Genomic DNA, 72089 nt, shown 5'->3' with positions numbered 1-72089 from the left:
ATGAAGTGAGAACGATAAAAATGCTTTAATCTAGACTTTCTGTGAAGCCCTCTATAATGTGAGTTAAAGTCCTAGAGTAGAAGTAGAACACTTTCTACTGTTAGAGAAATAGAGTGGCTACCATTGATGCAATGAAAAATATGACAAAAGGCAGTAAGGACTAAATGCATTAGGGAATAACCAGTTGAGCCTAAATTCTTTCGAACAATGACCAGCCTCATTGTAAGGGCAACCACTAGAATGCACCTTGAAGCCTAAACACTTAACCTTTCTTTTGAAAACCAATAGTTTTTCCCTCATGTGAACAGAAGGGATAGGGCTAAGGTAACTCACCAATTTGGGGTAGAAAGAATAGGTTGGCTGATCTGATAAAAATGAGAGGAAAATGTGTAGCCAGGAAAAGAAGAGAAGAAGAATAAATGAGCTTTTAAGCGAAAAATGAAGGTTCTTTGCAAACTTGACCCACTAAAAAAGTGAAACCTTAGAAAAACAAAAGGGCAGGAATCATAAAACCTGATCCTGAAAAAGAGATAGATAAAGAATATATAAAGCTAGAATGGCTAAGAAAGAAAAAAAAAAAGAAAAAATATATGATCATCCTTTGGGAAACAGTCAAAATAAACATGGAGGTTGTCCTGGTTCTTTCTCTAAGTTCACATGCTCACAAAAAAATTTGAGTTTATTATCAGTTATGAATCCTAACCTTATCTCACATAACACCCTTTTTTGTGCCCCATTACAACCTGATCAAAGACTTTAAAGAACTGTCCCAAGTTGGTGATTCTCACAGCATCAATGGTATGGCAAAATGAATGACTGAATGGTCCTAACAATTTTGGTGAGGATTGAGTGACTGAGTGAATCCAACAGTTAGAAGGATAGAAGCTATCTTGACAAACAGACAAGCTGATTAGGTAGACAGCGGGGGGAAAGGAATCTGAGACTGTAGACGATTGGATTGACCTTAAGCTTGTGGGGACGATTGCCAAACAATATAAACCAGTTCTATCTTTTCTTTTACATGACAATGTGTTTAGTTTTCTTATGTGTTTTTCCTTTTTGGTTCTTTTACAATTTTGCTTTTTATATATAATGCTTTTCAATAAGAACCATGCTTGAAACTTGCCTCTTTTCTTTTTCTTTTCTTTCACACTTGAGGACAAGTATGGGTTAAGTGTGAGCAGTTTGATGAGGCTCGTTTCAAGCATGTTTTCTGTGATAAAACTGCACCCAAATCTATAAATCTAACATGCAAATATGAGCCAGGTGTGTAAAATTCCGTCATATTCAGAAGATTGAACTGATCAGTTGGGCGGACGAAAGAATCAAGAAATGAAGTCGAAAACCTGCAATGTTGAGTTGATCAAGTCAGAAGTAAACGGAGCAAGTAGGAGTTTTCCGCATAGAAGATTGAGCTAAGGACCCCACCAAAAGCCAAGGGCAGGAATGACAGTTCGAGAGGATGGTACCCTAGGGATCAGAGCCCTACGCCTCCCTATATATAGAAAGCCCAACGCGAGTAGGAGAGGGCGACGAAGTCCACTGTGTGCATCTTAGGAATTCAGCTCTCTTCTAGGGCTGAAATGGAAGCTCGTTTCACTTCATTTTCATGATTTCCTTCGCACACACACTTGGTTCATGTTCTAGTTTAGTTTAGTGGTGTTTTGGGAGTTGGTTTTTATTACTTAACTTGCTTTGGTTCTGTAATTCCGCTTCGAGAAGGAGCGATGAAACAATTTCCAGTTTCTTTTGTCTACTTTCAGTTTACGCTTTGTTGCAAACTCTTGACTTTCGGATTCACTAATCTTAGTGTTATGATCTCAATTCTCGTTGCAATGTTCTGTTATTATGCATGAATCCTCTGATCTATGTTTGATTTCCTATTTACGATGCATATCTTAGCTCAAATGTTTGTTGCGGTTTTATTTCGGTTGATCTGAGTTTTCGATTTATGTTTTATCTAGTTGCAAAGAATATTATGGATAAAGTGTTTTGGGATGTTTAGATCTGGTAGATGAGTTGGTATTTCTGCATCATCATGGTTTAGTTTCCTATTTACGTGAGTGGAGTTTAGTTCTTAGGGTCAGATTTAAATTTACAAGTTGTTATGATAAGATTTGTTGTTCGTAAATCTTCAGATCTGATTATACTCTGTGTTTTATGTTGATTCCGTGAAGAAGATGAAGTTGTTAGGAAAATTTTACTTTATAGTAGGTTTTGCAGGAGACTGACAGTCGTCCATTTTATTCTGCTTGTCCATTTCAGGAAATCACATGATGAGTTGATCAAGTAGATTTTATTCCGTTTAACAAGTGGATCAGTTTAGTTAGTTTAGTTAGTTTAGTCTCTCAAGTCAAGCATCCCAACTTAACCCACGTAGTGAAGCGTGGCAGCAGCCATCTCATTCGTGTATGGAACTAATGTAAAATACATCATCTCTGTGGGATCAATCTTTACTTCCATATACTAGTTAATGGTATTGAAGGTTAAGGTTTTGAAAGCGCTTTTGAGCTCTCACTCAAGTCGGATCTAAGTCAGGTTGACCAATCTGAATCTCCACTGGATCCACTCACCGGCATTTTGCAGGTAGAAGACATACATCTGTCCAGCTGGATCAGTTTGACGATTTAACTTGAGTAATCCAACGATAGCAGAAGAAAAGAACAAGAGAAGAGCAAGCAGAAGTCAAACAACTTTTACGCACCCTAGTTTTAGGGTTCAAAATGTGACACTTTGAAGACATGGTTATTGGTTAAGGACTTAGGGCATTAGCAATAAGAGCCCATCTCTGGAACCGATCTCAGAGCCTATCTCCATTTTTTCCTGCCACGTCAACAGGCCCATCCCAGAGCATATCTCCCTGCAATGAGAGCACATCCCAGTGCATATCTCCCTGCAATGAGAGCCCATCCCAGAGCATATCTCAAAGCCTATCCCATTTCCACATCATCATTTTTATTTTTATATATTTCATTTTTTAAGACAAGATAATAAAAAAGGAGCAAATTTCATTAAAAAAACATACTACATTAAAAAAAAGATAGATAAAAATTATATATAGAAGTAAATAAAATTAAAAAAATTAATTTGTGAATGTGTGAAATGATGAGAATGAATGTGTGAAATGGAGGAAAGATGTATATATAGAAGTAATAAAATTAAAAAAAATTGAAAAATTGGCTCCGTCATCGGCCTGAGCCTCCGCAATGGAGGCCCATCGTAGGGCAGATGCGGAGCCCATGCGGCATCGGCTGGGGCGATTTATCGGTCAAGGGGTGGAGGCGTTGGGGAGGGGGAATCGGCCCTCCCCCCACAATGGTGACCTAGGAGAGCCGATGAGGGGGCCGATAGATAGGCCCTTACTATCGGCCCCCATTGCCAATGCCCTTAAGGTCTTAGTCCCTAGGTTTAGCGTTCAAAATGTGACACTTTGAAGATATGGTTATTGGTTAAGACCTAAGGTCTTAGTCCTTTAAAAATATTATCATGATCCCTTTTCCATGACTTTAGATGTTAATTTTATACTTTCACGAAGATAAACGGCAATTGTGTAGTGGAAGGTCTAATAGTGTATAATAAAATTTTCTGAAGTTAGAGGTGCAACGTGCAAAATGTGTATTCTAGTTTACTCCCTCTTAAAATTGTAAGCATGGCATTGACATAAATAAATGGACATGGGCCAGACAGAGCCCAAATATTCATGTAATTAAAGTTCCTGTTTTAATTACTAGTACTAAATAATTTGCATATAAATTTGTCAACCACAAGACTTGTAAGGATGAAAGACTCAAATTTGACCGTCTCATTTCTCGAATAAAAACAAATAAACTATATTTCCACAGCCTCCTATAGTCATATTTAATAAAAAAAAATGTTCTTGAACGTTTTGCCTTAGCCATACAAGTATACAACTCACAATTTTTCCAATTTAACACATGTTCTTGAACGTTTTGCCTTAGCCATACAAGTATACAACTCACAATTTTTCCAATTTAACACTCATGCCTGATCCTCATATTGTTCTATATACACTCAATTATATACTAACATTTATAAGAATCTAATTTATATTCCCTCCGTCTCATAATATGAGGGTCATATTTGACATAGACACGAATTTTAAGAAATATAAAGAATAGTGATTTGGAAAAGTAAGTAGAATATGAAATCCATTTTTATATTGGTTTTATAATAGAATGTGAGTGAAGTGAGTTAGTGGATGTAAGACCTACTAACCATTTATGATAAAAAAATGAAATATGACTTATTGTGGAACAGATCAAAATGACAAAATGTGACTCTTATTGTGGTATGGAGGTAGTAACAAAAAAACTTCATATTAAACCAAATATACTACTCTCACGTCCCTTATAATTTGTCACCATTTGACCCGGCATAGGTTTTAAGAAATGTAATAGAAAGTGGGTTGAAAAAGTTAATGGTATTTGGGTCTCACTTTTATATATTAGTTTTATAATAAAATGTGAGTGAGATTAAGTTGGCGGAACGTGGGGTTCATTACTAAAAATGGTAAAAATGAAAGGTGTTAAATTTTTAGAGACGGACGAAAATGGAAATAAGTGATAAATTTTCAGGAACATGGACAGTCGAGTAACATTTATCTAACAACATTTATCTAACAAGTCAACAAAAATGGTGAAAAACATGCAAACACCACCTACAAACAAATGCAACAAATTTCCCTAAGACTTTTGAATAAAGCAAAGTTCATCAGAGCTGGTGCCAGTGAAGAATTTGTGGTGGAATCTTTCACATGGTACACAAGTTTGGTTACTAGACAAATTATGAAAAGTATCGTTTATTTTTAAACATAATAATGAGCAAATAACATAACAAGAAAATGTAAAGATGGGATAAATGTTGAGGATTGTAGGCTTTTCATTGTGGATAAACACTCATAGTATTGCATGTAACTTCCCTTTAAAGTATGAGTATATCTTAATGTATCATGATTAATATTTGCACAGTGTGTATTAATAACTAATGATTCACTAGTTGTGTGGCTCATTGTTTTAACTAATTCTCATTAACTGAACAAATAATTGTATAAAAGTGTAATAAAAAGGAAATAGAAAGAAGTCTTGTTTGAAAGCCCCGCCGAAATTGAAAAATCTGAACAAATATAAAATCGGAGTTGGGTATCCAGAAAGATAGAAATAAATTAGTCTTGTGCAATAGTAGTATATAAGTTGTTTATTTCAGAAAAAAGGAAAATAAAAGATAAAAGATAAAAGGTAAAATTGAGTGGTCACTCACACTGGCAGTCTGGCACAAAACAGTCAAAACAAAAAGGGCAATGTGTGCACTTGGCCAATTCAAGATTTCACCGCTTTCTCATATTTATAACTCCATCCGTCCCTAAAAATTTATCACATATTTCCTTTTTCGTCCGTCCCTAAAAATTTATCACCTTTCACTTTTACCATTTTTTGTAGTGGACCCTACATTCCACTAACTCATTCACACTTACATTTTATTATAAAACTAATATATAAAAGTAGGACCCACATGCCACCAACTTTTTCAACCCACTACACACACTTCACACACACTACATGCACTTCACACACTACACACAATACACACACTTCACACACTACACAATTTCACACGTTTCACACACTACACAAATATCAAACACCACACACAGTACACACATTTCATACACTACACAAATTTCACACATTTCATACACTACACAAATTTCACACATTTCTCGCACTACACACATTTCACACACTACCCACATTTACCGCACTACACACACTACGCACAATTCACACACCACACACATTTCACACACTACACACATTTCCCGCACTTCACAAATTTCACACATTTCTCTCATTACACACATTTCACACACTACACACAGACTACACAAATTTCACACTTCACACTTTACACACATTTTACACATTTCAAGCATCCGAATTTTGGAAAAATAATTTCAGTTTTAGATTTTTTTTTCGATAAGAATAAAAAAACTGAAATTTTCCATAAGTTAAAACTGGACCAAATTTAAAATTTTAGTTTGTGAATAGTGTGTGTAGTGTGTGTATTTTGTGTATAGTGTATGTATTGTGTTAATTTTGTGAATATCGTGTGTGTATTTTGTGTATATTGTGTGTTTGCAGTGTGTGTATATCGTGTGCATTGAATATATTGTATATAATCCAAATTTAAAATTTTACATTGTGAATAGTGTGTGTATTTTAGGTATAGTGTGTGTAGTGTGTGTATTTTGTGTATAGTGTATGTAGTGTGTTAATTTTGTGAATAGCGTGTGTGTATTTTGTGTATATTGTGTGTTTGCAGTGTGTGTACATCGTGTGCATTGAATATATTGTGTATAATGTGCGTAAGTGTGTGTATATTGTGTGCATTGAATATATTTTGTGTATAATGTGCGTAAGTGTGTGTATATTGTGTGCATTGAATATATTTTGTGTATAATGTGTGTAGTGTGTATATTGTATGCAGTGTTTGTATTCTGTGTATAGTGTGAGTGTGTGCAGTGTGAAGTGTGTGTATGTGTGTATAGTATGTGTATTTTGTGTGAAGTGTGTGTGTGTTTAATTTGTGTACATTGCACAAATTATTCAAAATTAATTTTATATCAATTACTTCACTTTGCCAAACATAGAATTTGTAATTGAATTGAATCAATTCCTTTCAATTCAATTTCATAGAATTTCAAGTCCAATTCAATTCTAATTTTGTATACCAAATGTATTCCTTCACGACTTAATCCTCGAATAATTCAATATGCTATATTTGAATAAATAATCCTTGTATGAGAAATGGACTAAAAATGAGCGACTGTGAGAGCCTTTTGTGTTTTCTATCTCTCCTCAATTTCTCCCTCTTCGTTTTTATACACTACAACACTTCTCAACCATCACAATCCTCTCTCCCTCTATTCTCAACTATTGTCTCCCTCTCTATCTCCACCACTTTTTTTTCTTTGTTCTCAAATTCTATCGCCTCCTCAAATGATGTGCTACAACACTGCCAAATTCTTATTTCTTTTTTCATAATCCAGTTAGGCGAAAAGGGGTTGAAACTAGTTTTCCTTCTGCAATTCTTTTTTCAATTTGAGCTCTCTCAGTTACCTTCGACATTCTATAATTGGGATTTTCATTTTTATATTCCATATAATATATCTCGTAATTTCTCCCCAAATACTCCAAAACTTTCTCCCCAAACTTCATCCCTGCGGATTTTATCACTTTCACATCAAATTGTCTTGATTGATTTCAAGTGTGGCGGCGGCTCAACGAAAATTGAAATCTCCAACGGGCTGTCGATTAAACCTTATGAAACGTGAATGTTTGGCACATAAGTTTTGAACTACGGCAATATCAATGGCAGTAGGCTAGAGTGGGAATAAGAAATTTGATGTGGTTTACATCTCTGACGATTGCAATTTTAAGAATTCTGAAAATTAAGGAAAAGTAAGAGAGTATGAGAAATTGTTGTGGATTTTACATCTCGCTGCAATTTTGAGATTTCTGAAATATTAGGAGAAGAAACAAATCAAATACTGATGTGTTGGGTAATTTCAAGCTGGAGAAGAAAAATAATGAAGAGGGAACTGCTTATAAGCATGAAATCCAAGATGAGATGAGATGTGCCGTGAAATTGTTGTAGCAAAAAAAGTGGAGATAGAGGGAGACGATAGCTGAGATAGAGAGAGAGAGGATTGTGATGGTTGAAAAGTGCACTAGTATAGAAAAACGAAGAGGCAGAGATTGAGAAGAAGAGAGAGAGGAAATACAATAGGCGCTAAGAGTGTCCACTAAAAGGTGGACACGCCCAATAGCCCCGCCCCAGTTTTTTGTCCATAGTCCCAGTTTTTTATTCATAGTCCCAAAATTCTATTTCCGCCACTATAGTGGACAACTCCAATAGCCCTAAAATTTTATAATCAATTTTCATTTTTAATCAAGTGTAATTTAAATAGTCGTGAGGATCTCCACGACTGAGATGGAGGAAGGGGTGGACTCGATGCCCACGGTGGGGGAGATTGATTCCAACTCCAAGACTGTGACGGAACCGCATATCTGCCAAATCCCGACGGCTGAGAAGCATATCCGCCAAAACCCGACAGCTGAGATGGATTGCTGTCATATCCCGATTCTTCAGTGTCGGGTGATTCGTCGTCTCCTCGGTGCATTTTGTAGAGAGTGTTTTTGTAGAAAGTGGGTGTGTGGATGTTGTGAAAATGGGAGTGGGGGAGGAGGGAGAGTGGTATTTATAGATATGAAAAAACGAAAAAAAAAAAATTCAAACCATGCGGCTATAGCCGCGGCGGATTTCCGCCACTATAATAGCCGCGGCTATAGTCGCGCCTATACCATGCACGCCGCGTCCTCGCCCCACTCGCGGCGAAGCCTCGTCCGCCGCCCTCCACCCCTTCCGCCGCGTCCACCCTCGCGGCGGACACCCCATCCACTAAGCGCCGCGCCTTCCGCCCCGCCATCGCCCCGCTCGCAACGACCGCCGCGTCCACCTTATAGTGGACGCTCTAAGGTTGACATCCCAATAGCCTCTCCCAAGTTTTTGTTCATATTCCCACTTTTTTTGTTCATAGCCCCAAATTTTTATTCCCACCACTATAGTGGATACTTTCAATAGCTCCCAAATTTTGTAATCAATTTTCATTATAAAATGTAAATAATTAGAAAACGAGGTAATTGGGGTCGAATATTCGTTGTATTGCAAAAGAGTAAAAATATACAACGAATATTTAAAATAAAATACAACTAAAAACTCCGCCACCGTCTACTCGGTGTCGGAGTCGGCTTTCTCATCTTCTTCTCCTCCTCCTCCTCCCTCGCTGCTGCCGGTTGCGGTTTACCCAAGAGCGTCATCAGCCAACCATAGCCGACGCTCATACCGAGTGATGAGCTTCTTGTAGATGTTCCTGACGTACGGGTCATCGGTGGCTACGTATTTGCAGCATGCGTCTTGCAGTTGTTGCATCAGCTGCACATCTATGTTATCCCTCAAGACCTCGTGGGGACCTTGCACCATGTGATGTGGGATTGGGGCGGGCTGGGGGATGCGAGATCCAGGCGCGGCCGACGGCTGACGGGAGGCACTTCTAGCCCCTCTGGCTCTTCGACTTGCTCGTCGGGCTGCTCGAACGAGTGCGAGCCGCTTCCGCTGCTGTAGTCCCCGGCAAGGTTGTGCCTTGTACGCTTCGGACCAGGAGCTGTATTGACCTCTTGCGGCAGATGGCCTTGAATTTCGGACATTCTGCGAGGATTTGATACTCCTCCCACATTGTGAACTTCGGCCAGCCATCTGTGTGGTATTGGCCCATCGACAGGGCCATCACGTCTGTCCCGCTTCGGCCACTCTCAGCGTGGAGAAGGTTGTTCTGGTATATGCACGCGAACCGCTTGGTAGCCAGCAGAATCCTACCCCATTTTTTGCGGATCTGTTCTGGGTCGCGCTTATCGGCGGCAACGGGTTTGAACTCGTCGCATGCCATCATGACGCGCCTCCAAAAGCTCCCCTCAGTCTGATCGGTGCCCACTATGGGGTCCGATGTGATGGCTTCCCACGCCCTCGCCACGGCAATTGACTCCGCTTTGGTGTAGAGCTTGCCCCGTTTGGAGCCAGAGCCACCGCTACCGCCGACGCCACTGCCCTCGCCACCGCCACTGCCGACGCCGCTGCCCGAGCCACGGCTGCCGCCCATACAGCTGACGCCGCCGCCACCTCTGTCGCCGCCAATGCCTCGGGTCAGAACAGGCGTTGCCACCCGTGCTGCCGGCGTATCCGGGACGCCGAAACTGAGCAGACCCATCATAGTATCCAATGCGTATTGATCTGCTTCAGTGAAAAGCGATTGGCTGGATTGGAAAGGGGACTCCGGACGCGGCTGGTTAAGCGCGCCGAGGTTGGGTCTGTAATCTCTAAATGCGGAGCGACTTCGATTCCGCTGAAAAGGTGGGGGCGTTGGAGAAGACCTCCACGACTGAGATGGAGGAAGGGTTGGACTCGATGCCCACGGTGGGGGAGATTGACTCCAAATCCACGGCTGGGACGGAGCCCCGCCATATCTCGACGGCTGAGAAGGATAGCAGCCATATCCCGATGGGTGTGAAGGATTGCCGCCGTAGCCCGATTCCTGCGAGTCGGGTGATTCATCATTTCCACCGTCCTTTCGCCCGGCGCGCCTATAGGCGCGGCGAAAGGACTCCCGGCGCGTCCTCACCCTCCTTTCGCCTGATGCTCGTCCGCCGCCTCCCGCCGCACTGTTCCTCGTCCGCCCCGGGGCGGACATCTCCCCCACTATAAACCGCCCCGGGACCGCCTTGTCGGGGCTATAGGCGCGGCGGTCCCTCATTTTTAATCCCTCATCAGCATATCATTTCTCATCCTTCTCTCTCTTAAAATTATGACTTTAAAAAGACACGAAGGGTTTATGTACCATTTTTTAACTTCACTTGTAAAATGAAAATAAAATTATGAAATATAAAAAATATCAATTGACATACACACACTACATTAAAATATCATATATTGCATAAAACAATAAACACATGTTGTCGTACATGAAAATACCATATACACTTACATACAACAAATATAATTTCTGATACCCACATCGTATGTGTAAGTATCGAATTTAGTACATTCATTGTCTTGATTACTAAATTATTTTAATATCATTATCGATTATACTTCCTTCCTCCCATAATAAATGACATACTTTAGAATGAGCTTTTTTCAAAAGAGGAAATGTAACATCTGTTATGATAAGGCGAGCCAAAAGGATTATTATATAACATCCAACAAAACAGATAAGTATAATAAAAAACTCACATTAACTATTGACACAACCTTCACTTTGCAAAAGTGCTACTTAGTTCATTTCTAGAATTGAGTGTCAAAATTGCCTATATAAGGGTGTCCACAGTGGCAATAGCCCAGCAATAGCCCAGCCACAAACTCCTCATGCCACGTCATCAATACTAAAAATCCTCCTGCCACATCAGAAATAGCCCAGCCATATTATAAATAGCCCAGCCACATCAATAGCCACATCACTAAATAACACAATATACGGAATTTAATTTACGAGACATATACGGGAAACATTAATAATACTATTTCACTTTAAAAAAAATACAAAAAATTTAAAAGTACAATAAATTAAAAAAAGTACTAAAATTTTAAAAAAGTACATTAATAATAAAAATTACATTAAAAAAAGTACATTACTTAAAAAAAATCACTCGGTGGCTCCCTCGATTCCGTCGTCGCCGTCGCCGTCGCCACCGTCACCGCCGGATCCGTCGCCACCGCCTCCGCCGCCTCCGTCGCCACTGTCACCGCCACCTCCGCTGCCACCGCCGCTGCCGCCTCCACGCAGATCGTCATTCATGCTCTCGAGCAATGTGAAGAGAAATCTCTTCTCCTGGGGGTCCGTCGCCGCTCGCCATTCGGCTAACGTCTTCACCATCATCTGGCACGTTTGTTGACGCGCGAAGTACTTGAGATCCTCTGTAGACTGGTGGTCAAAGGGGGATGCCGACTGGACCTCCTGGGAACCCCCGGCGGCCCCCCTCGCCGCCCGTTGCGCCCGCTTTTGCCCAACGGGGCGAGGTCGGCGGCCGAACGAACGAGGGGTGGGGAGCACCTGGTCCGTCTCGGGGAGGTCGTGGGAACCACCGCTGCTGTCGCTGAAATCCCCGGTATAGTTCAATCGTTGCCGTTTCGGCCAGCCAGCATCGACACCTACTCGGAACTTCTCAGAGTCGTTCAGCACAAGATAGCAGTTCTAGTAGGTGAAGTCCTTATACAACCCGGGCTGGGGAAAGGCTTTCTCCGCTATCCTCCTGCAGTCGTCCTCCGTTTGGCCACTACTCTGCATGCGGAGGGCGTTGGCGTACAAACCCGAAAATCGGGAGACGGCAGCCCTGATTCGGTTCCACGCCTTCCGGCAATCCTCCCCGTTGTGTGGCCTCCCCTCCGGGCAAAATCGCTGGTAGGCTGCTGCTACCTTGCCCCACATGTTGACGATCCTCTGGTTATTAGAAACAAGAGGATCGTCGCAAACACTCACCCACGCCCTTGACAGGGCAACGTTCTCCTCGTCCGTCCACCTTCTCCGTGCCGTGGGGTCATCCCCACCCGGCTGCGACGACTCCCCGACCTTCTTTCCCTTGCCCTTCTTCTTTGGGGCGCCACTACCCTGCACTGCTCCCCCCGTTTGAACGGGAGTTTCCGGAACTCCGAGACTATCAAACCCCAAATCCGCCAACGAAAATTCATCAAAACCGCTCGGCGTGAACTGCGCATCCGTTGGGGTCGATGTGTGCGACGAAGCAGTGCTGAAATCAAAACTGGGGCGATAGACGTTCCCCCGCGTCTCCTGCATCGCAGGTACTCCCCCTGGCGTCCCCTGCATCGCCGGTACTCCCCCTGGCGTCCCCTGCGTCGCCGGTACTCCCCCGGGCATCATCTGCATATTGGGTGCCCACCCCGGCATCATCTGCATATTGGGTGCCCACCCCGGCATCATCTGCATATTGGGTCCCCAACCCGGCACCGCCGGGAACCCCCCCGACGGACTCCCTCCGGTCGGCATCCCGGGTAGCATCTGCTGCCACGGGTACATGTTGTAGTACCCGGGCATCTGATTCCATCCGCCTCCAACATTAATTGGGGGAGTTTGAGAACCACTCGTCCCTGAACTCGGCTCGTTGTTTAGATCCATTTCTCGGTGTTTTTCTTGTATAGAAATTTAGATAGAGAGAGTACTCGTTAATACAAGTGGTGCGAATGAAAATGAAGTGCAAATCGCGTATATATAGTGTCGGGACAATTTAAAAAAAAATAAAAAAAACCGCTGGGCGATGCGCTGGGCGATCCCGACGCTGCAATGGCGCCGAGCGGATCGCCCAGCGCATCGCCCAGCGCCCGGCGACCGCCTAGCGCTAGGCGATTTTTAATTCCGAAAAACCGCTCGGCGGTTTTCGGAGGCTGCAATGGTTCGCCTAGCGACCGCCTAGCGCCGGCGCTCGGCTAGGCGGTGTGCTAGGCGCCATTGTGGATAGCCTAAGGGGCAAAATTATGAACAGGTACCAAAAATAATCCTATAAAAAAGGCAAGGACTATTTTTAAGCGACACTAAAATATCATGTACCTGAAGTTCACTCTTCCTTTAAACTCGAATGGAAATACATAACATTCCCAAATTTCCCGATAACAAATCTATATAAAAAATAATACTCCTACTAATACTTATTATCTCATTTATCTCGCTCAAATGGTTTTGTCCCAGTCTTGTCTGCTACCATTTCTTTTCATGCTCACACCAAATTCCCCACCAAATTTAAATTGCCATTTTACTACTGAGACAACATTTCTCTTCACTTTTAAAGCTCAAACATGCTGCATCCAACACCCCATTTGGGCTATAAGGCAGTGATGACGGTGACGACGACGACAATGATGAATGCGAGGACACGCTCGTCGTGGTAGAAGCAGCAGCCCCGCTTATTGATATCAAATCTTGAATCAGCTCAAGGCATTTCATCACTTTATATATCAAATCTTGAAAACAAAGCAAGGGAAAGGTACACAAACTAATTGCCCCAATGCACTTCACTCCCTACCTTCTCTTGTATAAAACTCTCATCGACGTCCACTTCCCCCGAGACATACAATGCCACAGCTGCAGCTATCTCGGACGGCTTGAACTCCAAGAAGTCGATACCTGCTTTCATTTCGCAACCAAACATTGTTATACAAATAACATTAGCTTCAAAATGGTTATAAGGATGATCGTGCCAAGGATGATCTGTATCGACCTAGTGAGCAACGGCCCTTGTGGGATCCGAACATCACTTGTTTTCCAGAGGTAGAACTCTATAAAGTTGAAATGGAGTGTAAGGCTTGACATTCCAATTCAAGTAGCTCAGCGCTAACATCTCCATTCTTTGTACAGTCTTCCCCTCAAACACGAACCCCGGCTCCCCTGCCTGATCGATTAGCCCACATTGTCATCGATTTAAGTTGAGATCATCAAGTCACACACAGAAAACGACAAAGGTACATAAACTTCACCTGTAAATCGACTAGAGAAGGCACGTTAACCTCGTCCGTTTTGGCTGCCAACGATAAACAAGACACTGCAATCAACTGAATCACCCAATGCGTACCCTTCTGTTTATGCCAATAAAACAGAATCAATCAATCGCCATTACAAACCAAAACACGAATCGAACTAATGAAATTGTGCATTTCATTTACTCTATTCAATCACATACAGGGAGGCTATACATTGACAGAAACCGATCCAAGTAATTCACTGCTAAATACAAGCAAAATTCTCCAAATTTGTGATGTGCACAAGCCTGCAAAGCACAGAAGAAGAAAGATTCACTTTGACTAAATAATTAAAGGATCTCAGCCTCATAGATTGCAATTAAATTGCTCAAGCAACCATTTACGGATGAACATAAATGCAGAAAGCCACATAAAAATTCAATCTTTCACCATTTCTACTGAAGAGAATTAGCAAATCAAGAACTACAACACTTAATTTGATCCATAAACCTAAAAAATTCAATCAGATTAATCCCAAAAATGTAAATGACAAGCAAATAACCTTGAGCATCCAATCAAGAGCCTCCCTTCTCAAAGTCAAATCCAACTCCCCACTCCTCAACCTCACAAGATAATCATTTCGAGGCAAATGCTCTCTTTCTCTCTCTACCATCCAACCAATGCATTCCTCAGTGAGAAACGGCAAAGGAATGAATTCTGATCTGCCCTCGGCCTTTCCACCATTGGTTTGATGATGGATTTCATGATTGAAAGTTTCAACGGAATCACTGTCATCAAAGCATAGGCTTTTGGTTTCATCATCGCAGAGCAGCAGGTCTGATGCTGTCCCACAATCAAAGCCTTTGTTTCCAGACATTGAATTGAATATAGTAATGTGAGTGCCAAGATATCAAAACCTCATAAAGATTGGGTTTTTATGGGCTTTATTGGCTTCTTTATACATGTAAAAATTGGCATTACTGTGAGGAGACGCAGAGCGAGGGAAATAAGCGTGGGTGTGAGAGAAAGTGTGGAGTATATTTATAGAGAGGGAGAGGTATTGAATAGACAGTGTCGTGGAGGGGGAGCATTATGTAGAAATGAACATGTGTCTTTAGACCATCCACAATAGGCGCCCAGCGACCGCCCAGCCGAGCGCCGGCGCTGGGCGGTTCGCTGGGCGGTCTATTGCAGCCGCCCAGCGGACGATTGGAGAGAGAAACCGCGCAGCGCTGGGCGGTTTCGTGGCGCTGGGCGGTGCGCTGGGCGATCCGCTCGGCGCTATTGCAGCGCCCGGATCGCCCAGCGCGATTTTTTTTTTAATTCGAATTTTTGAAATTCGAATTTTTAAAAAAAAATCAAATATAAAAAAATATTATTTATTTATAAAAATTGTTTTCTATATATAAAAATCAATTTTTATAAATAAATTTATACTAGAAATTCGTAATAGCCCATATATATTTAATGGGCTTGCGAATTTATGAAACTCATTCTTGGTTGTCTCTCTTTTATAGAGACATCCTTGAATGTTTTATGTTCCACTTTCGATGTGGGACAAACTCATTCTTGGTTGCCTCTATTTTATAGAGACATCCTTGAATGTTTTATGTTCCACTTTCGATGTGGGACAAACTCATTCAAGGATGTTTCTCTTTTATAGAGAGATATCCATGAATGTTTTATGTTCCACTTTCGATGTGGGACAAACTCATTCAAGGATGTTTCTCTTTTATAGAGAGATATCCTTGAATGTTTTATGTTCCACTTTCGATGTGGGACAATCTCATTCAAGGATGTTTCTCTTTTATAGAGAGATATCCTTGAATGTTTTATGTTCCACTTTCGATGTGGGACAATCTCATTCAAGGATGTTTCTCTTTTATAGAGAGAAATTCTTGAATGTTTTATGTTCCACTTTCGATGTGGGACAATCTCATTCAAGGATGTTTCTCTTTTATAGAGAGATATCCTTGAATGTTTTATGTTCCACTTTCGATGTGGGACAAACTCATTCAAGGATGTTTCTCTTTTATAGAGAGATATCCTTGAATGTTTTATGCTCCACTTTCGATGTGGGACAATCTCATTCAAGGATGTTTCTCTTTTATAGAGAGATATCCTTGAATGTTTTATGTTCCACTTTCGATGTGGGACAATCTCATTCAAGGATGTTTCTCTTTTATAGAGAGATATCCTTGAATGTTTTATGTTCCACTTTCGATGTGGGACAAACTCATTCAAGGATGTTTCTCTTTTATAGAGAGATATCCTTAAATGTTTTATGTTCCACTTTCGATGTGGGACAATCTCATTCAAGGATGTTTCTCTTTTATAGAGAGATATCCTTGAATGTTTTATGTTCCACTTTCGATGTGAGACAATCTCATTCAAGGATTTTCTATAAATTGTATTTTAAATTATGTCATTTTTATTTTTTAAAGATTTTAATTATGTCTTTTTTTTATTTTTTAACTTTAAGTTGTAATGTTATTTTAAATTTTCATTTGTAAATTTAATTAATGTAATTTTTTTTAATTATGTAATTTTTTTTAATTATGTACTTTTTAAATTTTATTAATATTAGTGAATTTTCCCGTATATGTCTCGTAAATTAAATTTCATATATTGCGTTATTGTTAATTATTGCATTTTGTATATATTTGTTAATAGTGATGTGGATAGTATGTGGCTAGGCTATGGCTGGGCTATTGCTGGGCTATTTGCTTGTTTTGATGATGTGGCAGAAGGATTTTTAGTGCTGATGATGTGGCAGTGGCTAGGCTATGGCTGGGCTATTGCTGGGCTATTTCTATTGTGGATGGCCTTAGAGCATCTCCAGTGGTCGGATGTCTCACTCGGACATCCACTAGGACATCCCAAAAACACCTCTTGCAAATGCTTCATTAAAAAAATTACATAAAAAAAGAAAAAAAATTACATAGTAAAAAAGAAAAAATTACATAATAAAATTTTTGACTCGGCTCACTCCTCGTCGTCCGTGCCGCCCCCGCCGTCGCCCGTGCCGCCCCCGCCGTCGCCCGTGCCGCCCCCGCCATCGCCTGTGCCGCCCCCGCCGTCCCCGCCGCTAATCTCGGCGCCATCATCTCCAATGGGTGGCATGCCCAAATCGTGCCGACATCCATCGATGACATCCTTCAACATCCTTTTGTACACAGGATCTGTCGTGCTATGCCACCTATGCATGGTCCGGACCAAGCTAGTCGTTAACTGCGCGCGGGCGAGTCGGTCGATATCTTCTGGGGGAGCAGGGGCCTCCGATTGGACCTCGAACGACCCGTTGCTGCTTCCCCTAGCCCTCCGCTGCGCAGCCTTTTGCCCAACCGGGCGACGATGACGGCGAGAGTCTGATTGAGGTAGCGGGGACACTTCGTCGGCTTCTGGGAGCTCGTGCGAACCAGCACTGCTGCTGTATTCACCAGAAGCGTTGATCTTCGTCCACTTCACCCAGCCCGATTCGACTCCCCCACAAACCTTTGGGGAATCCTTCACCACGAGAAAGGCGTCCCACTAATCGAATTGTTTGAACTTCAAGGCTCTGTCGGGGTACTGAGCAAAGGCACGGTTCCGGACATCCTCCTCGGACATACCGCTGCTTGCCTGGCGGAGATTGTTTTGGCAGAGGCCCGCAAATCGACTAAGCTTAGGCCTCAACCGCTCCCACTGTTTCCGGCACTGTTCGGGAACGCGACGCTTCGCCCCAGCCGGTTTGTGTGTGTGGTAGGCTTCAGCGATGCGATACCATAGTCTGTCAATATGTTGGTTGGCACCGACATAGGGATCCTCAACTACTGAAACCCAAGCCTTCGCAAGCGCGACATTTTCCCACGGGCTCCATACCGTCCTCTTTCCCGTCTCATCCTCATCCTCCTCCTCTGCCACCGTTCGCGAGGAAGAGCCCGGGGCTTTCCCCTTGCCCTTGCCCTTGCCACGTCCCTTCCCCCTGCCTGGAGTCTCCCTGACTGGAGATAGCTCCAACTCCTCTAAAGAGAAAGTTTCCAAGCTGGTGAACTGAGTCTCCGGAACATAAGTGGAGGGGGTATCAGTCATATCGATAACTGGCCGATACACATCGTCCGCTTGTGGGACCCTGCCACCCCCTCCCCCCGGCATCATCCCCGCCATCATCCCCGGCATCATCCCACCCATCCCCATCATATTTGGGGTCATGCCCCCCATCCCCATCCCCGGCCCCGGCATCATCATATTTGGGGTCATGCCCCTCATCCCCATCCCCGGCATCATCATATTTGGGTTCATGCCCCCATCCCCGCAGCCCTGGGCATCATACCACCCATTCCACCCATCCAATTGTACATATAAGGGGACATCATCCCACCCATTCCACCCATCCCCGACATTGTCGAAACTGTTGTCGCATTTCCGCTAACGTTTCCCTCCAGGTCGATGGGAAACGCCGGAGTCTGCGACTCGCTCGTGGCAGGGGAGTTCCTATCGTTCTCCATTAAGTAGAAATGAAATATGTAGTAAAAGAAGAGAGAAACTTGTTAACACAAGTGGTGCGAATGAAATGAAGTTCAATGAGCCGTATATATAGAGTTTTAAAAAAAATTAATTACCGGACGTCCGACCCGGACGTCCGACCCGGTCCACAGTGGCGGACGTCCGCCCGCCCGTCGCCCGCACGTCCGAGGACACGCGACGTCCTCACGGGACGTCCGTATCCGACCTTCGATGCCACAATGGCGGACATCCCGGTCGCCCGTCGCAGACGTCCGACCGGACGTCCGCCATTGGAGATGCTCTTAGGCCATCCACCATAGGAATAGCCCAGCCATAGCCTAGCCACTGCCACATCATCAGCACTAAAAATCCTCCTGCCACATCATCAAAACAAGCAAATAGCCCAGCCATAGCCCAGCCATAGCCCAGCCATAGCCTAGCCACATAATATCCACATCACTATTAACAAATATATACAAAATGAAATAATTAACAATCACACAATATACGAAATTTAATTTACGAGACATATACGGGAAACATTAATAATACTATTAAAATTTTAAAAAGTACAATAATTTAAAAAAAGTACAATAATTAAAAAAAATTACAATAATTTTTAAAAAAGGTACAATAATTCACTCCTCGTCGCCGTCGTCGTCTCCTCCGTCGCTGTCGCCACCATCGCCTCCGCCTCCGTCGCCGCCGCCTCTACTATCGTCGGCTTCCCTCTGTGCCGCCTCCAAATCCTCCTGCATGCTCAGGAGCAATGTTTGAAGCAAACTCTTCTCCACGGGGTCCACCGCCGCCCGCCATTCGGCCATCGTCCCAGATCGGGGGCATCATCTGGTGCCACGGGTACATGTTGTAGTATGGGGGCATTTGACTCCATCCACCTCCCACGGGGATCGGGAGAGTTTGAGATCCGCTACTCCCTGAAGTAGGCTCGTTGTTGAGATCCATTTACCGTTTTTGATCTTGTACAGAAATTTAGATAGAGAGAATACTCGTTAATACAAGTGGTGCGAATGAAAATGACAGGCAAGTCGCGTATATATAGTGTTTCGGAAACCAAAAAAAAATTAAAAATTCGCGCTAGGCGGTGCGCTAGGCGATCCGGACGCTGCAATAGCGCCTAGCGGATCGCCTAGCGCACCGCCTAGCGCCGCGGAACCGCCGAGTGCTAGGCAGTTTTTTTTCGCGAAATCCGCTAGGCGGCTGCAATAGATCACCTAGCGCACCGCCTAGCGCCGGCGCTCGGCTAGGCGGTGCGCTAGGCGCTATTGTGGATGCTCTTAGAACATCTCCAATGGCGGCGAGTGGGCTGGCTAGCTGATTTCCGGCGCTCGCCGGTTTGCGCGCCGAACCATTGGAACCAGCGAGCGCCATTTCGGCGAAAAAATCGGCTAGCGCAAGCCGATCGCGCGCGCGCTCAGACGGACGGCGACGGACCCCGAGGAGAAGAGTTTTCTTCACGCAATGCTCGTGAGCATGCGTGACGATTTGAAGACCGGGTGGGCACCGGGGGGTTCCGGCGGATACGGAGGTGGCGGCGGCGGTGACGGTGGCGAGGGGGGTGACGGAGACGGAGTGAGGCGGAGATCGTGTTTTTTTAAATAATGTAATTTTTTTATTGTACTTTTTTTAATTTAAATAATATTATTGAATTTTTCCGTATCTGTGTCGTACATTTAATTCTGTATTTTGTGTGATTGTCAATTATTTGTTTTATATAATTAGGGGTAATGTGGCTAGGCTATTGCTGGGCTATTTGCTTGTCCTGATGATGTGGCAGGAGGAGTTTGTGGCAGAGATATTGTTGGGCTATTGCTGGGCGAAAGCCACTGGAGATGCCCTTAGGGTAAAGTGAAGTGAGGTTCAGAGAATTCCCATTGAGTCTTTAGACAAAAAAAGGACCAAAATCAAATAGGGAAAATTTAAAAAACTAATTTATTTATTTATTTGAAACCATTGGGATTATTAGAATAAAAGAGAGCATTCGCATTAAGGGCGTCGATTGGTCGTCGTTCGTCGGTGGTCCAATCGGCGCTTATTGTGTGGAAACCACCGATCGACGGCTATTGGCGGTACCCGCGTTGCCGAGCTCGATCGGTGCCTATTTAGGTGTGCATGTATATATATTGGTTATTATTGTATCATTAAATGAGTTAGTTGAAATTTAAATTTGAAGTTAAATTGAATGCGTATTACAACCGTGAGTCACCGGCGGTTAATCGCCGGTTCGGGCCCGCCCGTTCATGAACCGGAACCGGCGGTTTGAACCGTCCGGCGGATTCGCGGTTCAGGCGGGCCGGTTCAGGGTCGAGGGATTATTGAATCGTGAATCGGCAGTTCGAACCGGCAGTTCAACGGTTCCAACGGCGGATTCCAGCTAGGGACGTAGGGTTGCAGGCTAGGGTTGCGGTTCAAACCGGTGGTTTCTGACGAAAACCGCCGGTTTTCGGCGGTTCCGGTGACTTTTCGGTGGCAGGTCGTAGGCTTGAAAACCGGTCAGAAACCGCTGGTTTTCGGTCAGAAATCGGCGGTTTCCGTCAGAAAACCGTGGACTGAACCGCAGGTTTATGGTTGAACCACCGGTTTCGGCCGAATTTAAAATTTAAAATTTTTTTTATTTCTTCCAATTTTACTCCTATAAATACCTCACTTCCCACTCATTTTTACTCACCTCATCATTGTGTTAACAAGGATTTCATTCTCAATCTCTATTTCTCTATTCTCTCCCCATTCTCTCTAATTGCTCAAGTTGTTTACTAGTTACTAGTTTACTAGTTACTACTTACTACTATATTTGTTGTTGTGCTCGTAATTTACCACTTATTTCATACTCCATATTCAATCCATACTACTTTCATTTATCACTATGTCTTCTTCTCGTGGTGGACCGGGACGTGGTGATCGGGGCAAGGGAATTGCCCAAGATCAAAGTACTAGTCGTCCCTCAAAATCAAGGCGACTTAGTCGTCGAGAAGTTATGGAAGAGGTTTCCCGAGTGGCGGTTGAACGCATGCAAGTAAGTCATGAAAATTTATTTTTACAATTCATAATTTCATAAGATTGAGTTTTTAAATTTTTTTTGTGTTCCTAATTAAACTTCAACTTATATTATATTTATAGATAGAAGAAGATCATAGGATGGTCATGCTACTCGCTGAAATGCATCAAGGTGGGGGCGGGGGCGGTGGTTCCCAACAAAATGACGAGTACGACGTGTCTATATCGTCGGACTCGGACAACAACGATGATAGATCTCATTCTCGTATCCCGTCTAGCACCGGCGGAAATGAGGAGATGCCTCCCCCCCCTCCACCCACTAACACGACAAAAGCTTTGAAATCTGATATTTTTGTCAAACACTACAAGAAGGTCTCGGTGGTGATTCCAAGTCCTCATGATCCGCACTCTCAAGAAGAGATATCGGCGTTTCATGCGTATTGCAACTATTGTGATAAAGTCTACAAATTCTCGAGTGGTGGGGGATATGGCACCCTCCGTCGCCATTTGGTGACAAAGAATCCGGTAGAATGTGACACTACCTCTACCCAAACCCAACTAAACTTCCAACCCGGTGGCTCGGGTTCGTCAGGTACGCCTCTTTTTAAATATGATCAAAAAAAATTTCTGATGTTATGACTAGATAACCGGCAATGAAGCATTTTCCTTTTAACGTTTATGATGACAAAAAATTTGAGGTTACTATGCAAAGTGGTTTAAACGTAACTATCAAAAGAATAGGGAGAATGACCGTTCAACGATCTACCGTTAGGCAATGTTTAGAGAAAAGGTTGAATTATCACGTTATTTAGTTAACTTGGGCCACAAAGTGAACATTTGCTCAGATGTGTGGACTGATTGTTTTAACCGGCATTCATACATGGGCATTACGATTCACTTTGTGGACAATAGTTGGACTTTAAACAAGCATTTAATAGGTTTTAGAGAACTTGAAACTCCACACACTGCACCCGAAATTGCTTCTTTGATTTTACAAGTTTTGAATGAGTTTCAATTATGCAACAAGATATTTTCTATTGGTTTTGATAATGCAACTGCTAACACCGCAAGTATTAGCAATTTGATTGCGGCTTGTGCTCCGGTAATTGTAGGTAAGTATTTTCATCAAAGATGCACATATTTTAAATTTATGTGTACAAGATGCACTTGAATTATGGCAAAAGCATGTTAGTCCTATTAGAACTGCAGTTAGATTAATCCATCAAAAGCCGGCTATTGGCAAAGCATGGAAGAAATATTGCCATCAAAACAATGTTAGATATACGAATTTTACTATGGATGTGTCTCATAGATGGAATTCGACATATGATTGTCTGAATTCTACTTTGACGCATAAAGATTCTTTATGTGATTTTTATAGAACCTATCTCGTTCATGATTTATATCTTTCACATAGTTGTTGGAAACATATCGTGGCTTTATTTAAATTGTTCAAATATTTTAAAAATGCTACTGTTGAATTATCGGGTGTTTATTACTGCACTGATGTTCGTGTTTTAGAGCATTGCATGTATATATCACTTGGTTTTAAAACTGCAATGAAAAATGCTTCCTCTTCGCCTGAATTAATGTGTGTTTTATATTATATGATTGAAAAATAGCTTAAGTATTTCAGTGAGATTCCAACCATGTTTTTGATTGCAAAGGTATTGGATCCAAAATGGAAATTAGTCGGTACCTCTAGGATTTTAGATTTTTTATTATAACAATTTGAGTTCTATTGATCTTGGCCCCCTTCAAGCAATCCAATCCGATACCAGTGACGAATTTGGAGTAGACCTCTCAGAAACATTTCAAATAACCCTCATGTACCGGTCCATTATCCAACAAACCCTCGAGTTTAACTTGCGCACTCTCTACACCGAATATGAAACCAAATGTAACACTACCCACCAAGTCAGAAGACCCCCCCTCCTTCACAACATAACTATGGCTTCGCATTTCAAGCCGATTATGATGACCCCGACGCGCAATCCCAATTAGCCAACCTATACAGCTACAGCACCGGCGGAAGGTCCTCAGGTATGGTGAATGAATTAGATTTATATTTCGATTCACTATTTTCCTTTGGTGATGAAGGTCCTACTCCTCCCACCCAAATCGGCGTCCTCGATTGGTGGGGAACCCACGAGAAAGATTTTCCCATCCTTGCGTCAATGGCCAAGGAGATTTTTTCTGTTCCGGCTTCCACTGTCGTCGTCGAGTCCGCTTTTAGTGTTGGCTCGCGTGTGTTGGATGAATCAAGAAGTAAGCTCTCGGCGAAAAATATGGAAGCCATGATGTTACTTGATGATTGGGTCAAAGGTGACGTCCGAGAACAAGAAAATGATTGGGATGATCGTCAGGAGGGATCACAAGATGAATTCACCGGGGATGAATCGTAGGCCAACCGTCAACCGCCGCCGGCCAAGCCAAACAGGTAAGTAAGGTAAGAGAACTACGTGGGCTTTGATTCCCTAATGCAAATGAGCATTGGGGATATGTAGGCACCTCAACTTAAATTTTAAATTTAAGTTGAGCTCAAGTCATTTTTCCTTTATTTCTATTTTTTTTCATTTGTTCATACTTTAAAAATATGCAAATACAATTACATAATTGTATTTGTATATACTCTAGTCGATGAAGCAGATTTCTCTATACGGCTAAATCCGAGAAACTTTTGACAATTCTACTATAATTATTGATTGTTAGACTAAACTCAACATTTAAAGTTGAATTGCTAAAGGTGTCCTTAATTTAGTTATGTAGAAAGATCTCCTTCGTCGATTAAAAGTATATATACTTATAAGTTTTTTATAAGAACTTCTACGTCGTTTTTGTCATTTGTAATTAGCTTCGTTGTTGACTAGTACTCTCGTTTGTATTTAAATTTTTGTTTAAGACTTCAAAACCTCAAGGTTTTTTCGATTTGTAATTGTTGTAAACGTGTAATCTCAATAAAATTGCAACTTTCATCGTATTTTTTTGAATTTTATTTACGCACATTTCATACATAAACAAATAAAAATAATGCAAAAAAAAATTGGACGAACCGCCGAACCGGCCCGGAACCTGCGGTTCAGGCCGCAAACCGGCGGTTTTGAACCGCCACGTAAATCGCCGGTTTTTTTAACCGGAACCGGAACCCTTGGCGGGCTGGTTCCGATTCATGCATACGATGAACCGTGAACCGCCGGTTCATGAACCGGAACCGGCGGTTACACCTTCACCCACTCCTAGTTGAGACCATACCAACTTCTTTGGGTTAGCTGAGACTCATTGTTTGATTCAATATTAATTATATTTTGTTTAAATAACCCACATTTTGACTTCGTAGTTCAGAATTTGCTCCCTTAAGAGGTTAAGTACACATTTGCTCCCTTTAGAGTCTTCATAGGCAGGGATGTTATCCACTTATATATAGAGAAGTCAGGATCACTATTTTATTGATATGGTATAAGTAGGGGCATCAATACGCTCTTGCAATGAGTGGGTCGGAATGGTTATCGAACTTCCATGCTTACAACAAAGAAACTTATCACCGACTTAGGTCAGCTCTGATACCATGTTAGAAATAGGTAACTCACTCTCTTAAAAGGTTTCTTAACATATGAGTGTTATCCACACATTTATAGAGATGTTTTATAACAATAATGTGTTTGAAAACATTCTTTTGATTGAAAATGATAAAAAGTAAAAACACATTTTTCATATATATTTTCACTTTTTTACATGTTTTATAACAATAATGTTAAAAAGTGTCCAAGCTACCCATGTTTTCTCATTTTCAATCAAGTTCTTGATGATATTCTTATGGAGTATTGACATAATAAGATTTTTTATTTGAAATTAACGTTATAACTTTTTTTTTCTAAACAACACGAGATTTCAAAAGGTTGATCACTACATTTGATAATTTTTCCCATATTCCTTTTTTCTTATACGGCGGCGTAATAAATTTTAGAACCAAGCATAAGCACTCTAAAATTATGTAAGTACCTTTGTCTCTCACTAAGAGTGGGGTGCTCTAAGGCGCCCTATAGCGCGCCACGTCATCAGTTTATTCATCCTACCCCCCACCTGCAGTGGAGCGCCCTATGGCGCGCCACGTCATCAGTTGTACTATTGTTTTGTTTAATTAATTTAAATGTTTTCAAATATAGTGTGCAAACGAAAATTAACAAAAAAAGAACAAGTAACTAAAAACCGGCGAAGATTGATTAAAAAACAAGTTACACGATTCAAGTTTACACAAAAAACCAGCTATTCTACGCAATTCCCAACTTCCGACGCAGCTCATCGATCAACGCCCGGAGATATTCGGCTTCTTCGGGGTCCGTACACTTCTTGAGGGCCTTGTGCGTCTGCAACATCGTCCTCGCCATCGAGGCTGTTGCCAACTGGTCGTACGCGGCGGCCGTCGGGGTCGGGGTCGGGACCGGGAACGGCGATGGGGTTGCGGCGATCGAGGATGATGTTGCTAGCGCCTTCCCCTTGGCCTTCGCAGCCTTGACGCCTATTGGACGCCGGGAGGACATCGGTGTGCCGGAACTCTCTTCTTCCATGTACGTCCGGTTGAGGTCAACCGGACGATTACCGCTGTCGCTGCTCGTGTAACCACCAGATCCGGTGGTCTTCGTCCTCTTTACCGCCCCAGTGTGCACAATCCCGCCTTGGAACTTCTGCTTGTCCCTCAAGAGCGCCCAGATAACCTTGTGCTTGAACTCGCCGTACAGGGACTGGTACGACAACAACGCTTTGGAGCGCACGTCGCTCAAGCTCTCGCCGCTCCCCGCATGTATTTACAAATGAAGGGTATTTATAAAAAACCAAACCGCGTGTCATCATCCGCCACCATCGACGGCGGAGCCCACAATAGGGCGGACGATGTATCGGCCGTGAGCATCGGGCGCGCCTGATGGCAGGCACCCACAATGGTGCCATCGTCCGCGCCCGAGGACGATGGACGCCATCGGGCGCCCCATTGTGGGTGCCCTAATTAACATTTCTAGGCACGGACAACACTGACACTACCTATATATATTTACATTAATAAAAAATAGTATAATTTAAATTTATAGTTTAAAATCCTTGATTAATCACATACACGAGCAGCTCAGATCCAAAGCATGTATCAAAATATAAATTGCAGTGGTCTTAGGGAACCATCAACAATTGAATATACCTTATAATTTCTTAAAATCAACAACTTTATCACTTATTTATTCACTGTCTTCCACAATTTAGGAATTTCATTTCTGATTTATATGATTTTTCTTATTTCATATAATTCAAAATACAGATATTATTCAAATTAAAAATTACAGAACTAAACTAAACTATGAGTATACTCCTACTATATAATCAACTTCTAAAAAATTCTAAAATTAAAAACTAAACTGCAGAAGCCTATTATTAAATTTGTTTCAATTTTACAAAATTAATTATATCCTAGTATTCAAAATTATAGAACGTAGAAACAGTAGAAGAAGATGACAATGAATTACCTTCAGCAGTAGAAAGAAACACAGATAGCAGGCTCTGCATATATTTGTAATTGCAAGATAAAACTGAATGTAACATCACTAACCTTTCTGCTTCTCTCCACGAATCTTCCCTGCATCCATCAAATGTTATTGCATTCCAATAAAATCAAAAATCAACAAACTTATAGAGGAAAAGACACCTGCAACATAGATTAGTCACTACTACTTCTGGTGTTCTGATAAATTGTCAATTAGAAGAAAAATAATCAAAAGTCATCTTCAATTTTGGGCTCAGTGGCATAGGTTCTACGTTAAAATGTCATCGTAATAGCTGAATATGAAGAAGCCATCTAGACATGACGGAGAATAACAAAGTTGCTTCCACCTAAACATGACGACCATGTATTGGACTGGATCGTATCACATTTACTTTCTTACTAGTACATTTTATGAAGCACGAGAATGGGAGAATTGAATAATCCGAGTCTTGATACACCTTAGAAACCTCAAAGCCCTTCTCCTTCCTATATATGCAAATTACAGATGGATTATGACATTCAAGCCCACCTCCTTGAGGAGCAGATAAAGCAACTGGCTTAAGACTCGTCGAGCTGGTCCTGCAACCCCACCAAAAGGAACACAGAGATAGAGAACCAAGTTAATTGATTTGCATTACGTACCAGATATTTAACACACACACACACAAGAGAAACAAGTACAAAGGGGGAGAGAGGGGATCTCGACGATTTTTAAAATTGTTTAGATATTGTTCGATGTTTCTAACGGCAAGAGAGTAAGCCAATAACAAAAGGAGGTTCCATCTCTTGTTATAGAAATTTTATGAATAGACCAGGGAGGTTGTTCGGTAAACAAGAACATATGTCGACCTATTGGAAAAGCAAGAAGGACCATCTCAACCTAAATTATTTGCCAGTCTATGCACATCCTTACGACATATGTAAAACAAAAGTTGGACCAGATTTTCATTGGCCGCAAGCAATTTAACAGTGTTTGAGGTTATATTTATCAATGAATCAAATTCTATATATATATATTAATGGAGAAGCTAGCAAATTTCAACAGAGTATTAACAAAAGCAAACATGCCAGAGAAACTCAAGTAGTATCAGATGAGCATGAAAGATGCACATGCAAAATACGTTTTTGCCTTGCATTTTTTTTATGTAATGGTAAGATTAGAGATATGCATTATTCAAAGATTAAGAGATACTACTAGTATTCATTTCCAAGGAAAAACGTTGTTATCTGATTCAATCAACTGACTATATCATAAATTGGCAAAACTTTTGATACATTTTTTATTCCTCCCTCCGTCCCACTCAAAATGAACATTTCTAGATACAGAAACATCACTCTCTCTAATTTTTCCCTCTCTCTTACTTGATTCTCTCCACTTACTCAAAAACAACACTACATAAAATCTCATGCCGAATTAGAAATGCTCCATTTAGAGTGGGAGGGAGGGAGTAAAATCTAATCAAAGAGCGAAAAGCTACATAAGGTTAACCCACATAAACAACTAAAAAGAGGATGCAAAGAGAAAAGGATACTCCCTTTGTCCGACAATCCTCCGTCCCACAACAAGAGTCACATTTTGTCATTTCGGTCCTTCCCCCAATAAGAGTCATATTTTACTTTTACCATAAATGGTAAGTAGGTCCCACACTTCACTCACATTTTATTATATAACCAATATAAAAAGTGAGCCCCATATTCCACTAACTTTTCCAACTCAATATTCTTTACATTTCTTAAAACTCATGCACACCAAATGTGACTCCTATTGTGGGACGGAGGGAGTATGATTTAGCTAGACTAAAAGTCTAAAAGCTCAAATCACCCTTTTATTTACAACAGTACCGATAAAGATGTCATGTCTCAAACTCAATACACTGGACTGGCAGGAAAACAATGAACCACATTTGCCAAAGTAGACAGAAATAATTATCAATTAATAAAGTGCCAAACAGCAGCATACGCAAAAGAGGTCATTACACACAAAATTCACATAGATATTTAAAGCAACCATTCCAGATTAAATAGAAATGTGATAAAAATGACATAGAATAAAAGCAGGAAAGTTCGACGAGTGATTAAAGAGCTGAACTATACTAAAATCCAATATGTTCCCGTAATTAAAATGTCATTCTTACGGGTAATGTAGCTGTTTCCTACCTGCATATCTGATGTCCAGAGAGTGAGATTGTCTCTCAGAAGTTGCATGATAAGAGTGCTATCCTTGTAGGACTCTTCACCCAAAGTGTCCAACTCAGCAATAGCTTCCTCAAAAGCCTACATAGCATGAACAAGTCACATAATGTTCAAGAAAAATACGATTCGCCAACAAGATCAAGAACTAAACGACATGCAAAACCAATTGATTTACAACTGACACTCTATTTCATGGCCTATCAATGGTTAAATTCACGATTAGGAAGGCAGTAACAGCTGTCAGTTTAAGGTAATACATTTTATCGACTAAAAGGGCAATTATTCTTATCTCCAAAGCATTATAGAATGAAAATTAACTGAAACTTCAGTCTGGCATATTTTCTGATACCAATCTAAGCGGTGTAATTTGTAATTGCATCGTGACAATTATATGATCTATCTTCGATATGGTAGGCAGGGAAATAGATTTAGTTTTACTGCAGAGAGTGAAACACATGGATAGTCGGATCGATAAAATGTCCAAGGGAGGGAACAATCCACTCTTGTAGAGAGTAAACAAACAAGATTACATCAAAGTTTCAGTCAACTAGATGTGACCTGAGATCCTACACTTGACATTTTTGCAATATAACGAAAGCCTGGGAAAATATGAAGAACAATTCAAAAAACCTGTTTGGCCATGCTGCAAGCCTTCTCTGACGAATTCAGAATTTCATAGTAAAACACGGAGAAGTTCAGCGCCAAACCCAACCGTATAGGATGTGTGGGAGCAAGATCAGCTAGGGCAATTTCCTATTCACATCCATCATCAACAGAAGACAAATTACCAAATAGAATTATACGGATTTAAAATTGAACCAAAACACCAATCGAAAAGTTGATCAAAAAATTGATACAGAATCGTGACAGAGAAATGAATAGGCCTAAAATCTGCCCTAATCGAACGAAGTAGGATACCTGAGCGGCTGTGTAAGCGAGCATTGTATTGTCAGCGGCCTCCTTCCGCTCATCGCCGACCTTAAATTCGGCGAGATAGCGATGGTAATCGCCCTTCATCTTCAAGTAGAAGATCTTAGACTCGCTGGAGGCGGCGGAGGGGATGAGGCAGTCGGAGAGGAGGTTGAGAATGCCGGCGCAGACTTGGGAGAGCTCGGCCTCGACTTTAGATCTGTAGTCCTTGACGAGGGGGACGTGGTCGTCGTTCTTGCGAGACTCCTCTTTCTGCTCGATGGAGCTGACGATGCGCCACGCGGCGCGGACGGAGCCGACGACGTTCTTGTAGGCGACGGAGAGGAGGTTGCGCTCCTCGACGGAGAGCTCGGTGGCGGGGGCGCTGGCGACGAGTTTGTCCATGAATTGAACCATCTCTTCGTAGCGCTCGGCTTGCTCTGCTAGCTTCGCCATGTAGAGGTACTGTTCTCTGCTTAGAGCCATCGGAAAACTGGTGAGCCAGACAGAAATTGGGGGTTTTGATTTGTGTGGATTTGGGGAATGGGATTTCGAAGAGTGAATAAAGATCTTAGAGCATCTCCAATGGTTCTGCAAATGCAATAGTCCTCGACATGTAACTGGACATGCAATAGCCCTCTCATAGCCTATCCACATGACTAATAACAATTATATAATTTAATTTACAATCGTAGCAACATACGTAATTTAATTTACGAGACAAATACAGGAAAATTGAATAATAATATTAAAATTTATAAAAAGTACAATAATTTATAAAAAATACATTAATTTTAAAAAAATACAAAAATTAAAAAGTACAAAAAAAATACATAAAAAATCACTCCTCGCCGCCGTCGTCGCCCAACCCTTCGTCGTCGCCGCCGCTGCCTCCGTCGCACCCAACGCCGCCGCTACTCCCGCCGGTATCCCTCTGAAACCCCTCCAATTCTTCACGCATGCTCCGTAGCAATACGCGAAGATAAGTCTTCTCCTCGGGGTCCACCGCCGTCCGGAAGTCGGCTAAGGTCTTCACCATTTGAGCGCGCGTTTGTTGACGCGCGAAGAATTTGAGCTCATCGATGGACCTGCCGAGGGGGGATTCCGACTGGACCTCCTGGGAACTCGGGGTGCTCCCCTCGCTTCCCGTTGCGCCCGCCTTTGGCCAACCGGACGAGGTCAGCGACCGAACGAACGAGGGGTCGGGAGCTCCTAGGCTGTCTTGGGGAGGTCGTGGGAACCATCGCTGCTGCCGCTATACTCACCGGTATAGTTCAGTTTCTGCTTCTTCGGCTAGCCAGCCTCGACACCTGCTCGGAATTTCCCCGACTCGTGGAGCACAAGGTAGGAGGTCCAGTAGGTGAAGTCGTAGTACTTCCTGGGATCCGGGTAGGCTCTCTCCGCAATCCTCCTGCATTCCTCCTCTGTTTGGCCACTGGTCCGCATGCGGAGGGCGTTGGCGTACAAACCCGAAAATCGAGAGACGGCAGACCTGATTCGGTCCCAGCATTTCCGGCACTCCTCCCCGGTGCGCGGTCGCCCTTCAGGGCAAAATGCCCTGTAGGCTGCGGCTACCTTGGCCCACAAGTTAACGATCCTCTGGTTGTTCGAAACGAGAGGATCATCGCAGACACTCACCCACGCCTTGGCCAGCGCAACGTTCTCCGCGTCCGTCCACTTCCTCCGGACCCCGCTATCCTCAACCGACTGCGACGACTCGTCGACCTTCTTGGCCTTGCCCTTCTTCTTAGGGGCGCTCGGACCCCGCCCTACTCCCCGGCTCGGAATGGGGGTTTCCGGAACCTCGTTAATATCAAAACCCAACTCCTCTAAGGAGAAGCTCTCAAACGGGTGTGTACTGTGCATCCGTTGGGGTCGATGTGTGCGAAGAACCGGTGGAAAAATCAAAAGCCGGCCGATAGACGTTTTCCCCCCCGGGCGTCCCCTGCGGCGGTGGCATCATCTGCTGCGCCGGTGGCTGCATCCCGGGTGCCCACCCCGGCATCATCTGCATAAGGGGTTGCATCGGCGGTACCCCCTGCCAAGCCGGCAAACTTCCCCCGGTGACCATCGGTCTCATCATCTGCCGCCGAGTCTGAGACCCGGTCGTCACTGGAGTACCTTCGTAGTTGTTCTCCATTTCTCGTTGTTGATCTTGTGCAGAAATTAAGATAGAGAGGTACTCGTTAATACAAGTGGTGCGAATGAAAATGACGTCCAAAGCGCGTATATATAGTGTTTCGAAAAAAAATTTAAAAAAATAAAATTCTGACGCCGGTCTGACGCCGATTTGGGGCATACAATGGCGCCGTGAGAGTCGGCGTCAGAATCGACGTCAGTCCAAGAATCGGCGTAGGCGCGCCGATTTTGACGCAGGCTGCAATGGTTCGGCGTCAGCACCGGCGTCCGCGAAAAATCGGCGTGCCTACGCTGACGCCGCCATTGGAGATGCTCTTAGCTAGCACTCCCTCGGTATGAACTAATGCCTCTGGGGTAAGATGCTTTTGCACGGCGGAAGATATGCATAAACAAATAAATCAGATCTACGGATCTATTTGACTGATTGTGGATTAATTGATTCACATGTTAAACAAAAAATTGCATACAAAAACGCACATTAATTCATGCTTAAGGAATTTAAACCCTAATTTATGAATTCTTAAGGTTTAGAATTACCGATCTGATTCTTCAAAAAATCGACGATTGCTTGCGCCTTCTCCATATGAAGATCTTCGTACTCAACCAAGAATTTCTAATCTGTATCCCGAACTCAGAATCTGAGTGGGCTAATGAATCTTCTAATCTGTATCCCGAACTCAAAATCTGAGTGAGCAAAGCTTGTCAGAATAAAAAAAGACTTGAAGAGAAGGAAGACAGAATTTCAGAACTGAAAATATCGTTCACTCCCAGAAGTAGGAGAACGAAAATTATAAATTAATTATCTCTAAATCTCTTTTCTAATCTCCTTTTATATTGAGTTATAATGGGCCAGATTAGGGATCCATAGAGGTTGAACTTGGGCCAAACACTTTTACTAATTAAATTGAGTCTCAATTTAATACAAGTCCAACACAATATTATTATCATCCATTATAGTATAATAATATTGACTGCCCGTCCAATCCCAAATTACGAGTAATCCGGGTTTTACCTCTTTAATTTATTTATTTCCCGTGTTTAAGATATAAATATCCATTAATTAATTTAAGTCTACTATTTGACTTTAATAAATTAATATTTTTTTCCAAGAGTTGTCTAGTTCAAAATCTTTATTTATTATTCTGGAATAAATTCCAACCGGCTGGGTTTCTGAATAATAAAACTTTTTTCAGACACCTCTTGAGGATATTATCAAACTGGACTCACCCAGCACACGATTCATTGCACCTCTAGACATTGATCACCACTACCTAAGATATCAGGATTCTTGGATTACAAAAAAAATCTGCACCATTTGATAAATCAAAATAGTGCATAATTAATATCGTATTTTCAATGTTATATCAACAATGATTAAGAAATAACAATCATCGAGACCTCGTTTTTCAGTAAATAGCAAAAAAGACTTATCTCAACTGTTAGATCCTTCAGTGCTATACCACACCAGTGTCGTTTATTTCCTAAGGTAAGGAAACATGCGGACTGACACTTCAACCTTTCACGATAGGTAGTCAAAGTCTATCTAGGTTGTGAAATTCTATTTCTCTTCAACAAAGGACCGACTGCGTTACCTTCTGTGAACGTCGTTCAGGACCAGTCTACTATGTAGAAGAATTAGACTTGTTTGCTTCTTATACATTTAAATATTCGAGAAACATCTTATAAATGCATAAGCAAACACCAATGCGATAAAATTACTTCTTCCTGCCTTGGGTTAAAAGCGGATTGTAGAGTTTATTGTATACAAGCAATTCTATCCGTGCAACATGCTCAAAATATGCTTTTCAGTATACCATCCTAACATCCGTCTCACTCAAGATTCCACTTTTACTAAAAGTTTATCTCACTCCACTATGTCCACTATATATATTTAGAAATAAATCTTTCTATCCTCGTTAAAATAATTAATAATTTTTTTCCTCTATGTATTCTATTTAACCACTCATCCTAAAATCTCATGTCATTCAAGAATGTGGACATCTTAAGTGAGACGCAGTGAATAGTATTTCCTTTTCAGTCCGCTAACTTTTTAATTTTGAAAATCTAACTACATAGTTAATAATATAGATTCAACTCTATAATAACTTTATTTTCACTTTCACTACCCTTTTTATACATCACTCTTAGCAACTAGTGTTAATCCCCATGCGATATACGATTCATTTATTTTTATAGTACTATTTTCATAATGTTATTTAATTAGTTAAATTAAAAAAATTATCCAATTAAACTAAGGAAAAAATGCCATTAGATAGGATATAGTAAAATGAAAAAGAGTTAAGTACTATTTTGGTCCTAAACATATGGCTGATTTACGTTTTTTGTCCAAAACATTCACTTTTGAAAATCGAATCCAAAACATACGAAAATGCTGTCAAATAGGTCATATTTTAACGGTTTCCGTCATTTTTTACGGTGAACCGTCAATTCCAAATTTGACCCGATTAAACTTAATCTAATATTATTAGTAGGTTAATATTAAGCTAATTATTTTTGTAAATAACTCAATTTTTAATATTTAAATTTGAATAACAAATATTCCAAATTCACTTAATATCTCTTAACTTTTCATTTGAGAAAAAAAATAAATGTCAAACTCTCTCATCTCCCTCTTCTATCTCGTCACTCTCCTAAGAACAAGTCGATTTCGACTGATTATTGTGTTGGTTGCCATGAGTTGGAAGTCAATCGTAACCAAACTTCTGTTGCAGCAACGGTCTCGCGACATGAAAGTTGTATATGCGAGGAAGAGGAAGTCCACACATCCGCCTGAAAATGAAGCCGAAGAAGGTCCGTTGGCTACTTGTAGTTCTGAAAAGAACGATTCTTTGAAGCAAAACGAACAATGCCCGCCGGCGGAGTTTGGGTTTCTGTGTTCTTCTAACCCTAATTCTCACGCGGAAATCCATTCTTCTCCGATTCCAGAAGTTGAAGACGACATTGAATACTTGGTTTCGTTGGTTTTTGGGTTTTGATGGTGTTAGGGTTGACGAAGTGCCTATCTATGACAACATTTTTTTTGATGTAATTCGGCATTGGGTGTGGTTAAATGTTCAGGACCAATTCGAAGTAGAAAATGAATATAAAATACTACTGTCTTGTAATTTGTTGTCCATTTATTTTATTTAACATCTACATGTAATTCCAAAAATTTTAAAAATATAAATAAAAAAATAATCAAAATTAGCCACAGTAATAAATATCGGCTAATCGGGTCAAATTTTCACTAATTGACGGTTGATCATAAAAAATGACGGAAATCGTAAAAAATGACCTATTCGACAGCATTTTCATATGTTTTGGATTCGATTTTCAAAAAGTGAATATTCTGGACCAAAACTGTAAATCGGTCATATGTTTAGGACCAAAATAGTAATTAACTCATAAAAAATGTACTCCCTTCATCTCAACCAATGGCGAAGCCAGAAGTTTTATGAGAGGGCCCCAAATTACTGTTAATAGTTGTAGAATTTTTCGATGTTCATGACGTCGGATGCTCAAAATGTCACCATAGAAGATATCATCGAAAATATAAATTATATAACAAATAGAATATAATAATTGTTTTTTTAACTTTTTATTATGAGTACAATGATGGAAGAAAACAATTACGAAGTTGCAAAGAACTAAAATTAGCATAATTATTAATATATAAAAGAAAAAAATAGGAATTATATTCTAAAAAATAGAAAGCAAAAGAAAAAAATATATACGCATGATATTTTGCATAAATAGAAAGAATAATAAAACAAAACGAAGATATAAAAAAAAAGTTGCATAAATAGAAAGAAGAGAAAAAAAAAGTTGTGTTAATAGAAAGTAGTAGTAGAAAAAAAGAGGAAAAATCTCACCAAATGAATTGGCTCTCGGGACATAATGAAAAGAGGACATGGTCTCCAACCAACTACGCCATTGAATTCAGACCTAATTTAATGTTTGTATATAAATATATAGGTAAAAGATAAATTGATGGGGGACCAGGGCCCCCCTTGGTCCCAACGTGGCTTCGCCACTGGTCTCAACTAAGTTGAGTCAAAACTTTTAGGCACGAAGATTAAGAAATTGTATTGAAAAGTAAAAGAGATAAATAGAGTAGGAGTGATTGAACGTTTTGTCCCAACCAAGATGTCACATTTCTATTTTTAGTAAATTTCTCTCTTCAATTAATATATCCAACCATTTCCAATTAATACTCAACTATCTTTATGTCCCCATTTAATACCTACACTTGCTCTTTCTCATTCCAATTACCAAATTAACCAACAATTTCTAAAATCCCGCGCCGACTAAGAAATGTGTCATCTTAGCCAATACAGATGGAATAATTTATTGTAAGCGATAAAATACATAGTCCTAAAATTAAATCAGTAGAATAAGTCATTAATAGATTGAAAATCATCTCCCACTACTGAAGAGTTACACCAGAAAAATACTACTACATCCGTCCCAACTTAATTGTCACTCTTGGAGTGGACACGAGTATTAAGAAATGTAAAGAAAAGTTGGTTGGAAAAGTTAATGGAATGTGAGACCCATTTTTTTTATATTAGTTTTACAATAAAATGTGAGTAAAGTGAGTTAGTGGAATGTGGGACCTACTTACCATTTATGGTAAAAATGAAGTTTGACAATTAAGTTGGGACGGACCGAAATGGAAAAGAGTGACAATTAAGTTGGAACGGAGGGAGTACAAGAGATCAACTACTAGTTGTCAAATCTCGACCAACATGTTCGATTAGATCTTCCTGGAGTTGTTGGTAGGCGAAAAAATCGCATTTCGATTCCAGATGTTGTAAGAACTTGTGCAATGGTGTCGCGACACTCTACCATCTAAAACATTGTTCAAGCTGTCAGAGTGGTTGAGCACGTTGATGTTATTGTTCGATCTGGGGACTTTGAAAAAGCATGTCAAATCAATAGGCGGTAGTCAGCCACCGCCACTAGCACAATAGTCGGGTGACCGCCTTTGTAGCCGCTTGCATGGGTGGAACTGTTAGTATGCCTTGAATCTGTTTCCTAATTGGGATAGGATTATGTTTCCTAATTGGGATAGGATCTCATGTGTGCCTATTTATATGAGAATAGAGCACATAACTCTGTAATCTGAAATCTGTAGCTACGTAATTCTGTAATCTGTAGCTTTGGAATCTGAAATCTGAAATCTGTAGCCACAATCCGAAAAACAACCTAAATAAAATATGTTCTCTGTTTCCTGCCCGTGGACGTAGCCAACTGTTAGGTTTGGTATATTGAAAAGCATGTTTCGAGCACGAATGAGCACGAATAGAATCTTGCTTGTATACGAAAAACTCTACAATCCACTTTTAACCTGATTCGGTATTATTCGAGCAGTTATGCACAAATAGAATCACCACCATTATTACATTGTGTTTGCTTGTGCATTTATAAGATGTTTTATGAACATTTAAATGCATAAGAAGTAAACAAAGTCTAAGTAGTTTGCTTAGTAGACCGGTTGTGGGCGTCGTCCACTTTAAGGTAACACGGTTGGTTCTATGCAATGCTTTGCAAAAGAGAAAGAAGAATTTCGCAACCTAGATAGGCTTTGGCTACCTATCGCGAAAGGTTGCAATGTCAGTCCGATTATTTCTAAGCCTTACTGAAATAAAATTACATTGGTGTGGTATAGCACTGAACGGATCTAACAGCAAGACATGTCTTCATGCTATCTACTGGAAGACTAGGTCTTGATAAACAAATACTCCCTCCATCCCGCACTACTCGCACTTATTTCCTTTTTGGGCGTCCCAAGTTACTTGCACTCTTTCCATTTTTAGTAAAAAATTTCACCTACAGCCGTAATTTTTGACTTTCCTATACACTCATTCCTTAATCTCCGTGCCGAAAAGGAAATGAGCGAGTAGCCCGGGACGGAGGGAGTATTTCTTAATCAACATACGTTAGCATTGAGCATATGGTATTGATTATGCACTACTTTGACTTATCAAATGGTGCGAGTTTTTAGCAACCCAATCATCCTGATATATTGGGTAGTGGTGATTAAAATCTGGCGGTGCTAGGATTGCTATTATGTTGAATCGCGCGCCTGGTGAGTCTGGTTTGATAATGTCTCCAAGAGGAGCTCGAACAAGTTTTTATTATTCGGAAACTGACCAGTTGGAATTTAATTATTCCATGAATAATACATAAGTGTTTCTTGCTAAGTCCACTCTTGGAATTAATAAGATGTTAATTCATTAAGTCCATAGCAAACAATAGTTAATTAATGTTCATTTCTATCTTAAGCGAGGGAAATAAACGACAAACAAAACGGAAGCCCGGATTACTTATAATTTCAGATTTGAATGGGCACTGCAATATTACTTCTGTAGTGGCTGCTCGTAATATTCCAATATAAGCTTGTATTAAATTGTTGGTTCAATTTAATTAGTAAAAAGTTAATTGGGGGATGTCATATCCAAAACCTTCCATAGATCCCTGATTGGGCCCAATATATAACTATTATAAATAGGAGAATAAAGGAGACAGAAAATTGACTTGAATTTTTATGAAAAATTTCGTCCAATTCTAAAAAGAGTAGGAGACGATTTTTTCATGAATTTTCTCCTCCGTGAGATTTTTAGCTCCTCATCTGTGAGGAATTTTTCTGTCTTCTTTATTCGAGTCCTAGTATTTTGATAAAATCAGTCCACCCTGATATTGAGATACAGTTCGGGAACCAGTCAGAAGATCCGTGGTCTAGTATTGAAGATCATCGTGGAGAAGACGCGAGCAATCGATGATTTTTTGGAGAATCAAATCGGTAACTCTAAACCGTAGTATTCATGTTTAGGATTTAATTTCTTTGAGCATGAATTATTTGCGTTCTAGCATGAAATTATCTGTTTAACATGTGAATTGATTAATCGCATAATCGGTCAAATAGATCTTTGTCTGATTTATTTGTTTTGTACAACTCTTCCGTTGTGCAAGGGGCACCAAACCCCAGCACCAACAACGTTGGCGAACCATGTAAATCTATGTCTTTTTACGTTTCTGTTTGTCTCGATTACACAGTTGTTCTATTTTGTCACAACAAACTGGTATCAAAGCCTGGTTTTTGGACTAGGGTTTTGAATTCCGCATCTGTTAGGGTTTTCTGTGTTAATCGATCAAGATGTCTGCTTTGAACGTGAAAATCGACAAATTCACTGGGAGAAGTCTGTTCGTCTGGCATTGTAATGATGTGTTTGGAAATAAATTTGGTTTATGGCATATCTGAGGCAAGAAATGAGAAGTGTGGTATCTGGCATTGTAATGATGCGTCTGCAAGGGAGAATTCAAGTCAAAGTGGAGATTTGTTAGTATGCCTTGAATCTGTTTCCTAATTGGGATAGGATCTCATGTGTGCCTATTTATATGGGTGTGGAACACATAATTCTGTAATCTGTAGCTATGGAATCTGAAATTTGTAGCCACAATCCGAAAAACAATCTGAATAAAAATTGTTCTGTATTTCCTGCCCGTGGACGTAGCCAACAACGTTGGTGAACTACGTAAATCTGTGTCTTCTTTACGTTTCTGTTTGTCTCGATTACACAGTTGCTCTATTCTGTCACACCAGGAACCATGTGGATGGAAGGTGGGGCTAAGGTCCTCAATAAATTATTTTTTTAGCCATTTTTTATAAATTTATAAATTTATCCTTATATAATGTAAAAAAATCAAAAATTATACTTTGACATAAATTTTAGAAATCAATCAATCATAGCCCCTATTGATATTTTTTTTCTGCATTCGCCCTTAGCTGGTTGTGTATGCTCCTTCCATGTCAAGCAATTCTTCTATTATGCATGCGGTCAATGCTACCAAATATTCCGGGGAAGCCGTGGCATACTTCGTGAAGATGAAGAAATTGTTGGTGGTAGGTTGCCGAAGATATTCTGCACCGAAGCCTTTGCGAACGGCTCTACAAAATTTTCTCAAGCATTCACGACCAATGGATTAGGCAACGTGGAAGTAGGCCTGGATAAACAGTAGGTCCAATTATTAACCGATCCGACTTGTCAGTTAACCGACCCATGAAAATGATCGAAAGCCTAACTGTACCGAACCGAACTCTCATTCAGTTACATCACTAACCGATTCAGTTAGAACCGATCGGTTACTATACTAACCAAACTATGGTCAAGTAATTTGCACAATTAATGATGAAAATATGGAGAAAAATTAGTGACAAAATGAAATTTGATGTGAATAATTAATTTTGGAATGAATTAGATGATAAAAAAATAAATAACCGGTAATAAAGGGTAATTTTTGAGGAAGTGAGAGTTTTTTAAATTTTTGCATATTTTAAAACAACAGCAAATTGCCCTAAAGCTCACAAACATTTTTTATTTTCCAATTTTTTCCCACGAACTAAAAAATTAGCGTATAATGTCATGAATTTTATCGGGTTATTGGAATTTCCCATTTGACTCGACCCTGGAGTTTTTCGATCGAAATCTTGCGCACGTGGAAAGCCTGAATCTGGCGTGGAAAACGCCAAAAATTCATTAACCCTAAAAGTCACAAACTTTTCCCATTTGTTGTTTTTTCCCACGAACTTTCCTCATTCTCTCGTCGCGATTTTTCTCCCTCTTATTGCAATTTCTACCATAATCCATTTTTTATTTTTCCCCGTTTCAAACAATCGATTTTTGATCAATTTCGATTAAATGTGCGATTTTTCAATTTGTTCTAATTCAGTCAATTTTCTGGTTTGAATGTGTGGTTTCGATCTCAATTTCGTTTTTTAAAATAATCACTTTAGCTCCCAAAAAGTCTGGCTATTGCCGCTGGTGGAATCATTTTGATTTCGATTTCAATTTCGAAGGAATCATTTCTCGGCACTTCTCTTTGTGGGAAGTCTTCTGACATCATGTGCCCCGAAACTCTGGTCAGTGGAGCCATGAGTGGCGGCGGCGGAGGGAAGAAGAATCTCTGTCCCAGTGCTATTGTGGGAATTGTAATTGGATATGTTCTAGGGTTGGTTCTCTTGCACTTACTATTACTCCCTGCGTTCCTTGTTAAAATGATGGTGAAAAAAGTAAGAGAGAATAAAGTAAGAGAGATGAAGAGAGAATAAAGTAAAAGAAAGAATTACTTTTTGTCAAAACTAGAAATGACTTTATTAACTTGGAACTTCCCAAACTAGAAAAATGACTCTATTAACATGGAACGGATGGAGTATTTATCTTGCGTAGGAAGCAAAGCGGGAAGAAGTCGCGGTTAGTAGACGTGGCGACGTTTAAGAATCAGGAAAGTGACTCCTCCACCTCCACGCAGAAGCCCCTCGCTGCAGCCGTGCTCATCGTCGTCAACACCGATTTGGGAGTGTAGTGAAGGGAATTTAGGGGTGTGAATTTAGGGTAATAAATGGAGAGTGAATTAGGAGTGAATTGGGGTAATTTGGGGATCTTGTGGGTTAAAATACGAGTAAACATAATTTCAACTCGTCAGTACACACTTAGCAACCACGCCACCTTAAAAGGACACATCAGCTGGATAATTTTTTTGTTTGTAGGAAAAAGTGAAAAATATGAATAGTTTGTGACTTTTAGGGTAGTTTGACACGTCAGCAGCACATCGGCTTGCTTCATGGCCGTAAAACCCGTAATGGGAAAACGGCGACCGAATGTAAAGTTCATAACATTATATATCAATTTTTTAGTTCATGGGAAAAATTGAATAATGAAAAAAGTTTTTGAGTTTTAAAGCAGTTTGCCCTAAAAAAATTACAACAGTCAAACAGGCCGCCACTTGTGACGGCCAATGGGCATCGCATTGGAACGGGCTCAGCCCTTAGGGTCGGGCGACCCGGCACCCACAACTGTGACCCGGCTTCTTCCCATTCCAGCGGGACTGGCCAGCACCACATCGGGCCAACTGTTTGTGGTCTTGTGGATGATCTAAGTTGGGATGTAAAACCGAACACTATCAGTTTTGTTATTTCTCGATTTCATTCTCATTTCAAATTAATTCCACAAAAAATCAAATTGTGGAGTAGTTTGGATTCCATCTGTATTTATCGGAAAAATTGTCGTCACCATAAAGCTATGTCGTAGCACATGCCGCTGCCGCTGCCTCTCGCTCGTCTAACCTTCAATCAGTTGACAAACAACACTTTTAGCAAGGCCAAAGGACTGTCTTTGTCAATGGTCACTGCTTCTTCCGGTGGCGGCGGCGCATTCACCACGCTCAAAGAGAGAGTCTCTTTTGACAAAGAAATCAAGAAAAGCAAATTCATCGCCATCGCCGCCCCTATCTCTGATGAGCGCTCCGCTTTCTCCTTTCTTTCCGAGGTCCATTTCACCACCAACCCCCTTTCTTCATTTTCAATTTCAATTTCAATTCCAATTTCAATTCCAATTTCAATTCCAATTTCAATCGCCTTATGCCATTTTTGGGGATTTGCTTATTAGGTTCGTGAATCCCGTGCCACTCACAATTGCTGGGCTTACAAGGTCTCATTTTGCTTTGTGCTTTTCATCATCGCAGCAATTTTATGTGTTTTTAGCTTTCTCGATTGAGCTTTATTGAACTAAGAATGATGACAATTTACATTTTGGCTATGAAATTGACAGTAGAAATGTAGTTCATTTGTGTTGAAATCTTGGAAATCTGAGGTTTTTTTATTAGATTGGAGATCAGTTTCGGAGTTATGATGACGGTGAACCATCCGGAACAGCAGGCAAGCCAATACAATCGGCAATTGAGTCTTCGGGGATAGATAGAGTTATGGTGGTTGTTATCAGGTATTGTGTCCGTGTAATATCGTGACATGTCTGTTTATATGCATTATATCCCGCTCAATCCAAGCATTTGAAAAATGTAATCAGAAACAGTAATTGCATGTAGTTTCCAGCAATCACATGCTTGTGTTATGGTCGGGAATATGTTTCTGTGGTCTACTTCACAAACGTTACCGTATCTTCTTGAATATTCTAGTTCTGTACTTCACTGTACTGTTGGCGAATTGATATGTTTCTCTTTGGTTAGGTACTTTGGAGGAATCAAACTTGGCACTGGTGGACTGGTTAGAGCTTACGGAGGTGTAGCTGCAGAATGCTTAAAAAACGGCCAAACTTGTCTTGTGAAATCCAAAGTAATAAAATTTCCTGAATCTGCCTTTCTATTCGACTTCTCCCAATGAATTTCCTCCACACTCATGAAATTTGATTACACCCTTTTACAGATTCATGCTTGTAATTTTGTGTTTTTCATTTAGGCCGTGATGAAGCACCTGTGTATAAAACATTTCTTGTTTTTCTTGGCTGTAGGTTCCTATGGGTTTGGAGGTCACATTTGATCTTTTGGGAGTTCTATACCACCAAGTAAGTTGAAATTATTGAATACGTATATAATACTAATTTCTTTTTAAATTATAGTTCTATATGTTCTTATTTTCCCATTGCCATGAATGAGATTTGTTGGATTTTTTAGTGATTAAAATAAAACTGTAAACACCTAAATTTGATGTATATAATTACGTTAAAGTCTCGATTGATTAAAAGCTAAATTGTTCACTTCCTCAATCATAATGAGAATGCGGTTACCGAGTTGCTCCTGCTCAAGTTAGTCAAGTATTAGTAACCGGTCGAGTATCCTTGTTAATGTGCAGCTTCAGTCTTTTCAAGCTGAGGACATCAAGCAGGATTACGATACTGGAAAAGATAACGTTACAATGGTCACTTTCAAAGTTGATTTTGATAAGGTAGAAAGTCTGGAAGAAGCTCTAAAGTCTAATTGTAGCCGTGATATTGTGTTCTACCGGCGCTGAAGCCTACTTCCTCTCCTCACATTAACTGAAGATCATTCAGTTTAAGTAAAAAAATATTTTCTGGACAAGCACTATACATTTCCATGTAAGTATTTCTGATATTAGTATTTTTCTGAAGTGAATAAAATGTGTTTAGGTTATTTGTATTGATTTGCCTTGCAAATTGGAATGGTTTAGCTCTGCATGATGTAGCTTTCTAGAGATACATTAAGAAACGCACTACATGAATGTATGAGCTAAAACACTCATACAGTGGAACTTATACTCCCTCTGTTTCTCCATAGTTGAGTTATTTTTCCATTTTGGAAAGTTCTCTCATAGTTGAGTCATTTCCCTATATAGTAAGTTTTTTCTCTTTCTTACTTTATTTTGTCTACTTTATTCACTTTCTTCTTTATTCTCTCTACTTTTTTCCCTCTCTTACTTTTTTATCTATTTATTTAACACATTTAACACCCTTTCTTAAACTCCGTGCCGAAAAGTTTTGCCTCAACTATGAAGAAACGGAGGGAGTACTTGAAAGGATCAGATGAATAACGCAGTATTAGATGTCTGCATTAGGTGGCACGCAGCCCAGCTTGCATCGAGAGGCTTGAGAGTGGGACCTCCATGGCCAAAGAGACAAGAAGGTGAGTGTTGCAGGCTACCATTGATGAATAGCTCTGAGTTGTGATACTGATGAGATTAGAATATTGATTTGAGGATTTGTGTCTAACATTTAAAGAGGCCAAATTGACAGAGGCTGTTGGGGTAGCTTCCATTCATGAAATAGACTTGTTTACAACATTGGTGGTTTTTGTCTTGTGAAAGAAATGTGATGGTGTGGAGATCATCGGTACTTGATTATGAGGTTGAGTGCCTAGTTAGAAGTCATCCCCAACACAACATATCATTACTTCGGCCATCCCTAGAGCCAGGGACGAAACTAGAAATCCAAATAAGCCGGTGCTGAAAATTTTAAAATAATATATATATTTAAAATAGTATTTCAAAAAATCTTACCTATCCTACTTATTTTTATAAATTTATAAAATGATAAAACACAAATAAATAATGAAGTTTAAATGCAAAAATATTTTTATATGTGATAATATTAATTCAAATTATAAAGTTTAGTACTCCCTTTGTCCCGTGTTACTTGCACTTTTGTATTTCGGCTCGTACCAAACTACTTATACTTTTTCTATTTTAACTAAGAATTAGAATATTTAATTAATATATTTATGTTGGTTAAATGTTCATTTATTTAGTGATCACTCATTATATTTAAAATACTAATTTAATCATACTAAAAAATCAATCCAAAGTTTATGGCCTAAAATGAAAAGTGCAACTAATATGAGACAGAAGTAGTAATATTTGGAAAGTTATATAACATTAATTTGAATATTAAATCACAAAATTTCAATTTTTCTTAATTACTACCATATTAGTATAATAAATGTCTACATTTTATGACTTTGTTTACGTAAATGAGACAATTGAGAACAATCTAAATTTCGTGATTTAATATTTTAACAGATTAACCAAAATTGGACCAAATTTCATAATTTAAATAACTATTAGTAACATTTTTTTATATTAAAACATAAATATTAAACTAAATGCAAGATAAATAGCACCCAACATTATTCCTCCAATAAAAATGTATACTGATAAATCTCTAAAAACACACAATTAGAGTTATATTATATTGTACTCCTATTTCCCAAATCCTAATCATACAAAAGAAAACGGATATTCCCAAATCAATTACTACTCCATAATAAAAAAAATGGGCCCTACTGCTGCCAACTGTAAAGTAAATGAGAGTAATTAATTTTCTAACTCCTTCCCCTTCCTCTCATCACTACATAAAAACTGAAAGTGCAGACACCGGCAGCGTCCTCCGGCCATGGTGTGATGGTGGGGTTCTGAGACCGGCGCCGGCCAAGCCCCCGCTGGAGCGGTGGCTTGGCTCATGCTAGGTCCGTCCCTGCCTAGAGCAAAAGACTAAAGAATTTTCAGCTTAAAAACCCCATTCATCCTTTAAAAAAGAAGAGATCCTCAACCTACAACACCTCATGTTGGAAGCCTCGAGAAAAGAACTAGAAGGAAGTAAAGAATAGCCTAAGGTGTAGAGGAGTACAGAATTTAATCCATGCCTTGGGGGCATTTTCCGTGGAAAAATAAGGCCAAATAGTGAAAAAGTACCATGAATGAGATTATCTTCTAAGTTCAAGGACTATCCGTGATATATATTTTTAAAGTTTAGAGACTATTTATGAGCAAATCTCCAAGTTAACGCACCATTTATATAGTTCACTCGATTTATAGAACTAGTATATTAGTTTGGAAGGATCCAGAGGCATGTACAACAAAGAACCGATGGTTGATAATTATCATGAGGCAAAATACATCTAGAGGTCTTCATACTAGTAAAACATTTTATTTCAGGTAATTTTTGGTTTATTAAGTCCATGTACCAATGCATATTGTTTCATTAGATTATTTTACAATTTTTTTTTATTTCAGTAGGACTTTATACTAACGCATTTTGATCAAAGAGGTTTTAATACTTTTATTTTTAATTTTATTAGATTTTTTAATAACTTCATAATTTTCTTGTGTTAGTTAAATTTATCTATTTCTCTTTTTTCTTCAGATTTGTTTTGAAATAATTCCATTGCAATATCGACTCAATAATCATCGGTAAAATAACAAATTTATTGATATTGTTCATTACGAATTTATAAGTTTATCATTAGTCTAATGATTCCTTAGTCAACGTTGCAACTTAGAAAAATCAATAATTTTAATAACGCAAGGAAAGTCAATTAAATTATGAAATCCGTTAAATAAACATTCAATCAAAGAACCTCTTAAATCAAAATGCATTAGTAAAATGACGTGAGACAAAAGAAACTGTAAAATAATTTAATGTAATTAAATGTAAGAGTACAAGGATTTAATGAAATAAAAAATTTATAGAATATAATGAAATAAAATGTATTAGTATACAGATCTCGAGATGTGTAATCTGTATAAAAAATTTATACAGATGTGTAATCTCGAGATGTTTTTCAACATAGGAGTAATATGTAATCTGTATAAAAAATTTATACAGATGTGTAATCTCGAGATGTTTTTCAACGTAGGAGTAATATGTAATCTGTATAAAAAATTTATAATTACTCCAACACAATATAATATCTTAATTATCAATGGAAAAAATTGTTTATTTAAATTTCTCGAAATATATATGCTAATAGTGTCTTTGACGTAGTTAATTAATTGTGATGAAGCGTAGGCAATCATGTTTTGTTTATTATTATTTTACTTAAATGTTGTTTCTATTTGTAAAATAAATAAACTTTTGGTATAGTCGGAGGTTAAATAAATTTAGAGCCATTTCCAGTGTTTGGACCCAAATTCATGACTCGTATGTGAATTATGATCATTAAAGAATGAAGAGAGATAAAGTGCATTCTCGATCAAACTTTAAACGAGACTTTTATTTAAATACGAGATTTAAGAAAATTATGTTTAGTAATTTAAATGAATAAGATAAAGAATAAATGTTAAATACGAGATTTAAGAAAATTATGTTTAGTAATTTAAATGAATAAGATAAAGAATAAATGTGTAACTCTCTTTTTAAAAAATGAAATGAAATTACTCATTTATATTGGATATAATGAAATAGTGAAAAAAGAATACTAACTCATTAAAGTTGGACGGAAAGAGTATTATGGATGAAATATCCAATATCCAAAAAACAGAAAAGAGAAAAAACTCCATTCATCCCATAAAAATGAAGCATTTCAAAACTACAAGGACAGTTTTAAAGCTGATGCCTTCAGAAATTTTGAGTTCTACAAATCTGGATATTAAAATTAGCAATTCACAAGAAACCAAATACTGTAGAATAGGAAAAATATCAAAACAGAGTGTGAAAAGGTTCAAGTGATCGTCAGTTTAAACCTGAAAAAACAGAGGCTCTCTCTCCTCCACCTCTTTCAAGATAAAGCCAGCCAGCCACAACAATCCAGCAAAATGCATGGGTATGAGTCAACATAAAAAAAGATGAGAATATAACATGAGTTAACTTAAATCTGCAAGTCAATTGGATTTCTGGAACCAACAAAGTTCAGACTTGGAACCAAAGATTAGCTCCTTCTAACAGTCTAACTCCAACCACATATTACAACAGATCATTGAAAGGAATGTAGCAAGTACTAACCATACTACCAAACTGAAAAGTAAATGATACGTTAAGGAGTAAATTTCTAATTTTATCTGTTATATTCAATCTTGTGTCAGTCCTATTAACTGGATCACAACATGTCTATACAAGCAGATTGCAAAATACTAGTTAAGTATGAAACTGAAAAGGAAATACTCCAAGAATGGCCTGATCATCATTAAAGGCAGAAACCAAGACTATAAATTGCTATATTTTCCTTTCAATTCAATCATGGAATAAGTACATGTTTGGGAAAAGAAGAATACTTTGGTTATTACTTATTATGATAAAGAAGTTTCAGAAATAGAAGCCCAACTCACCCTAAGAATAAGACTGGATTTGGTGCAAATACAAATATAGTACTATGAGTTAATGGGTGGACATAAAAGGAATATTTTCTCATAAACTAAAACAACTAACCCTTGGCAATTTGACAAGAAAGCAAAAACCAACTTACACAGCTAGAGCACATTGTGTGTGTCAGCACTACCCCAAAAGGCTATAGATTTACAGGGAAGATGCAAAACAATAACGAAGCAGATAAGTAGATAATTTCTTTCCTACACCAAATAAGCAATTACCTTCCCGCTTCAGTCAGTTGTATGAACATCACGGCATGTAGCATTTTACAAGGCCACTGGTCTCCCATTTCCCATATCGAATTCGCACGGCAAACTCACGAATACATCATCATCTCCATTAAGGAACTCCAGTCCCCCCGAACAGGGCTTGGGTTCGTCATTAAAACAACCATCCTCTCTAACTCCGTATACAAAATTTGCCTCACCGCCATCGATATTAATCCCTCTACCCAACAACTTCTTCGATTTCCAGGGCACGGATTTCATCCTCTTCCTCGAATTTCCTTCCGTTTTCGCCTTTTCTCCATTAACATGAGCCTGAGAACCTGTTCCCCCAAATCTGTCATCATCTAAAACTACAATGAAATCATCAAAGGTATAGCTGAATTAAAATTAGGCATTTCACCTCGGTGATGCAATGGCGCGAAGGGAAGCCACAATTTGTCTCGAATTGGGTCTCCATTGGCGGAACGAAGCGCAAATGGCATAAATCCCGGGCAGCAGTATTGGCCCCTGGCCACCACGTCCGGCGGCGGCGGCGGCCCCGCAATCGGCACGGCGTGAAGCACTCGTCTACACCTCTGATTCTGGCACTTCAAGCAGCAATCCTCGAAAACCTTATCATACTCGTAGACGTAATAGCAGTAAGGGCAGACTGTCCAAAAGGTAGCGGAGGTAGAGGCGGCGGGATCTAAAAACGCCTGCAATTCAGCATCGAAGCCGGCCTTCTCGAGGGGATTGGAGAGGACGGACCACGCTTTGACCGCCAAATCGAAGGCCTCGGATGCGAAGGGGCAGCGGTTGGTATTGGGATCGAGAATTGAAGTTAGGGTTTCGAAGGTGGAGTCGATTCGAGAGGAATCGGAGTCGAAATAGGGGAGATTGAGGACGGCGTAGTAGTCGTGGTGAGTGGGGGAGATTTTGGAGGCGGAGAGGACGGAGGCGGTGGAGAGGATTCTGGCGGGGGCGGGATTGGTGGGGTCGGAATCGTGGGCGCGGGCGGCGTAGTTGATGCAGTCGGCGAAGTTGCGGCTTTGGAGGAGATAGTCGGCCGCGTTTAGAAGCGTTTGCGTTTCGGATTCGTTACCCATAACCAGGAACGAGATTGGAAAAGGGTAAATCAAATCAAATCAAATTAAAGCAAACCAGATTTTATATATATATACATATAGGTTAGGGATAAAAAAATAACTAATTTTAAGTGTATAACTAGAGAACAAATCTCAGCCACACATCTCAATGAAACAATATTATTTATTTTAATAATAGAAAATATGCTGAGGGTATTTTCGGAAATTACATTATGAATTTAAACATGCGATCAAATCACCCCAAGCAATCCGAGATCTCTACATCGTTTTGCAGACTTGATTTTTCCCAATTTCTGTGATAGTAGATTCTACAATTTTATCCAACAATTATCGACAAAATTTTCGATGCGAGAGTCATGAAAACACAGAGAATCTGAATAATTAAGTTCATTCGATTGATATATGGAGAATTATTTAAGATGGAAAATAGATAGGTTACAGAAGTACCAGAAAATCATTCCATAAAACAAAATTTCATGAAATTTCTATCAATATCTCGGCGAAGCCAAGCAGAGAGGAATTCGAGTGGATTGCTTTTGAGAAATCATGAGATTCTCCGGTGAGAGCAGTAGCAAAGGAGCCGCCATGAGAGGGGACATTCTACGCGTCAGGGGATCCGGAGCAGAAAATAGGAGAACCGAGTGGATTGCTGTATTCTGAGATATAGTTTTGTTCACAAATAGAAATATTCGGAATCTACCGGAATGAAAGCATGTCTTTTTCAATGGGACGTGGTATATCTTTATATAAAAAAAAATATTTTTAGTTACTATTAATTCAAATAGCCTTAACTGCATTTTTTTGGATCTCGTTACATATAACATAAGATGTATATTTGCTTATAATTCAGTTATAATAATAGTAACTAATAAACTCTTTTTGTTGTATTTTGGCAGGCTACTCAACCTTCTAAAGATGTGACGGGGAACCTGAGTTATTATAAAGCTTTTGCAGTGAATTAAGAAAGAATGTATTTTAGTATGATGATTATCATAAATCACGTTTTGTTTTGTTAGAATATAACATCATTCTTATTATGATTTTATTTCACTCTTGTTCACAAAACACATCACTCTTATTATGATTTTACTCCACTCTTGTTCACAAAACACGTCACTCTTATTATGATTTTACTTCACTCTTGTTCACAAAACACGTCAATCTTATTATGATTTTACTTCACTCATGTTCACAAAACACATCACTCTTATTATGATTTTACTTCACTCTTGTTTAAGGGAGAGCAAAAAAACCAGAAACCGAATATCCGAACCGAACCAAACCGAAATTTTGAAATTCGGTTCGGTTATTTCGGTTTTTCGGTTCGGTTCGGGCGAAGAAAAAAACCAAAAAACTGAATAACCGAATTATATATATATTCTAATAATTTAATATATTATATTATATATAATACATAGTATATTCTTTTAATAAATTATACTATATTATATATATTATATGTATTATTAATTTTATATTATATATAAATATTCTATTAGTATATATAAAATAAAATAAATTACACACATATATATATTAATATTATATTTATTTTTTTGGGTTTTTCGGTTTTTTCGATTTTGTTCGGGTTTTTCAGTTTTTTAAGTTCGGTTTTCGGTTTTTCGATTTCGGTTTTTCGGTTTTTCAGGTTCGGTTCGGTTTGGATTTTGAACTAAATTTGGTTTTTTCGGTTTTGGTTCGGTTTTAATAAAAACTGAACCGAAACCCGAATGCACACCCCTACTCTTGTTCACAAAACACATCACTCTTATTATGATTTTACATCACTCTTGTTCACAAAACACATCACTCTTATTATGATTTTAGTTCACTCTTGTTCACAAAACACGTCACTATTATTATGATTTTACTTCACTCTTGTTCACAAAACACGTCACTCTTATTATGATTTTACTTCACTCTTGTTTGTAAAACACATCACTCTTATTATGATTTTACTTCACTCTTCTTCACAAAACACATCACTCTTATTATGATTTTACTCCACTCTTCTTTACAAAACATGTCACTCTTATTATGATTTTACTTCACTCTTGTTCACAAAACACATCACTCTTATTATGATTTTACTTCACTCTTGTTCACAAAACACATCGCTCTTATTATGGTTTTACTTCACTCTTGTTCACAAAACACATCACTCTTATTGTGATTTTACCTCACTCTTGTTCACAAAACACATCACTCTTAACATAATTTTACTTCACTATTGTTTATAAAACACATCACTCTTATTATGATTTTACTTCACTATTGTTAACAAAACACATCACTATTAGAATTTACAATTTCCTTTTTTTCACATTTACATTTTACACGCACAAAAAAATGTACAATTTCCATTAATTTTCTTACTTGCAAATAGGGAAATAGTTGAGCATATACTGTCTATTAATTTGCTTACTTGCAAAACTATCTAAAAGATTATCAATATCTTTCCATAATCGAAGCATCCACAAACTAAACACAAAAAAGCGTTCGACTAAATGTCTTACCGAAAAAGCGAGAGAGTAATAGTATTTTCAGAAACAGAGGGGGAAAGTGGATTTTTATGCAGTCTGCAAACGGTGAGAATTTTGATGAAATACAAAAGTAAGAAGGAAAACTCGGCGCAGTGCTTCACAGTGTTGTTTACAAAACGCAAAACACAAAGGAGTGGATGTTGACGACTGGATAGCTACGGCGACGACGATGGCGATTGATTGAATGTGGTTTAATTTCCATAACAGAGAGGAGGAGAAGAGAGAAGAAGAATCACAGGTTCCTTTTCAAATGAATTTAATTTGCCAACCTAACCTGATGTTGGAGTAAATTCAATTGGCTATGCAATGACCATAATACCACTGTCTCGTTATTATGGAGTAAATTTGTGATTGAGGGAACTAATTCCTCCTTAAATTCGAAAATTAATAATAGCCCTTGATTTTTTTAATCTTGTGGCTATGGTTTGTTCTCTAGTTATTTGGTTAAGGGGTATTTGTCATAGATCACTACTCGATTATATTGTTTTATACAGGTAAATGTATATAATGCAACTTCTCAAGAAGACCTTTCCATTTACTTCGTTTCTTGAATATGCTCAATCGAATATTACATCTATATAACATGAACCAAATTTTGATCATATAAAACTCATAAGCCTTATTAGAAAAAAGTACTTCCGTCCCTCTGTAGAAAGTTATGTTAAATTAGTTAAGTAAATGAATAATAAAGTAGGAAAGGAAAAATGTGGAGAGATGAAGAGAGAATAACTAGACCGAAGAAAGTTAGTTACTTTTTGCTGAAATGGGAAATGACTCAACTACAGTTGGACAACCCAAAATAGAATACGACTCAGCTACAGAGGGACGAAGGGAGTAGATCCAAGAGTCGTGAGATTGATTCATTACAGTCGATGTCGATAATACCTAACAATGCATGTGTAAGTTACAGTCAAGGTCATGAATGATACAGCAATGTAGACGCATGCTGTTGTGCCACCTGCAAAACATCCGTAACTCCATCACGCCTCGTGCTAATATGAAGGATTGGTTTGTGGTGTTAGGCAATAGAAACGGATTTAGGGGAAAACTTACTTTGGGGAGAAGACGCTCCAGACGAATAAGTGGTTCCTCATTAGAAGCAATACAATTGTGTACGCAAGTAGGACAATGGAATTCAATCCCAGTTGAACTAGACAAGGATACCCTAGTGTCGTCTTCAGAAGATGCCCAAAATCAACATCCTGGGAATTAGCAAGTGTCGTTGCATCCACCACGGAGACATCCATCAATGTGCTAAGAAGAGCTAACATTGGGGAGGCGTACGTGATAATGTACATCAAAATACCAGAAATCACAGTTGAGTGGCTCGACATGCCCTGGGAATCACCAGAATAGAGACATGCACACATACATGAGCATGAGAACAAAATTGAAACTTTTAAGAAGGTAAAACGTACTATGAAAGCCCCGGCAACATCAATTGTAGCAAGAGTGTTTGTATTACCAAGACCAAAGTGGCCAGCCATTCCCAAATAGTACAGAGCAGCAACCTAAAAGTGCAGCCACTCATGATTTGATCCATAAAAGCAGCCAAACAAACACGAAAGTGTTTCCAACATATTTAGCAGATACATTGCCAATGCAGTTTGCAAACCAACATTCAAAAACAAATTCATTTACAGACAAAAAAAACATAAGATACACTCGCGAGTAGTAAACGTAGCTCATGCCAAAAGAAATAAAGGAAAAAGTTTAGAGATGTGTGGCAAATCTCATGAACCAAAGATCTCTTGAAAATGCAGGAACCCATTTTTTTTATTCAAATGAAAAGAGATAGATAGATATATATATATATAGAGAGAGAGGTAAAGAAAGAAGTTAAAATGTAGGGATCAAAATGTATTTTTCCATGAGAATATATTGAGATTCAACTGACCTTAGTCCAGTGCTTCAGATGAATGCCACCCTCAGAAAAATAGCATAGGGTAGCCAAAATTTGCACAAGAAGTAGATATGTGGGCATTGAATTTATAGGCTGTTGTAGCAGAAGTTGTAACAGAGACCAAGAGAACGCATAACACCAGCCAATAACAAATATAACATCTCTAATACAGAGAATTTCACATTGACTTTCCTGTAAAGCGTCACTCGATGCTCTGGTGATGTCTTTAGACGTTTTGAGATCTCTGATTGGCTTCAACCACGGCAGAGAAAGAAGGATCCCCACAGTAATAGTCCCTATAAGTGCATAAAATATTTGTATCATTGTAGTACTCTGAATGATCGATGATGTGAATGTGCCATCTTGGTATTTCAAAATTTGCTCCAAAATTATCAGAACCGGAACGAAGTATATCAGCAGTAAGAACAAGACTAAATTGATTCTCAGCCGCATTGACCGAAGAACAGCTGAAAATGTGATAACAACAAGGACCAATGACAACAAATGCAGAGACTTTATAGCAACAGTCCCTGCCTGCTCAAGTAGCTTTGAAATGTCTGGTAGATAAGTCCAGTTGACACCACCCCGATGCCAGCCTCTGAGAACTCTCCTACATATTAGAACTACAATGATGCAACATATGCTATGGATTATTCTTACCTTTTTCCCAGATGTCAAAGTGAGTGCACTGCCATTGGTGATGGAGTGTATTGTCTTTCTCAGCAAGATCAAATAAAATGAAGAGGTCATGAAATGCCAAATGTATTGTTCTTCCTCTACCATAGAACTTGAAGCCATACTTAATACAAGGATAAACATTACAGCCACAATAAATAATTCCTCTAAATGCCACTTGTGAGTCTTGTCATCAGAGCTAGAAACGTAGTCACTTCCCTGGAGATTATTCTCTTGGCCAAGGAGGAAAAGGAGGCTCATAAGTATCAAAGACGACAGAAGCATTGCTGCTATTCCCAGTGCAAGTTGAAAAAATGGCTTCTGTAATACCAAGAAACAAAGAACACAACAAGGAAGAACAAGAGCAAGGTATCAATATTTTCCTTAGTAGAAATGACCGGTAGAAAAGAATTCATACATACATCAGTTGATCTGCTTGATAACCACTTGCTTGCAATTCCAAGGAAATCATGATATGCCATAACTATGCTCTGGTAATCATCTCCATTGGTGGATCTATTTGAAGAATAGCGAAAAAGAGTGTTATACACTTTTTCTATTGAGGGATTATTAATATTAATTATGTATGGACGCGTGCATATTCTCAAGAGGCTAAGAAGATTAATGACCTCAAAGAATTTGTTGACTTCCAGGATTCGTGGAGTTTATTGGCAGCCAGATATGAGCAACAAAACCTCTCTGCACCATCATTTTTACCACTTCCCGAATCGCATGAGAATCTTGCACACTCAAATTCGGTGAAATGGGTTTGTAGTAGCCTCAGTAATTGCCAAGAGTTTAGCTCTAGTATCCTCAGCTGTTGTTCAGCTGCTTCATGAGAAAGATGAAAAAGAGATGCAATTATGATAAAATGGGCAAGTGACACTGGAATTGTAATTAAGGAGTGTGGATTCGGTGAAATGGGAACAGAACAAGTTCTTAACTCCAGCTAGGATTAAGTTTATGGCAAGTTTAGGTGCTTTGATACAAGATAGATACCTCAATCTGAAGCTTTCATCCACCAACTAGAATATGTTTCTTTACCTATAAGCTTATGAACAGTAATGTTCTTATAACAATAACTTGTTATCATATTAATGTGCTTTGCTAGATGTCTTTTCACTATATGAAACTGAATATGCACCTTTATTAACAAACAATTGAGCATATGACATATGTATTCTACATGCAAGATTCCCACCAACCGGATTCTAGGCGCAACTTCCACTTCTTCATTTGACAAGAAAATACAGTAACAGTACCAAATGTATAAAAGGCTTCACAAATTGAGGAGGAGGTGAGACATCCAGAGAACACATTGCAAATGACAATACATTTATTATTAAGTGCCAGATAGTAATATAGAACCTATGAAAGATGAGAAAACATCAGTCATTACATGCCGACATTATTTTTTGGAATAGGTACACCGAAGAGGAGGGCCAATGTTGAGACTATGTCAACCTGAAAATGCAGAATAAGAGAAAAGATACCCTTTATTAGAGCTTGCATAAAAGTTCATGTGGTAAGTCTCTTTGTCACTATGAAAGTAACAAGAAATTAGTCAGGGAAACTTGTAATGTGTTGTGCGATATAGGTTAGCAAATTGTCTCTAGTCTCTACAGATGGTGCATATAACAAGGTTGTATTTTTCAAATGTAACCATCAAATCAGTATTATAGAAGTTCAATACAATGGAGATAAAAAGGCACTTATCAAGAATATGCAACTGTCAGACAAAGGCCTCACTCCTCGGAGATAAGATTATAGTACTACACATCTTCCAATGAGTGAGAAAAAGATTTCGCAGGCTTCAGTCTTATCAAATTGTATCAAAATTTCTATTCGTTGTAATTATAAATGGAACAAAGGTTAGTTGCCTTCATCTCTGCCATACATATCTGTTTATAAGTTTGAGAAGCCACAAATACTTCAGCTTGCAACCACTATCGTGGATCAGGTAAATTACATTTAGATAACATTCGGTCTACAAGTCACAGCCTAAAAACCGCCACAGGGATATGGCGTATCGGTATGGCGGTCATTAATAAAATAAAAAAATAATACTTAAATATTTATATATAATTCAAAAAATTAGAAAATAATAAAAATATATCATCTAAAACTCTTAAAATAATTAATAAAGCATAAATCAAAAGCAATTTTATAAAAGTCTAATAATTAAAGTTTAGTTCAACAAAACATAAATTTATCATAAGCAATACTCAATAGTCATCAAGCCAAACATAGTCTTCTAGTTCATCCTCATCAATATCATTGACATGCATTGCTTCATCCTCTTGACATCTGCATACATTATCCTCAAATTCTTCATCTACAAGCCCTTGCCTCTCCTTTTCTAGATATGGTGGTACCGTGGGTTCCTTTTTCTTAGAATATCTAACACAGCTTGAACTTGGCATAGAAGATTCTTTCCTTTTCTTTGACCTAGTATATGTCCTAGGCTCTCCAACCCGTGAAGCTTTATACACCATATCCCTATCAAGTGTATCATCATCATTATGAACCAAATGAAGCTGGGAAAAGCCAGAGAACTAGGAGAAGGTCTGCATGGTGGCGGCGTGGGGTAGGACTTAGGAGGCGGGCAGATTGTGAATAGCGTGAGAGAGGAAAGGATAATTAAGGCTTCAATTTCTCATTTTAATTTTAATCTAATTTTCATTTTAATTGTAAAATGGGTCAGAATGGATGGGTGAATTATTTGGGCCGCCGCCGCACCCTCTCCTCCTCCGGCTTCTCCCAGCTTCATTTGGTTCATAATGATGATGATACACTTGATTGGGATATGGTGTATAAAGCTTCAGGAGTTGGAGAGCCTAGGACATATACTAGGTCAAAGAAAAGGAAAGAATCTTCTATACCAAGTTCAAGTTGTGTTAGATATTCTAAGAAAAAGGAACCCACAGTACCCACCATATCTAGAAAAGGGAGAGGCAAAGGGCTTGTAGATGAAGCATTAGAAGATGAAGAATTTGAGGATAATGTATGCGGATGTCAAGAGGATGAAGCAATGGATGCCAATGATGAAGATGAAGCAATGGATGTCGATGATATTGACTATGTTGGGCTTGATGATTGATGACTATTGAGTATTGCTTATGATGCCTTTATGTTTTGTTGAACTAAACTTTAATTATTAGACTTGAATTATTAGTCTTTTTTAGAATTGCTTTTGATTTTATGGTTTATTAATTATTTTAAGAGTTTTAGATGTTATATTTTTATTATTTTCTAATTTTTTGAATTATACTATAAATATATATGTATTATTTTATTTATTTAATTAATGACCGCCATATCCCGTCATGCCGATACGCTATATCCCTGAGGCGGTTTTCAGGCGAACCGCTATACTGATTTGACAACATTGGTTAGGAGTTAGGTTTGGTTGACAATTTGGTTTGGGTTGTAGGTTAATTACTTTTGCATTAATAACATAATTTGGTTTTGGGTGAAATAGGTTTATTTTATACTCCCTCCGTCCCACCACAAGTGATCAACTTTCCATTTTGGGTTGTCCCACCACAAGTGATCAATTTCCTTTTTTAACAAAAGAAAAAACTTTAACTCTCTCTTACTTTATTCCATCTCTCTTACTTTTTCCTCTCTCATACTTTATTCTCTCCACTTTAACTCAATATATATCATTTTCTTAAATCCCGAGCCCAAAAAAAATCCATCACTTGTGGTGGGACGGAGGGAGTAGTTATCTACGCATCAAAGCTCATCAACTGTTATTCAATCACATGACATATTTATATCAAGTTAAAAACTAGATTTGAAGTCAGAGTACCTGGTAAGCTTCTTTAATATTTTCAGCATCACTGATCTTTTCAGCACTAATGAAAAGTGCCAAAGAATCTGTTTCCTCATACGAAGACCCCCCATGATTACCACCATCGGTCATGCCATGATCACTTACTACCACCTGGAATTTAGATAGACCACATTAAGATATATATATAGCATTGTCATTCCAAAGCTATGAAATGGCATGCGCTATAGTATTTGACCTTATAAGGCTCATCATTAGCATGATCAAAGTCAAGTAAAACTAGATCATGATTGAGTACAGACAAAAGGGCAACTCCATATTATTGGCTTATCCAGTTCATGAATGCACATCTCGCCCAGTCACACTAGCAAAATGGTATGAAATAACAAAATTTTACAGGGATAAGTACAAGTAAACACCAATATCAGCATTGAGTGAGAAGATTCAACCATTAAGTCAGATTTTTACTGTCCTTCAGAAATAGTAAATCGAGAAGCCTTAAACCATTTTGCAACTTTCTTTGACTTAAGCAGTGATATCTATGGTCACGTATCCAATAACCTTATACATCAAATTTTAACTTTTGGAATCTAGAAAGAGCAGGCACTCAATAAGAATAAACTATATTTTAAAATGACAATAGAGCAAATTTTTCAGAATTCTGAGTAATCTTTAACATGTTTTCCCCTCTCTAACTAATTAAATACATTAACTAAGATCATCAGTGCAAATATAATTATGTATTAAGACAAAATCATTCCATCTTAACATATAAGGATGACATTCACACTGTTTGAATAATTTGATGATACATTGAGTTTTCAATGAGCATTGATCAAGTCTGTTTCTTCCACGCTACAATGCATAATTTATTCAACGCTAAGCTCTAACTTAAATAACTAATACCGATGCAACCAAAAGGTCGCCAATTTCAATATGGTAACTTTACTATAACCTCAGAAGGTATGTTGTAAACCTTGATTATGGAAGAAAACATGTCAAACAAATCTTGTAAAGCCATTCAAAGGTCATTGTCAGTTAAACAAGTTTATTAGGTGCAGTTACCTAACCACATGATTTAATTTAAAACACTTTATATCTGGTTCACTACAATGCTTCAAGCCAAGATGCTGTATATTAGCTGAATATGTAAAAACTAGCGGCGCACCAGAAATTTCAGATGAGAATAAAGCAGCACGAACCAAAAGTGTCCGTCTTTGCTTCATTTCTTGAACTAATGTTGAATGAATCCTTTCAATTACTCTATCCATCTCCATCAGTTTGGGGCTCATCAAGGCACTGGCAGTCGAAATTGGAAACATATGAGTAAGTAATTTAGAAGTATATAGCAAAATAAGAAGCATTACCTATTACGCCCGCCAATATGTCCAACATGATCCAATCCAAGATAATGAAGAATCTGTAATAGATCCCGGTTAATCTCAACATACATATTGAAATTACTTGAAAGGAAAAAGTTTAAGCTTAAATCAGATAGGACATCCGATCAATATTCAAATGAATAAACTATTTACGACAAAAAATAAGCATCCTTAATTTTTCCAGAGCTTACTAATCCTATGAAGTAACAGCCACATTTTAATTTGTATCATGGAACTCTTATTCTTCTCTCCAAGTCAATCAAAAGGATTTTTTAAGTCTTTTTCTCACCATAAAAACTGAAGCCACGGAAAATTATCATGAGCCAAGTTACTTTGGTAAATATACACTTAAATTCCATTTTCTATAGTATGCAATTAAAACCAATTCAAGCTTGGCTAGGAAACAGGAAGCTTAATAAATAGTAGTGAGGAAAATACAGTTTTATGCATACAATATAATCTCATACTAAATCTTGGGTACAAAACATCCATAGGGCGGGAGTTTATAGTCATATAATGCTGAACTTGTGAATGATAGACTTACCAGAAGATCATTGTCAGTATGGCAAAGCTCATTTGTCAAGTGTTTAGAGACATTGTAATCGACTTCAATAGTGTCTTTGACCTGTTGTCAGACCAAAAAGATTGTTCAAAAAGTTTCCCCCTTCAGAAAGAATGGATATAGTAATGGAAAAGAAAACAACAGAAGATTTCGTAAGACAAAGAGTTATGCATTGAATGATATCATAAGCTCTTCTACACCCGCATTTCTTCACCATTAATGTGCCAACATTTAAAAATATAAGACTAGTTTCTTTTCCGTCACTTTTTTCTTTTGATAAAGAACTTAGGAAAACACATTTTAAGTGTAGGTAACCGAGTAGACTGCTTCAGCTACCTCCCCAACATCAAAGCCTCATCTTTTGATAATTAGAACTACCACGAGAAACAGATTCGAGGGTCATATGAGCAGTCTCACTGACTAACAAGTTCAGTAAACTACTTCTTACGGGAAAGAAGGTGAAATGCCTTTGTTAATTTTCATCTAGAAGACTGCACAACCATGATTCTCCAGGAGGCAAGCTGTAATTAAAACTCGTTTTCTATTACAAGAATCACACAACCACTATAAATACTACAAATACTATGCATATGGAGTTGCAAGTAAAAATAACTATGATGGTGTAATGTGCTGAGAAAATAAAAAGATGTTTCGTGTTAGTACCTCCAACTGCACACTAAAAAAGAAGTTCCTTAAGTGTCATGTCTACTCAATGTTTCTAGATATTACGTATAACAACTTACAAAGAAACTGCTAACTCCATCATGCTTATCAAACATATTTGGAAACAGCTTAAGCCATGTTTCATCACCAAGCATCATCATTTTCCAGCCAATCCTGCGAAATTGAGCTTCGGATAGCACAGGCATAAGGATGTGAAACATGGGAGGCCCACTATATTGCTTCGACAGCCAGTGAACATATTTAGATAATAAATAAACTTACCAATAAGGTTATCTTCCAAAAATGATTGCGTATTAAAATTGGAAGCAACATCAAGAAATCCCCCAATAGCTCCAGAAACCATAGCCTTCTTTTAACCATCACTATTGTCAAGAACTCTGGTTACATCTATCCTTCACTCCTTAAGCAATGAGTGCATAGAGAACTACAAAAATTAACTTGCCTTTAGTCGAGCCATTGTAACAGTTGGTGGTGCAGCCTTTGCGTGATAGCCAATTGCCAATCCACTAGCCAATAATGACTGTGTATATGGCATAGCTTCTATAAAAACCTTAGGAGGAGGTTCCCCATCCTTTCCAAGAAGAAATTCAGCCGGAAATCCATCAATAACCTGAATCACAACTCATTAAATATAGCTAAAAGTAGCATTCAAACAGAATTATTAGCATTAACATTGTGAAAGTATAGGTACCATTATCTATCATACAATGGAGGAACACCAGATAGTTCCTGCATTCACCACAACTAAACCACATAAGCTTACAGAAATTGAGTGAAATTGAATTCATAAATATTGACTAAAGAGAAGAAAAAAGAGTATGATCTGTTTAAGTAGGGTTAATCAACTGAATTGATATGGATTTTGGCATTTGCAGTAACAAACCAACACCTGATATGATGATTTGAGCTTTCCAGGAGGCAAAGTAGAGATATTATTATCGAAATGAATCGAATTGACGGCCGGCGGATAGAAGCTCTCGAATCCACTATAACCAAGCAACGGCATAAATGAGACAGAAGCAAATTTGTTAATCCGCGGGAAATTGAAGTTAAATGGAACAGAAAAGCAGACCTCATGCCGGAGAGAGAAGGCTTAACCGGAAAGAAACCAACGATGAAAAGATATAGACCAATAATCTGGATGAGCACAGCCGAAACTGTGAAAAGAGTGAGGTTTTTGCACGTCAAAGAATAGTCATTACCCATTCTTCTCTGCTTTGTAACCGCGCGTCGTCACGTTGCGTCGGAGTTTGAGTGTAGTTGCCGATGAAGAGAGAGGAACTAGTGGGCCTATTGGGCTTGACTAAAAAGCCCATAATATCATTTTTGCAAAAGCAATTTTTTTTTTCCTTCAAAAAAAAGCAAATATAGATAGAACTATTATTAAAATTGAATCACGTTTTGACGCCTAATAAATTGAACCATCTTGTAAAATAAAAAAAAATATGAACCATCTTGTAATTATAACAAAAAAACTGTCATTACAATATACAATTATATTTTCTCTCATTTCAAATATTAAACAAAATCGCCTAAAATCTCATGTCATCGTACAAGTGAGAGATCTTTTAGAGCATCCACAATGGATGCCCTAGTGGAAGCCCCAGTGGTTGTCACATCAGCATGCCCCTTCTTTCTGCAATGGTTTGGCCCTAGTGGGTGCCCTATCAATTAAACTCAATTTGCTTTTAATTTTTATTATTATTATTTTTTTGTTATTAATTAATTAAATACCAAAATATATTATATTAAACATTACAAATTTGAAAAAACACCTACATTACTTAATTGAAAAACACTACATCATATTTAGTAAAAAAAAACATTACTAAGCTAAATTACTAAATTACTTAAAAAAACTTTTAAAAACTTAAAAAAAACCTACATTGCTAAATTAATAAAAACCTAACTAGTCATCTAAGTTCAACTTCTGGCTCAGGTTCTTGATCATCCTCTCAGTCCTCCGTCGGGCATCTGGATCGGATTCGGTATGAAGGCTGTTTTGTGCGTCAAGTATAAACTTATACTCAACCACCTCGCGTAAACCACCGAACTCCTCGATCGTTGAGGCCACGAGTTGAGTAGATGGAAGAGGTGCAGCCTGCGAGGGAGCCGATCCAGATGCGGCCGCCTTTGCCTTCCCTTTGGCTTGGGCTTTGGCAGCCTTGTTGCCAATGGGACGTCTAAAGTAGACGTAGGCGTGCCGGAACTCCCTTCCGGCTCAGCGTTCAGATCCACAGGAGATGGGCCGCTGCTCGTGTAACCGCCAGCGGCGGTGTTCTTCGTCCGCTTCGCAGCTGAGGAGGATCCAACCGGTATCCCTCCGTTGAACTTCGCCTTGTCATTCAAGATCAGTGGCGAAAATGAGAGGATGATACGCGCGGATGGATCAAGCTATATATAAGATAACCGAACCGAGTGGATCAGTTAGCAAATGTCGTTGCCACTTGATCAAGGAGTTCTCTCTCGCTTCACCGAAATATATTTATAACTCCCAGACCTGCACTACTTTAACAATAAAGCGGCAAGTACGGGGTCGATCCCACAGAGAAACCGGTGCGTTGAGTGTGTGAATAGTGAATATGGGGTAGGCTGCTGCCACGCTTTAAATTGGATGTTTTTAAACTACTGGATTACGCTAGGCAGAATATAAACTTAACTACTTGATCAAGGGACTCATCATGCAAACAACAGATAATGGACCAAGTAAACGGCAGACTGGAATAACGACTTAACTACCTAATCATGCTACGAGACTACAAACCATTCTGTCATTCAACATAATGAAGATTCAAAAACTTGATCTGGGATTTCAAACGAAACTAAGCTGGAACAGTAAACAAGATCCGGAAACAAAATAACTTCAATTTTTATAAAAGATTCCAAACTTGGAACTGGAGAGAGTGCGAAATACAAGCAGGAGTCTTTAACTACGAAACAAAATGAAATTAAACTTAGACAATTAAAACTGGAAAGTAGGAAAGCAAATAAAGCCGAGAAGCTCTCGGTCGAAACTTGATACAATGCCGAACATATATTGATTTCTCTGTCGCGCTCTGATAAGTGCCAGGTTTGAGCAGGTGTCACGTCAAGCAAATGATGTATCCTACTGATCAGGATGGAAGTCCCAGCTAAGCCTGAACCTGGTATCAATAATTCCTCAACCCACTTCTACTGACTAGTATAGTGGATGTAAGGGTTGAATCCCACAGAGATGAATGCGCTTTGGTAATTGTGGTGATATTCTGGAAAGGTTGGTTAGCTACCACGCTTGGGGTTGAGATTCTAACTAGACTGGAAATTAAGGTGGTACTTTACTGACTATGAGGGGTGAAAGATGATTGATAAGCAGTTGTGTACGTGAGAGTGGGGGAACATTATGTTTTAGAAAATATGTGGGAGGTACGGGGTTACTATAAAAGACTAAACGGAATATCAGAGAATAAGTGGTAGTTAGGTGACTAGGCTGACAGATCTGTAGGGTACCAGCAGAAAAGGTAGATAAAAGTAAGGACAAAAGCAAAAAGTAACTAAAAAGCAAAAGTGGTCCCAAACTTGGATGTGGATGTCTTCTTCTTCAACATGAATAAACTCAGATTAACAAACCCAGATTCATGGACGAGAAATGCAGATTAACAACTTCACAAGAAGAGGTCTACAATCTAAACTCCAAATCAAAAGATTAAACTAATGAAACTGAAATTATGCTTACTGGGTAATATGCAAGGTGGCAGAAATCACGTAGACTAGGCTTTCAAACTTAACCATTTCAGATCTAAAATCTAACAACTATCTAAATTCATGAACTCAAATTTATCAATGAGGAAATGAAAACATGCTCGCAACACTTGGAAATTACAGTAATAACTAGATCTAAGCTATCTAGGCAGAAAGAAACAGAATCAAACAGAAAGAAATGCATAAAAACAACTTCATTGCATAAAAGGTGTTTGGATCTAAACGAAATACTTCAAAAGCAAACGGAAATTGAAAGTGCAAAAGGTCCAACGTAAGAAAACACGTAAAGATTAACTAAGAAAACAAATAAAGATTGTTTGCCACTCCGGGCGATGAAACTGCTAACACTACGAAACACGCTGGCTGGAACGAGATAATGCGGAACTCCGGCGAACTGGTGAACTTCAGGTGACCATGGTTGTGGCGAGGAACGAGAATATGAAGGACAAAGCTGAAGGAACTAACTGCCGAGAGAGAACTACTCTAACTAAGAGTGTATATTCCTAATGATGATTCCCTATGATCGATGATAGTTTCTCTCTCCAAGTGGTTCCCTTTTATATGGAGGCCTGCCCTTGATTTTTAGGGTAGACTCTCTTCACGAAATGACCCTTTTTGCCCTTACTTGTGGCTGATCTTCCCAGCAATCCTTCTTCTCCATCTCGAGCCTTTTTTGGCATGCATATTGGTCAGTATAGCAACATTCTGATGCCCTTTTCACCTGAGTTATCCGATACCTTTCCTTCTGACTGGAACCCTTTCCCTGCACACTTTAACAACTGTTTTGCAGATATATTCCAATTATGCACGTTATACTGACCAGTAACCAAGGCCTAGAATACGACTTATCAAACTGCTCACACTGACCACATGCTTGTCCTCAAGCGTGAAGAACAAACAAAAAGAAATAAGTCGAATTCTAGCCTGGTTACTCCCCTGACCGACCATATCCTAAACTAGACTCTAAATCATGATGCAAAGAAAAACACAAAAACAACACAAACACACATAAACATACATAAGAAACACTTAAACACATTAATCGGGCTATATTTTCAACCACCCCTCCCCTTGGGATCAGGTGCAATCCGGCCTTAGATAGCCTTGAACTTCCGTCGCCCCCCTTTTCCTTCCCGGTCAGTACATTCGCGCGTCAAGATCACCCAAACTCTTGGCCAAACACTAGATTCGCTCAGTCACTCATTCCTCACCAGGGATTTTAGGACTGTATTCTCTCATAATGCTGAACCACAGATGCTTCGGACTAGATTTCACGTGCGGCTGCTGAAGGTCTTTAAGGCTTGTAACGGGGCTATTGGTTTGTAGTGTCTGGGGTGGTTGTCCCTAAGGCTCTAAGGTTCAAAAACTACTACTTTATTTCGATATGGGGGAACTGTGTGCACTTGGGGCTCTTGGTTGTTGCTTCCTTCGGCCGGCGTTTCTGACTTTGACTTCCAACTGATCAGTAGCTTCTTGTGGCTTTGCCACCCTTATTCCTTCTTCTTTTTTTGTGGTCAAGTGTTTTCGACTATTTTCTTCACATTCTTTCTCCCTTCTTTTTGTGGCTTCGCCACCCTTATTTCTTCTTAGTTTTTTTGGACCTGGAATGACTCCCTGGTCGATTTTCTCCTTGTCTCTCACTTTTTTTCTCCAGTTGGTTCTTACTTGTATGTCCTTCTGGCCAGTCGTCTCCTTGCTTTATGCCTTGCACATACACAGTCCCAGTGGCTAGTGGGTTATATCTGGGTATATACGGCTAGAAAGTGGGGTTCTAATTTTTTTTTGGGAGGGGGGGGTTTCCTACTGCCTTCAACATTTGCTACACGCGGTCACTTTACCCTAGGCATCATGTGACAGCCACTCTTTTCTTTTCTAGTTTGGTGGAAAGTGGTTCCACTTTAGGCTTTTAACTCACATTTTAAGAGGGCTTTTGTGTTTGGCTCTAAGGATGGGCTTTTCTCTCATTCTTGCATCATCTGTACTGACTAGGAGATACTAAGGGGGTGGTTTAGATTGTCCAGCATGTCCTATCTCCCTCAATTCCCCTCACCGCCAACTCGAGACAGTTGAGTTTTAAGCCAAATCAACACGTATAAGAAAAAAAAACTAGACCTAGAAAAACACTACACAAACACTAAACACAGACTACACATATACACATATGTCATACTGGCCATTGCATCCCCCTCCCACCTCACAAGTGTCTGCCCTTAGATAAGGCTGTGAAGTGGAAAAAGTAATGGCTAGTATGACTAACACACAGACATACCAAAACAATAACGACACATGTTGATACTAAAAACTTCTCACACTTAGACTATGCAATAGGCTAAGTGGGAGAGTTTTAAACCTAAACAGAGCTCAACAAAAACAAACACATATATACATAGACTCCTCACACTTAGGCTACGCAGTAGGCTAAGTGTGAGTTAACATGCACACAAAAATAAAACAACATAAACACAAACACATGCGTCAAAGTAGTAAACCCCGTACTTCTCACACTTAGACTATTCAATAGTGTAAGTGTTATGAATAGGGTTTACACTCACATGCTACACAAATTTACTCTACCTAAAAACAACAAAAATAACAAATAATAATAAAAAAAACTGAAATTAAAAGAAAAGAAAAACATACTCGTCAGTGGGGTGGTCATATATTTCTCCTGCTCCTCCGTGGGGCAGGGGTTGGTGCAGGTGGTTCTTCAGACTCCTCTCTCTCGGATTCGGATTCACTTCCCTCAGATTCTGCCGGTTCCTCGGTACCTTTTTCCTCTGTCGCTTTCGCTTCTGTCTCGGTTACTTCTGGTTCACCAGTCTGGCCTCCGTGCTACTTGGTCCAGCTCCTCGGATTGTCTTCCCTTGCGCTAACTCCCTCAGAATTTTTTCCATTACATTGGTCAAGCGGGTCAACTCCGCTCTGGCCTGCCTATTTTCCTCCGCTAGCTCTGCCACTGCTCTCTCCAATCTCTCTTTCCTCTGCGCTTGAGCTTGTGTTCTCGGCACCGACTTCTTCACCCTCTCATACTGCCCTTGATGCGAGGTCCAGACCCTCAGCCATCGTGGCAGTGTCATCTTCCATCCGGTTTACCTCATCTAAAAGCGCCGCAAACTCCACATCGGTCATCAGGCCTTGCTTTCTAGCCGTTTCATTCATATCTATTTCTTCCCTCGCCATTTCTTGGGGAACGGTTTCCGCCACCAGCGTTCTTTCTGCTTCATCTCCTCCCTCCTGGTTCTTCTGCTCCTTTCTTCTCCTCTCGTTACGTTCCCCTGGGTTAGAGTCTTAATAGGCGGAGATGGGGTCAACATCCATCGAGTCGCTTTGTTGTTGAGTCGGGAAGGGTTCCGAGGGTTCTAATGGTGCGGTCGCCGAGGGAGATTCCCGTTCTAGAGGAGTTGTTGAGGAAGTCGGAATGGAGGTGGGTGGTTGTACTGTGGGTTGCACATTTGATTCTGCTGCAGGTACTGCCGGGGCTTCTCCGGTCATGCTCCATTTGCCTCCGATTCGGCTAAAACCTGCCAACTCAGCCGCCCAATCTCGATTTGAGTCCTGCTTTCCGAGGAACTCCGTCATTACGTCCAAAGAAACCATCGCCGGAACTTGAGGAATCGGCTCCTGTGGTTTCGGCGGCCGTTCTTCCGTTGGTGGTTGCAATTCTGGGTTTTCTTCCCGACGGATTGAAGGGGGTTTCTCACCGGTTTGTTTCTTTGCCCATTTCTTCTTCCCCATGGCTTGAGTTGGTTGTTTCTGGTTGTAATGTGGTGTTGGTTTCTGGTGAATGTTGGGAATTTTTGGAAGAGAGAAATTGCAGGTGAGGGTTTGTGAGATGAAGGGGGGAAATGGTTTGGAAATGCGAGTAGAATGGGTAGTTGAGGGTTTGTAACCGGCTATGAGCAGTTTCCAGGTTGGCGTCGATTCGTGTGGGAGACGGTTGGGAGCGCTGCCTCCTGATTGGACGTCGCCTGTCCTTTCTCTGCATACGCGCCCTCCCAGTCGCTATCCGCCTGCAAAGCTGCAACAAACCCCAATTCAAATTTCGTCCCTTAATGATTTCCCCCTATATTTTCCCAGATTAGTAACAAAGTAAAAAGGACACTTAAATAAAATTGGAAGTTTCACCAAATTGGTATTCTGGTGGTTAGTACGTACTCCAAATTAATATTTGAGGTCTGAAAAATATTTTTGGGTTTTAAAATTTAACTTGCATGAAAAGAAATTAAATTAACTACCACGTATTTAAAATATTTACATCTTCCCTTAGGAAATTTTGAATTCTATTTGGCCAGCGTATGTAAATTATGCTAAAAGAAGCTAGCCAGTGGAACTCCAAATTCCTATCCTACCGGTCAGTATGCAACCTTAACATGTGGTTGCAGTGGAATCTCATCCACTACACCCACATCACTACTTTCCCTAAACACCTTCATCCTATGTCCATTTACGATAAAAAGTTCAGAGTTAGGAAGACTCCCTGAAATCTACACTGCTCCATTAGAACGGGGTGCGGTTATGACATAAGGCCCTGTCCACTTCAACTTGAGCTTTCCAGGCATTAGCTTCAATCTCGACTGGAAGAGTAGTACTTTCTGGCCAACATGGAGGTCTTTGGTCCTTAGATTTCTGTCGTGCCACAATTTAGTTCTCTCTTTATACCACATGGCGGAATCAAACGATTCCAATCTAAGTTCCTCTAACTCCTGCAGCTGCAGTTTCCTTTCCTCCTCACAGGCCTTAGCATCCATATTAACTTGTTGTACTGCCCAGTATGCTCGGTGTTCGATCCCCACTGGTAAGTGGCACATCTTCCCAAAAATGATCTGGTACGGGGACATGCCTATTGGAGTTTTGTAGGCTGTCCAATACGGCCACAAAGCATCCTCTAACCTCACACTCCAGTCCTTCCTAGAAGGGTTGATGGTTTTCTCCAGAATGTTCTTTATCTCTCGATTAGAGATTTCCGCTTGACCGTTTGCTTGTGGGTGGTAGGGGCTAGATAATCTGTAGTGTACACCGTACTTCTTCATCAAGGCTTCGATAGTGCGGTTACAGAAGTGTGTTCCCTGGTCGGATATGATGGCCCTTGGTACTCCGAATCAACTGAAAATATTGTTCTTGAGAAACTTGGCCACCTCCTTCGCCTCACACGTGCTTGTGGCCTTGGCTTCTACCCACTTAGATACGTAGTCAACTGCGACTAATATATACAAGTTCCCATAAGACGAGGGAAAAGGACCCACGAAGTCCATCCCCCATATGTCGAACAGCTCACAAACAATGACATGGACTTATGGCATTTCATCTCGTGCAGAGATCCCACCGGTCAGTTGACAACACTCACAACCTCTACAGAAATCAAAGGCATCTTTGTTGAGGGTTGGCCAATACTATCCAAGATCTTCCTTGCCGTTTTCTTGGGACCAAAGTGTCCTCCACAGGCCAAGGAGTGGCAATGTATTAGTACGTCCCTTTGCTCCCAGTCAGGGACGCATCTTCTTATCACTTGATCTGCTCCTACTTTCCAAAGATATGGGTCGTCCCAAAAGTAGTATTTTGCTTCACTCTTGATCTTCATTCTTTGAGCTTTGGTGATGTTTGGCACTTCTAGAAGCTCTCCCGAAACTAGGTAGTTGGCTAGGTCCGCATACCATGGCTCCTGCCCTACCTTTTCCTTTCCTTTTGCTGTGACATCCTGGCCAGTAAGCTTCATCACTTCTTCCCAATCGATTTTTCTGACAGCAAAAATTACTTGACACAAGTGTTCCTCTGGAAACCTATCGTGCACCTCCTCGCTGTTTCCATCTTGCACTAATCTGCTCAAATGGTGTGCTACCTTGTTCTCGACCCCTTTCTTATCTTCCACCTCCAAATCAAATTCTTGTAACAGGAGCACCCATCGGATCAAGCGGGGTTTGGATTCTTTCTTGGTAATCATGTACTTAATGGCTGCATGGTCAGTATACACGATGACCTTGGATCCCAACAAGTACTGCCAAAACTTTTCGAATGAGTACACAACGACCAACATCTCCTTCTCAGTAATGTCATAATTCCTTTGGGCCTGATTCAATGTTCTAGATGCATAGAAAATCACATACCTTTTCCCTTCGATCTTCTGGCCAAAAACAGCTCCCACTGCATAGTCACTGGCATCACACATCACTTCGAACGGATGATCCCAGTCAGGAGCCCGAATAATTGGTGCAGATACCAGCTTTTCTTTGAGAAGGTTGAAAGCAGACTTGCACTGTTCATAAAAAACGAACTCCACTTCGTTTTGAAGAAGTCTGGTAAGGGGTTGGGCAATTTTGGCGAAGTCTTTAATAAATGGTCGATAAAATCCTGCATGCCCGAGGAAACCCCTTATTTCCTTCTGGTCAGTAGGGAAAGGCAGTTTGGAAATGACGTCCACTTTGACTTGATCCACCTGGATACCTCTCTCTGACACCACGTGTCCTAGGACGATCCCTTCTGTGACCATGAAATTACACTTCTCAAAATTCAAAACCAGGCTCTTTGCTTGACACCTCCCCAAAACTATGTCCAAGTGATGAAGGCATGATGAAGGCAGAAGTCATCCATGAATATCTCTATGCACTCCTCGATCAGATCGGAAAATATGCTCATCATGCATCGTTGGAATGTTCTTGGAGCGTTGCAAAGACCGAATGGCATGCGTCTGTACGCGTAAGTTCCAAATGGGCAAGTAAAGGTGGTTTTGTCCTGGTCTTCAGGGTCCACGTA

The 72089-nt window shown here is 39.6% G+C and overlaps 4 protein-coding genes and 1 pseudogene across 8 annotated transcripts; 1 reads left to right on the top strand and 4 right to left on the bottom strand.

The window, feature by feature from the left end:
* Positions 1-13211: 13211 nt before the first annotated feature.
* LOC121764854 (cyclin-D4-1-like) lies at positions 13212-15064 on the bottom strand. The gene is made up of 5 exons (XM_042160878.1): positions 14657-15064; positions 14316-14402; positions 14113-14211; positions 13857-14027; positions 13212-13762 (listed from the first exon to the last, which is right to left on the bottom strand). The coding sequence occupies exons 1-4, from the start codon at positions 14969-14971 to the stop codon at positions 13890-13892; spliced, it is 639 nt and encodes a 212-aa protein (XP_042016812.1). The 5' UTR covers positions 14972-15064; the 3' UTR covers positions 13212-13762; positions 13857-13889.
* Positions 15065-27289: 12225 nt separating this feature from the next.
* Positions 27290-30786, bottom strand: LOC121765294 (14-3-3-like protein GF14 kappa). Its single transcript, XM_042161385.1, has 4 exons — positions 30227-30786; positions 29939-30061; positions 29273-29389; positions 27290-27694 (listed from the first exon to the last, which is right to left on the bottom strand). The coding sequence occupies exons 1-4, from the start codon at positions 30701-30703 to the stop codon at positions 27674-27676; spliced, it is 738 nt and encodes a 245-aa protein (XP_042017319.1). The 5' UTR covers positions 30704-30786; the 3' UTR covers positions 27290-27673.
* An 11368-nt stretch (positions 30787-42154) lies between these two features.
* LOC121766108 (IMPACT family member in pol 5'region) lies at positions 42155-45008 on the top strand. 4 transcript variants are annotated; one of them, XR_006042906.1, is made up of 7 exons: positions 42155-42684; positions 42805-42846; positions 43022-43137; positions 43382-43487; positions 43663-43716; positions 44004-44247; positions 44724-45008. XR_006042906.1 is itself a non-coding variant. In XM_042162449.1 (6 exons), exons 1-6 carry the CDS (start codon positions 42451-42453, stop codon positions 44160-44162), a joined length of 711 nt encoding a protein of 236 aa, XP_042018383.1. In that variant the 5' UTR covers positions 42155-42450; the 3' UTR covers positions 44163-44312. The 4 variants fall into 4 exon arrangements, 1 of the variants encoding a protein (XP_042018383.1); XR_006042907.1 differs by having other exon boundaries at positions 44711-45008; XR_006042905.1 differs by having other exon boundaries at positions 44645-45008.
* A 2901-nt stretch (positions 45009-47909) lies between these two features.
* On the bottom strand, positions 47910-50082 carry LOC121763286. 2 transcript variants are annotated; one of them, XM_042159281.1, is made up of 3 exons: positions 49375-50082; positions 48969-49294; positions 47910-48157 (listed from the first exon to the last, which is right to left on the bottom strand). In XM_042159281.1, exons 1-2 carry the CDS (start codon positions 50057-50059, stop codon positions 49014-49016), a joined length of 966 nt encoding a protein of 321 aa, XP_042015215.1. In that variant the 5' UTR covers positions 50060-50082; the 3' UTR covers positions 47910-48157; positions 48969-49013. The 2 variants fall into 2 exon arrangements, with proteins under 2 accessions (XP_042015215.1, XP_042015213.1); XM_042159279.1 differs by having other exon boundaries at positions 47910-49294.
* Positions 50083-53332: 3250 nt separating this feature from the next.
* Positions 53333-62834, bottom strand: LOC121765392 (annotated as a pseudogene).
* Between the last annotated feature and the right edge of the window lie 9255 nt (positions 62835-72089).

This window comes from Salvia splendens, chromosome 14 (genome assembly GCF_004379255.2).
Source record: "Salvia splendens isolate huo1 chromosome 14, SspV2, whole genome shotgun sequence".
In the NCBI taxonomy this organism is placed as follows: domain Eukaryota; kingdom Viridiplantae; phylum Streptophyta; class Magnoliopsida; order Lamiales; family Lamiaceae; genus Salvia; species Salvia splendens.
Note: the sequence above shows the minus strand (reverse complement) of the source record. Positions and strands in the feature narration are given on the sequence as shown.

Bases quoted from the DNA above. Each gene is read 5' to 3' on its own strand.
- LOC121766108 (XM_042162449.1), top strand. From the start codon at position 42,451: ATGCCGCTGCCGCTGCCTCTCGCTCGTCTAACCTTCAATCAGTTGACA. The intron at 43,138-43,381 runs GTATTGTGTCCG...CTCTTTGGTTAG, and splicing joins GTTATGGTGGTTGTTATCAG to GTACTTTGGAGGAATCAAAC. The intron at 43,717-44,003 runs GTAAGTTGAAAT...GTTAATGTGCAG, and splicing joins TGGGAGTTCTATACCACCAA to CTTCAGTCTTTTCAAGCTGA.
- LOC121764854 (XM_042160878.1), bottom strand. From the start codon at position 14,971: ATGTCTGGAAACAAAGGCTTTGATTGTGGGACAGCATCAGACCTGCTG. The intron at 14,212-14,315 runs GTATGTGATTGA...TGGCATAAACAG, and splicing joins TGTCAATGTATAGCCTCCCT to AAGGGTACGCATTGGGTGAT. The intron at 14,028-14,112 runs GTGAAGTTTATG...CTAATCGATCAG, and splicing joins CTTCTCTAGTCGATTTACAG to GCAGGGGAGCCGGGGTTCGT.
- LOC121763286 (XM_042159279.1), bottom strand. From the start codon at position 50,059: ATGGGTAACGAATCCGAAACGCAAACGCTTCTAAACGCGGCCGACTAT. The intron at 49,295-49,374 runs GTGAAATGCCTA...TTGGGGGAACAG, and splicing joins CGCGCCATTGCATCACCGAG to GTTCTCAGGCTCATGTTAAT.
- LOC121765294 (XM_042161385.1), bottom strand. From the start codon at position 30,703: ATGGCTCTAAGCAGAGAACAGTACCTCTACATGGCGAAGCTAGCAGAG. The intron at 30,062-30,226 runs GTATCCTACTTC...GGATGTGAATAG, and splicing joins TCGCTTACACAGCCGCTCAG to GAAATTGCCCTAGCTGATCT. The intron at 29,390-29,938 runs GTTTTTTGAATT...CATGCTATGTAG, and splicing joins CTTGCAGCATGGCCAAACAG to GCTTTTGAGGAAGCTATTGC.